The 72,089-nt window shown below is 46.3% G+C and overlaps 1 pseudogene across 1 annotated transcript; it reads left to right on the forward strand.

Moving 5' to 3' along the window:
• Positions 1–25,142: 25,142 nt before the first annotated feature.
• On the forward strand, positions 25,143–35,165 carry LOC147665097 (uncharacterized; annotated as a pseudogene). Its single transcript, XR_015305045.1, has 4 exons — positions 25,143–25,209; positions 26,231–26,284; positions 30,336–32,287; positions 32,456–35,165. The product of XR_015305045.1 is annotated as an uncharacterized LOC147665097 (transcript).
• The last annotated feature ends 36,924 nt before the right edge of the window (positions 35,166–72,089 follow it).

Consider the following 72,089-nt stretch of genomic DNA (forward strand, 5'->3'; position numbering starts at 1 on the left):
TCAAGCACAGTAGTCGCTTTGCACCGATGGCGTACCCGCCCCCCAACAACAACATTTCAACCCCAAACCATACCTCCCCCCCACCCTCCCCAGAACAGGTCCCAAAGATCACAATCAAGTTCCCATCCAAACTGTCCCCAGAAAAACATAGACTATCCTGAAGGTAGCCACCGCAGGCTTGCCTTAAGGGCAATATGGGGGTCGAGCACCGGCAGGAAGCCTCCCTACGCCCGAGCTACCTAATTGTGATCGAGCCGTTATAGTCTAGGGCAAGCATAGGTCTTATCCCCAACCCTTCCATCATCACTTTAGCTAACATTCCCCGCGAGGGCTCACCCCTCTCCCACCATCCACTCCATTGTTGGAATCAGCACACCCAGAATCACCCTTGACCATCAAGAAGTCCCTCTGCCGTCTCTGGGGTGATCGTAGGTAGGGGTACACTGTTAGTTTCGGAGTCCTCTGTGTCCGTGTGGTCTTCTCCACCGCCAGGCTTCGTGTCTTCGATTATGGGCCCAACTTGAGGCCCCCCACATACTGGATACCATCTCCAATACTCCTCTGCGCTCCGCAGTTGTCTCCAGAGTCGATGGTCGACCAAGTCTGCCCCGGCCATTTCGGATCCTTTTAGACCTCCGCCATGGATTGACCTCCGGGATTGAGGGGAAAAGAGACCCAGGGCCATCCTTGCCAGCTCTATACAGTTCCAGCCAGCTGCACGCCTCATCAGGGGTATCAAAAAATTTAGTTGTGCCATCTAGTATGATTCGGAGACTCGCTGGAAATAGCAATGAGTACTGTATACCCTCACTCCTCAGTTCTTGCTTAATTGCCAGGAAAGAGGCTCTCTTGCGCTGGGTCTCGTAGGTATTATCCGGGAAGATATTTACTTTACTGTTCTCCACCTGGAAGGGTCCACTTATCCTAGCATTATTAAGAAGCAGGTCCCTGTCTCCGAAGTGCAGCAGCCGCGCCACCACCGGACGCGGCAGTCGGCCTTGTTGGGGTGGTCTGGATGGGACCCTATGTGCTCGTTCCATTGTGTAAAAAGAGGAGAGCCCCTCGGTCGCCACCACCGCTCTGAGCCATTCCTCCAGATAGGCCACCATATCCCCACCTTCAATTTTTTCGGGTAGGCCCACTATGCGGATGTTGTTCCTTCTATTGCGTCCTTCCGCGTCCTCTGCTCTCCTCTCCAATGCGTCGATCCGAATCAGGGCGTCTTTCATGGTGGCAGCCAGTGTTTTTTGCGCCGGCTCCAGGGTGCTAACCGATCTCTCCACCTCCTTAACTCTGTCCGAGAGCTTGCCATGGTCAGCCCTGAGCAATCCCAGGCTCGTCGCGACCTGGGCAATGTCCTGCTGGAGTGCCGATCTCGTGTCGGTTATCGCCGCCAGGATTTTGTCCAGTTGGTGTTGGAGGTGCGGGTCCCGCGACATCTACGTGCCCAGTTGGTCTCCTTTGTCCGGTGCCTCCGCATCCAAGGTAGCCTGCGCACTGCCCTTGGGTCCTTTCGGCTTCCCCATGGTGGCCGTGGTCTCCGGCGGTGGACCGGGCGAATGCCCAGCCGAGGGACACCAACCAAGCCGCAGCCAGCCCCCGCCTCAGCTCGTGGATCGGCGCGGCCCAACGGGTCTCTATTCAGCCAGCTCCTGGTGTGGCAACGGGAAGGGTCCCGACCGCTAGGTTTCTCGGCTCGTGGTCTGGGAGCGCCGAGCCAGGAACTCACCCACTCGCCCACTCGAGTCGTTCCGCTCGTAATTGTGTCTATAGTCCACTAACACTTGTCGTCAGGCCTGTAGTGGAGCCGCCGGGGTTGCTCAGATCAAATAGCAATGGCACTCGCTGCAATCGCCTCGTGGCGTGGGCCCACTCGAATCACTCAAGTCGTCACTTTATTGGGTTGCGGTATCAGGGGGCCAAGCGTGGGATGGCAGCAGTCTCCCTCGGAGAAGAGGGCGGGGAGGGGGGAGAAGGGCCACCACCAATATGCAGTAGTCGGCCAGAGGCCGCACCTCTCTCGAACTACCTCCACCACCGACTCAAACTGCAGGCTTCCTCCATCACCTTCGTTGGGCCCAAGGCTAGGCCGGCCGCCCCCCTCCCCCGCATTTGTCTTCCAACCCTCTACACTGGGCTCGGTATTTTCACAGCGTGGTCAGGACGGGCTCGCGAGTCGGCATGCCCGAGGTCCGGAGCGGCGAAGGCCAATGGCGCACAGAGTCCGATGGGGTTCTAGTCCACTTCCCCCGCTCTCCCCAACTCCGCGCCACACAGCGTTCCAGAGGTCCAACCGAGCAGCGTCCTCGTCGGGCACCGCTCGAAGATTTTACGAGCGCCGTCGACCGCTCAGGCAGCTGGTACTTGCGTCGCTCCACCACAGTGGGGAAAGGGAAGGAAGGCCCCGCCGGTTTCCTCAGCCTCCCAGGACCGCAGGCCGTCTCAGGAGCATTAAGACGGGACAGGCGCTATTTTGAGCTCGGCGCTGTCCGGTCCGCAGGCACTCGATCGATCTTCGTTCTCCTCGGCCGTGCCTCACCGCGCCTCTCCGTTGTCGCCCCCCGGTTCAGCGTCTCTCCTCACCTAACAATCGGTGGGTTGGGGAGCCCTTAGTGCCCGGGAAGCAGGATTAATGGCGGCTCGATCGCGGAGCCGAGCGCTCAGGCGACCTTCACCATCGGCGCTCTAGCCACGCCCCCCTTCGACTCTGCTGAATTGATAAAAATTTCAATACCTGTTATATGCTCATTGTGTATGAAAAGTCAATAAAAAAATTACATATTTAAAAAAGACACAGGAAGTGGTGTCACTTAACATTTGACTTTGACAGTTCCAAAGGAAGAGACATTACTGAATTTATAGATATGATCAGAACAAATGTAAAGTGATAAAATTAACAACCAAGTCTCACTAAAATTGACATTCAATTTAACATTCCACTGAACTGTGTGCAATACTTATGGTGAAATATGAGAAAAGTTTTGCCACTAAAATGTGAGACGGAGGGTCTGCTCTGTGCCAAATAGTCACGTGTGAAGTTATAGTTAATCCCCATATTTTGGAAGAATGAGCCAGGTTTGAGTGACACTTCAGACCGACCTCCAAATATGTGAGTGTCACTAGTGATGAGTGAGGTTTGAGGGCTCTGATGTATGCATGTCTGAACGAATGTTGCTGTCGAGGCATTCAAGACTGCTTGCATGACAATGCTACAAAGAGTTGACACACTCACTAATCAATGGTGTATTGATGACGAGTGTACTATGATATGGGGGCCTATGTGAAGGAGTAGAATATTTTAGAGTAATGAAATGCCCCTCCCCTGTTCCTCAGACCAGTAACACCCACTCATTTTTATGATACATTGCAAACTGTGTGAGAAATTTCTGGTTCATACTTGATATCTCTGTCTTAGGAATTAGCTGTTTCAAAGATAAATTGCTTTATTTTTTGTCAGTGAATCTTTGTTGAGAGAGGATGGTGGTTACTATAAGCAAAACAACAAAGCCTGGAAGAGGCCGCTATCTTAATATTTTAGGAGACAGTTGTGCTCTTAAACCAGAAACTCAAAACTTAATTAGAACCTACAATTCAGTCTTGTTCGAGGATATAAAACCGTATCAAATATAAGGAATAAGCCACAGACACAGCAAAAGTAAAAATAAGCTGTTCCTTCAATTTTCGCTTTGACACATGACCTATGCCTCATTGTCACTGATATGGTTTATGAAACTCCATGGTATTTACCTCTGTTTACTTTGCTATCTAGCACGTTGTGGATTTGAAAAACCAAATAAATTATTTTAAAGAATAAATAAGCTGCCCATTTTAATTTCAAAACTGACCGAAATACTCATATATTGATTAAAATACCGATATATTCATTGAAATTCAGATATGTTCATTTAAATACAGACTGCTGAAGAGAAGTAGGGTCCACACACAACGTTGGTAGTAGGGGTTTATTACACGTCCAGCTACAGCAACTCCCCGGCAGCAACTGACGAGAAGAGAATGAGAACTGTATTCCACGCAGGGAACATTCCAAGAACCAACAAGGAATGCAAGGCAGAGAGGTAAGACCAAACACACCTCCCTTTCTTCACAAGAAAGGAAAGAAGAGGAAAAAGGAAGACAAAACAGGATTAACCCCAAAAGGACAGCAAAGCATGAAGTAAACACATAGAACAGAAAAGAGTGAAGTAAACACGTTGAACAGAAGAAGATAACAAGTGAAACAGGAAAAAATGAGAAGAGGAACAACCATGAAGAAAACAAGGAGAAGACAGAACAAGATCATAGTCACCCCAAAATAAAATCTTTGAACTTCACCTGAACAGACCTGACCCTGGTAGAAGTAGCTCTGTCGGGAACAGGGGTAGGAATAGGTGAAGCATGAGGAGGAATGGGTGAACCATGAGGAGGAATGGGTGAACCAACAACACCACCCACCCTGGGGGAAACGGGGAAAGCACCATCACCCAAACACTCACAAACACGTTCAACCATAGAATCAGGTACAATAGAAACAAAAGACTTGTTCCAGATCCTTCCATCCTCCAACACGACCACATAATCCTTCACCGCAGACACTCTCTTGGGAGAAGAAAAACGTGACTCACCTTTGCGAATAAACCCGGGCTTCTTTACCCTTACCCAGTCACCAACCATCACCTTGGAAGACGAAACACCAGATCGCGTAGCATAGTTTTCCTGGACAGAGGCCCTGACATCAGCAACACCAGCTAAACAACCAGCATCAACAGCCTTCCTAGACATCCATTCTTTGTTCAACTTAGTTCCTGCAACCCTACCGCGTAACAACGTAAAAGGAGCAACACCAGTAGACACATGCGGAGTAGTCCTCGCTGCCCATAACATGTCCCCAACAGCCTGACGCCAATGCAAACCATTCACCAAAGCCAGTTGAAGATGTTCCTTGACTACTCGGTTAAAACGCTCAACTAAGCCATTGCTACGGGGATGATAGAGCGAGGTGCAAATGTGTTTAATACCAGCCTCCTTGAGGAAGGTTGACATCTCAGCAGAAACCAATTGTGTGCCATTGTCAGAAACAATCTCCTCTGGAAACCCTTCCCTTGAAAAAACATCACGCAAAAAGGCAATCACCACAGAAGAACTGACGGAATCAACAAACCTAACTTCAGTCCATTTGGTCATGTAATCAATCAACACCAAAACGAACTTAGGAGATGAGCCCACAAGACCATAGGGACCAGCAATGTCCAAGGCCAGCTTGGACCAAGGAGGACTCTTCACAATGACAGGTTCAACAGGTAGAGGATGCGTGACTTGAGATTTATCGCTCACCACACATTCACAACACTCACGAACAAAATGCTCCACATCCTTGTCTACACACGGCCACCAAAAATCCTGTCTAACTCTACGCTTCATTGAACGAATGCCGGGATGGCCTTCGTGAGCGAGACGAAGAATTTTGCCTCGGATGGAAAAAGGAACAGTGAGCAAACCACCTCTTCTCAAAATGCCATCCACAAGAGATAGTTCATCCCTAACTCTTAAGTAAGGAACAATTTCAGAGGGACAGTTCTTTTCGCACGGCCAAGATTTGGAGAGAAGATCAATAACGACGTCCTTCTCCCACCTGGCCGCCAAGACCTGGAACTCCCTCCCGACCGACCTGCGCCTGACCCAAGACCACCTCGCCTTCAGGAAGAAGCTCAAGACCTGGCTGTTCGGGTAGTAGCAGCACCCCCCCCCCCCTAGCGCCTTGAGACCCTCCGGGTAAGTAGAGCGCTCTATAAATGTCTATGATTGATTGATTGATTGAACGACTTGCATATCTCCATCAGAAGCAATCCCCTCCATCCACTCACACTCAGAAAGAGCACAACCGACTGAGTCACTCAGAGAACCAATCGCACAAACCACCTCCAAATCGTCATTTGCAAAACAGTCGTCACAATCAGAAAGAGGTAGCCTGGATAAACAATCAGCAATCAAATTCTTCGCCCCAGCCACATACTCGAGCTGATACTGAAATTCCTGCAACCTGAACTGCCACTTAGAAATTCGTGGAGTTGCCCTTCCACCCCCTTTAGTAGTGAACAAATCAACCAGGGGTTTGTGATCAGTCCTTAAGATGAATCTATTGCCCCAAAGAAATATTTTGAAATGCATCACACCCCACCACATTGCCAAAGCCTCTTTTTCAATGGTTGAATACGTTCCCTCAGCACCCCTTAGAGTCCTGGAGGCAAAAGCAATGGTTTCCTCGCGACCATCGCTCCTCTTCTGCATAAGAACAGCTCCCAAACCCACATTGCTGGCATCGGTGGAAAGGATACATAAGTCATTGATGTTAAACAATTTCAAAGGACGGGCACTAATAATCTCTTGCTTGATATCATTAAAATTCAGGTTACAAGCATCATCCCAAACAAACTTAACATCCTTTTTCAAGAGATTACGCATGGCAGCGGTTTTGGACGAAAAGTTTTTCACGAATTTGGAGTAATACTCTACCAGACCAAGGTATGAGCGTGATCGATCCTTGTTTTTGGGAACAGGAGCATTTTGGATAGCATCAATAATTTTAACCTTTGGTTCAACCCCATTCTGGGAAATGTGGTGACCAAGGTAGTCTACACCATCTTGAAGAAATTTGCATTTATCTTCTCTCAAGGTAAGGCCACTGGAATTAAGGATGCTCAGGACAAGTTTAACACGCTCATCATGCTCAAGTTCAGACTTGCCATGGACCAATATATCGTCCTGGAAAAACACAACCCCAGGAATGTCTTTGAATAAATTGTTCATTAGTCTCTGAAACAAGGCCGAAGCCGAAGCCAAGCCAAAAGGCATGCGGATGTAGCGATAAGCCCCCTCTGGGGTTACAAATGAGGTAAGATGCCTAGAATTGAGACACAATTCAATCTGATGATAAGCGGATGAGATATCGAGGGATGAGAAAAATTTGGCACCCTCGAGGGTAGCTAACATCTCATTTATGTCGCGTAGATCGACACACATCCTCAAACATTTGTCGGATTTCCTGGCCAAAACTATGGGGGCGAGCCACTCGGAACCCTCAATTGGCTCGATCACACCAGCAACACACAACCGCTCCAATTCCTTTTTCAACTCCTCTCGCAAGCTTAAAGGCACTTTCCGCACTTTATGCGCTACAGGCATGGCACTCTCCTTTAAAATTATACGATGCTGAAAACCCTTGAGTTTCCCAAGCTTCCCACTGAAAACCTCTGGAAACATAAGTGCCCACTTGGAGTTGTTTACTAGAGACACAGTAATCGTTTTAGTAGGTGTAGAAGTTGAAGCATAAAACTCACATAGTTCTTTTCGAGATATCATCATATCAGGATGGTTAGGATCCAGAACCATGTTCAAGTCACCCTGTTCATCCCACCCCAAAAGGTTGGTGCCTTCCTTGACTATATATACTACTCCAATAGTGTGATTTGAGTGAAATTCTAGTTTGGCAGAACATTTACCTAAAACTTCGACTCTTTTGCTGTTATAAGCAAAAAAAATTATTCTAGAAGGTTCCATTGGTAAGTCAGATAGTTTGCAAAAATCTGCAGAATTCAATAGGGTGAAAGGGGAGCCAGAATCGGCAAGAAACTTGCAGACAACACCATTCACAGTTATAAGACATGAAGGAGACTTCCTCTTGCGAAGCCCAGATAAAGCAGACAGTTCAACCACTCCAGCTTCTTGAGAAGCAGAAGATAGCATTAATAGTTCATAACTTTCTTCATCAGATTCCCCAGAGATGTTTTTTACAGAGCGATTGGCTTTGTTAGTAACTACAACTTTGCACATACGTGAATAATGACCTTTGTTTCCACATTTGTAGCAGGTTTGATTGAGAGCAAAACAAAACTTGGCGGAACCTAAATGAGACCTGCTACCACATCGAAAACATAACAAATAATTTTGTGCAGACTTGCTTGGCAAAGAAACATTGGTAGGAGAAGGACGAATGACATTAGGCAAAGCACTAGCTCTGGGCTTAGGTACGGGTTTGGAATTTAAGAGTTTCACTTCTGTTGAAGACGTGGATGATGAAGAAAGGCTCATTTCTCTTACACAAAATTGGGAATGTTCAATTCTTTTTGCAAGAGTGAGGGCGGTTTCCAAGTCAGGATCACCTGAAGCTAATAGCTTTTCTTAAATTTTCTTGTTGCAAGTTCTTTCAATAAGTTGATCTCGTATGATCTCATCCCTAAATTCTCTATAGTTACAGTTAATGGCTAGAACAACTGCCACTTCCAGTTGTCACCTTTCTGTAAACACTCTCAAGTCCTTTACGTCAGTGTTTTGAAGATGCTCATCTGAAGTGATGCTATAAATACTTTTTTACAGCAGCAACCAAGTGTGAGGTCCTGTACTTGAACTGTATGACCCTTAAAACCATTCACGTCTGAAATCCCAGGTCTTTGCAGGTATAATTGCTTGTTTGTGTGAAATGTATTTACTGCTGGAGCCTGGAGGCGGTGGTTCCGTCCGCAGCCGCCAGAGGGCGCTCCTCGCTGGCTGATGACATCCAATGAGCACACATTGGATGAAAGGGAGAAGGGTTTCCTCTTCCGGGTCAGCGGCGGCTGAGACAGCACCAGCAGCTGTGACATCACTTCCAGCCTCACCTGATGTGTCCAGCCTGCTGCAGAGGAGGAAGGAGACCTGTCTGGTGGGCAGATACCTCCATCTACAGACCCTCACAGACCCCCCCTCACACCACAGATCTGCCTCTGCTCCCAGGCCCCCAGGAGGAGGAGAGTGCCCGGACAGGTTTCTGCTCAGGTAGGAGCTCTCTTCCTGCTGCTGAGACTGATTAAGGAGCGGAAGAGGAGAGGCCTGTCCAGGGTGCAGAGGAGGAGAGGCCTGTCCAGGGGTGTAGAGGAGGAGAGGCCTGTCTAGGGGTGCTGAGGAGGTGAGGCCCGTCCACGGGTGCAGAGGAGGTGAGGCCTGTCCAGGGGTGCAGAGGAGGAGAGGCCTGTCCAGGGGTGCAGAGGAGGAGAGGCCTGTCCAGGGGTGCAGAGGAGGTGAGTCCTGTCCGGGGGTGCAGAGGAGGAGAGGCCTGTCCAGGGGTACAGAGGAGGTGAGGCCTGTCCAGCGGTAGAGGGAAGGCGAGACCTGTCCAGGGAGGGCAGAGGAGAAGAGGCCTGTCCAGGGGTGCAGAGGAGGTGAGGCCTGTCCAGGGGTGCAGAGGGGGTGATACATGTCCAGAGGGGTGCAGAGGGGGTGAGTCCTGTCCAGGGGTACAGAGGAGGTGAGGCCTGTCCAGGGGGTAGAGGAGGTGAGGCCTGTCCAGGAAGAGCAGAGGAGCAGAGGCCTGTCCAATGGTGCAGAGGAGATGAGGCCTGTCCAGTGGTGCAGAGGAGGTGAGGCCTGTCCAGGGGTGCTGACGAGATGAGGCCTGTCCAGGAAGAGCAGAGGAGCACAGGCCTGTCCAAGGGTGCAGAGGAGATGAGGCCTGTCCAGTGGTGCAGAGGAGGTGAGGCCTGTCCAGGGGTGCAGAGGGGGTGAGGCCCGTCCAGGGGTGCAGCGGAGGTGTGGCCTGTCCTGTGCTGGGGGTGCAGAGGAGGTGAGGCCTGTGTAGGAGGGCTGAGGAGGTGAGGCTTGTCCAGATGGGGAGCTGAGGAGGTGAGGCCTGTCCAGAGCAGGTGAGGCCTATCCAGGGGAGCAGTGTCTCTCTTTGGGCCTGTGTATAGCGCCCGAGACTCAGGGCGAAGTCAGAGGCGCTGTAGGGGGTGGAATGAACTCTGGGCTCCTCTGTCCTTAATGAAAATCCTTCACCAGAGCTCCTGTTAGAAGCACCTGAGAGGCCTGTCCAGAGGAGGAGAGGCCTGTCCAGGGGTGCAGAGGAGGGGAGGGGTGTCCTGGGGGTGCAAAGGAGATGAGGCCTGTCCAGGGTGTGCAGAGGAGGTTAGGCCTGTCCATGGGTGCAGAGGAGGTGAGGCCTGTCCAGGGGTGCAGAGGCGGTGAGGCCTGTCCATGGGTGCAGAGTAGGTGAGGCCTGTCTAGGGTGTGCAAAGGAGGTGAGGCCTGTCCAGGGGTGCAGGGGTGAAGAGGAGGTGATGCCTGTTTCAGGGGGTGCAGAGGAGGTGAGGCCTGTCCAGCGGTAGAGGGAAGGCGAGACCTGTCCAGGGAGGGCAGAGGAGAAGAGGCCTGTCCAGGGGTGCAGAGGAGGTGAGGCCTGTCCAGGGGTGCAGAGGGGGTGATACATGTCCAGAGGGGTGCAGAGGGGGTGAGTCCTGTCCAGGGGTACAGAGGAGGTGAGGCCTGTCCAGGGGGTAGAGGAGGTGAGGCCTGTCCAGGAAGAGCAGAGGAGCAGAGGCCTGTCCAATGGTGCAGAGGAGATGAGGCCTGTCCAGTGGTGCAGAGGAGGTGAGGCCTGTCCAGGGGTGCTGACGAGATGAGGCCTGTCCAGGAAGAGCAGAGGAGCACAGGCCTGTCCAAGGGTGCAGAGGAGATGAGGCCTGTCCAGTGGTGCAGAGGAGGTGAGGCCTGTCCAGGGGTGCAGAGGGGGTGAGGCCCGTCCAGGGGTGCAGCGGAGGTGTGGCCTGTCCTGTGCTGGGGGTGCAGAGGAGGTGAGGCCTGTGTAGGAGGGCTGAGGAGGTGAGGCTTGTCCAGATGGGGAGCTGAGGAGGTGAGGCCTGTCCAGAGCAGGTGAGGCCTATCCAGGGGAGCAGTGTCTCTCTTTGGGCCTGTGTATAGCGCCCGAGACTCAGGGCGCAGTCAGAGGCGCTGTAGGGGGTGGAATGAACTCTGGGCTCCTCTGTCCTTAATGAAAATCCTTCACCAGAGCTCCTGTTAGAAGCACCTGAGAGGCCTTTCCAGAGGAGGAGAGGCCTGTCCAGGGGTGCAGAGGAGGGGAGGGGTGTCCTGGGGGTGCAAAGGAGATGAGGCCTGTCCAGGGTGTGCAGAGGAGGTTAGGCCTGTCCAGGGGTGCAGAGGAGGTGAGGCCTGTCCAGGGGTGCAGAGGCGGTGAGGCCTGTCCATGGGTGCAGAGTAGGTGAGGCCTGTCTAGGGTGTGCAAAGGAGGTGAGGCCTGTCCAGGGGTGCAGGGGTGAAGAGGAGGTGATGCCTGTTTCAGGGGGTGCAGAGGAGGGGATGCCTGTCCAGAGGGTGCAGGGGAGGCGAGGCCTGTCCTGTGCTTGGGGTTGCAGCCTGGGTTAAGCCTGTCCAGCTAGGAATGAAGAGAAGGTGAGGCATGTCTGGATAGATGTGCAGAGGATAGATAGATTACTTTATTATTTGATTAATAAAAATCATTACAATATTGAAGTACAGATACTAAAGCATATATCAATTGGCTGTTAAGATGTTTACTCACAATGAAAAGAATAAAAAGGAGGTTCACTCATTTCTGAATTCATGCTACATAGTTTCCTCACAATCTATAAAATCCAAATGCGGCCCTTGGGCCAATAAAGGTGTCATGTGTGAGAGCAGTTGGTAGAAACTTATGATATTTAACAATAATAATTGCATAAAACCTAGTCAGCATCTGTTCAAATCTTTTGGGCTCTTAGGGTCATTCTACTTCAAGTGGGACTGCGTCACCAGGTGAGTTCTGAACCAAAGACCACTTCAATTACGTTACAGTCAAAAGTCACTAATAATTTGTTACATTTTAACTTCGTATTAAAAGAAGGGAGCTAGGCTCTCGTCTTTACTAAAAACCTACTAACAAAGTGTGGGGAAGTATGGCTCAGGGGTTAGAGGCGGCAGACCCGGAAGCTGAGATCGGCCCTGGACCAGGGTTCAATTCCCCGCCTCGGCGGGTCTTGGGCTAAACATTCCACGAACTCGATAATTCTCGCTCTGGTGCCTTCTCGACTCACGGGTTCACACTCTGTGACTCTGGGCAATAGCTTGCTTAATCTCCACAACGGCCCCTCGCGGCGGGATGCCTGGCTTTCACCTTGTGGATACCCTGCCGGGGTTATCTCACAGGGGAATACCAGGACAGGTTCCCTAAGCAAGCGCCGGGAAACCCACTACGGGTAGCTGTGCGCTATATAAGCTCAAATACATTTACATAACAATCCCACTTATTTAGTACAGATCAACTTTAAAGGGATTCGGAAAATGTGCAAATTAGCATTTTTATGGTGTTGGAGCAGCCCAGTGCTAATTGATTATTGTTGACTCATCGGCTCTCACATTGAGTAAGCCTTTTTGCCGCTCTTGTTCATGGATGTAAGGCTGGCTTGACGGCAAGAGCGAACACCAAGCTCGTTCCATTCGCCCCTTAACAACATTCTTCGGTCATTAAGAAATACGGGGCAAAGACATAGCACGTGCTCAATGGGTTCCTTACTACTCCCGCTCCCCTACACATGGTGTTAGCATTTGTATGGTGCCAAACATATTTTTTTCCAGTACTCTGTATAGGTATATGACAGATATGGGGCCTCAACCCCTGCCTTAAACCCTGATAAAACCGTCCAAGTATGTTTACGATATGCCAGTTTCGCTCTGTCCGAGTGAAAAGACCTGGAACGAATGGTCATTTTAATCAACATTTTGAGGCTTGTTGAGAAGGATTAGTGTCCCAGATTTCTTTTTTCTCCAGAAGTTGTAAAGAATCATCTAAGTAGTATTGATATGATGGTCTCTGTTGACCAAGTGATATTTCCTGCCACATCATAGCCTCCGGGCTCGATTCTCTGGGCGAGCGTAGCTTGTTGCACAGCTTGATAAATGCTCCAGCTCCAACTGCTCGAGGATTTGGAGGGCAAACTCAAGTCGAATTAATGCCGGGGATCAGGATTTTGGTCGGCTCAACACTTGATTAAAGATCCTTGTTGTTATTTTATTCACTACAACTGTTGTCCTTCCCTAACATAATCTCCTGACTGTAAGTAAGATAATTGGAGATTCTGGCCTTCAAAACAGGTATTAGAGGGTTTTGAGAAGGTGCACCTCCTATCCATGTGGACCCCTAAATATTTGTCTGAGGCGGGCTTTTCGATGCTTTTTCCATACTGCTATCCACCTCCTTGCTATTTCCTTCACCCGTAGGTAATCACCCTTGTCTTTGATATAGATTTAATTCCAGGTCATTTGAGGTGGTGTTGGAGAACAACTGATCAGGCAGCCTCTGCAGCCCGATCCTGGTGTGACTAATCAGGATAAAGTCATCTGCGTACAAAAGGTTGCCGGCCCTGGTTCCCCCGAGTTTTGGAGGGAGGGAGTTCACATCTTCACGTGACTGTGTTAGATCCGAGATGAAAAGGTTGAAAAGGAGAGACGACAACACCCAACAATGCTGAGTTACGTAGGTGCTTTAATTTCCTAATTTCAGCAGATGTTGTGGTTGAGTTGTCTATTTTGTTTTTTTGTGAGCAGTTGGCTAGAAAAGATCTCCCATGATGTAGAGAGCGTGGTATCATCAAGGCTCCTTGTTGCTAACTGGGCTCGGCATGCTGTCATTATTGTTGCTATCAAAGGATTTGACCATTTTAACTTTTTAAGGTTCTCTGTAAAAATTCCTTTTGATGTCAGACATGTCGTGGCGTGCCGAGCTATACTAAGTGACAAGGTGATTACTTGGGGTCGATGGTCACTATCACCTCGTGCAGCGATGGTGTAATTTATTTTCGATCAGTGCCAGCATCTCCTTATTGCATATAGTGTAGTTTTAAAAAGAATAAGTGCGGCCATTTGTTTGTGTCCAGTTTGGCGGGTTGTCCATGGAGAAAAGACCATTCAAAGATATATAGCCCAGATGTTGAACTGTGGTACCACCTATTCACCAAGTTTACTGTATTTGTTGCTGGTAGGCTTTGTTTGTTTCATGATGGGAGGACTTATTAGTTGTGCTTGTCTGGAGAGTCTTGAAAGAGGTTTGTGTTGTAATCTCCAGTTGTCAGACATTCCTACTCACTTAATAGGTTACACATGATCCGGAGCAGGGGATCAAACTTGAGCCTCTTCTCCCTGGCGCTTGGTGAAATATCTACGTTGATCAAGAGCATTTGTTTGGTAGATTTGGAGCTTCTGATTCTGATACCGATAATCCAATCTTTTTTGAATTGTAGCTGCCCGATGTTCACGTTTAACTTGCCAGTGCCAGGTGCTGAGGAGGCGAGGCCTGTCCAAGGGATGCAGAGGAGGTGAGGCTTGTCCAGAGGAGGTGAGGCCTGTCCAAGGGATGCAGAGGAGGTGAGGCCTGTCCAGGGGTGCAAGGAGGTGAGGCCTGTCCAAGGGATGCAGAGGAGGTGAGGCCTGTCCAGAGGAGGTGAGGCCTGTCCAAGGGATGCAGAGGAGGTGAGGCTTGTCTAGGAAAGGTGATGGGGAGGTGAGACCTGTCCAGAGGGTCAGAGTAGCTACGGCCTGTCCTGTGCTGGGGATAAAGAGGAGGTGAAGTCTGTCCTGGGCTTGAGGGGTGCAGAGGAGATTAGGTCTGTCCAGGAGGGGTGCAGAAGAGATGAGGCTTGTCCGGAAGTGGTACAGAAAAGGTGAGGCATGTCCAAGGGGGTGCAGAGGAGGAGAGTCCTGTCTTGTGTTGGGGGAGGTGTTTAGAGGAGGTGAGGCCTCTCTAGGGGGTGCTGAAGAGGCAAGGCCTGTCCAGGGGGGTGAGGAGGCGGTGAAGCCTGTCCAGGGAATGCAGACGAGGTGAGGACTGTCCAGAGGGGATGCCCAGGAGACCAATACAGAGGGGGTGCAGAGGAAGGGAGTTCTGTCCACGGTGTACAGAGGAGGTGAGGCCTGTCCAGATGGTACAGAGCAGAGGTGAGGCCTGTTCTCTGGTGGGGTGAGGCCTGTCCTGACTCTGCATGATTTACGAATACATGAATACTTCTTAGAAATGTTGCTCATTTTGCCCTTCCTTCAGTCCATAGTAAACCAGTGTACGCTCCCCCACCCCACCCTCTTGATCCCTCCAGATAATGCAGGCTCACCTGTTGAAACAACTACAGACAGAATAGAACCTTTCCACCTGGTGGACACTGGACACTTCCTGTTAGTCTCCCCATCGAGTGCAGTCCCATCGGTGCTGCGGCTGCACAGAAGCAAAGCACTCAGGTACATTCCCTGACCTTCCTGTCAGAATGTCAGAAGCCCCCCAATATCTTATCCCACATGACTGCCCTCGAGTGCTCTAATCGGCCCCAAATCAGTGAGATCGCCCTCCAAACAAACATCTCTCCATCAAAAATATGTTCCATCTCAAAAGATTTCACCAGGTTCATCTAAAGGATGAGAGGTGAGCAGTGCACATTCAAGCAGCCTCCTCGTATCCATCAGGACGCACCAAAGCTGCTCCGATTTATGAAAGAGTTGAAGATGCATCTCGTTAAAGAACCCTACATCACTAGAGCATTAACCGTGAACAAACTGCCTCCTCTTCTATCACTTTATGTTATGTTATACGCACTTGTAGAGAACATGGCTGCCCCAACAACAGGGCGTCACAGCGCTAAATCTGACAGAGCAGACAGTGAGGAAGCCACTACTTGATCATTTTCCTGAAAGCCCAATGGTCTTGCGTGCTACGAGCAGCAAGGAGAATGGAATTCCAAAGGGCTGATGCCAGTGCTCTGAACGAGCGCCCCCTTGTTCTTGTCCGGTGCACTCGTGGGACACAGGCTAAATGCAGGTCTGCAGAGTGCAAGGCTCGACCCGGGACATACAGAGAGCACAGCTCACTCAAAATTTGTGGACCCAGGCCATACAGGATCTTGTGTGTCATACACAGATTCTTAAAGTAGACTCTCTGTTCTTTAGATAGCCAGTGGAGCTGGCAGAGAAAGTCTGAAACACGGCAGTACTTGTTATATTGTTATTGTTATATTAGATTTATATCGGGCCAAATCACCTACAGGTCTCTAGGCGCTCGGAAATCGATGGAATTTACACAATAACTTCATGCAACACAAAGAGGTAGTGCAGCAGCCAACTTACATTGCACCCAGAACCTTTCCAAACAGCAATGTTTTTAAGGACTTTCTAAACCGCAGGAGATTCACTTCTCTGCGTAGCCCCTCAGGCAGCTTATTCCATAGCTGAGGGACCAACACTGAGAAGGCTCTCCCTCCCTTGGTTACCACTTTGTACCGAGGGCAGACCAGAAGCTGAGAATCAGAAGATCTGAGTGTTCTTTTTGGGCTATACACTTCCAGACGGTCTCTGATGTAAGCAGGTGCATGGCCATAAATTGCCTTATGGGCCGTGCATAGACTCTTAAACTCTACCCTCTCTTTTATGGGGAGCCAATGCAGGCTCTGTAGTAGGGGAGAGGCCTTGGTCCTTCTGGGGAGTCTAAAAATCAGTCGCGCTGTGTCGTTCATCACGACCTGTAGTCTATTAGTCAGAGTTTTGGGGAGACCTAGATAGAGGGCATTCCCGTAATCTATTCTTGAAATAATTGTTGCCGCTACAATTGAGCGCAGCATGGACTGAGAAAGAACGGGAGCTAGGTAGTGCAAAGAGTGTGCGGGCAGCCACGTTCTGGGTCTTTTGGTCACAGCACAATTAACACCAAGTAGCAACCCATTACAGCAGTCTAGTCATGACAGCACGGTGGATAGGACAATCACCTATCGAGCAGGTGCGTCAAAAGTCCCAAAATGGGTTTCAGGCCATGTAAGACACCAAAGCAAGTGCCAGCCACTGTCTTAGCGTGCCCCTCAAATGAGAGAGCACATCCATAGAAACTCCCAGTTTCTTGACCATGGATTTCGGTTGAGGTGGGGTTCCAAGGGCCACAGGCCACCATTGATTGCCCCATCGATGAGCATCTCATCCCACCAGGAGCACTTCTGACTTGGTGGACTTCAGTTGAAAGTAGTTAACTACCATCCATTCAGCGATGGCCGCGAGGTCGTCTTGGATTTTCGCCTGACTTTATGCTTGTCTTTGGCCATCTACAGCACTCCATTGCCTTTTTCGCTGGGTTCATGCCATAGTAATACCACAAAGCAAACACAAGGAGATGATGGACGGAGCGCTGAGACTTTTCAGACTCACCCCCAGTCACAGATCTGGGTTGAATCCATCATCGTTCTTTAGCTCACTTCGCCACCCCAGTTCAGACATGTTCATATGCAAACCAGTCTGACCCTGTGCCTCATGGGAACAGTCCAGCCCGAACTGCCAAGCCATGTCTTCAATGGACCGGAAACAAGCATCCTGGGACTGGTTTTGGGCTAACAGCCCTCATCAGCCAGGCTAGCTTGAATCCAGTGATAAAGTGAGCAAGGGACCCACGTCAGGACATACCCTGCTAACTTAGGGTGAACAAAGCAAACACAAGGAGATGATGGACGGAGCGCTGAAACTTTTCAGACACTCACCCCCAGTCACAGATTGGGGTTGAATATATCATAGTTCTTTAGCTCACTACGCCACCCCAGTTCAGACACAGCTATATGCAAATCAATCTTGACCATGTGCCTCATGGGAACAGTCCAGCCCTAACTGCCAAGCCATGTCTTCACTGGACCGGAAACAAGCATCCTGGGACTGGTTTTGGGCTAACAGCCCTCATCAGCCAGGCTAGCTTGAATCCAGTGGATAAGTGAGCAAGGGACCCACTTCTGGGCATACCCTGGCAACTTAGGGCAAACAAAGCAAACACAAGGAATGATAGACGGAGCGCTGAAACTTTTCAGACACTCACCCCCAGTCACAGATCTGGGTTGAATCCATCATCGTTCTTTAGCTGACTTCGCTACCCCAGTTCAGACATAGTGTTAGACCTGGCATCCTTGGTGTGGATCTCCCTTCCATTTTTACTGCTGTTGCCTCATGTGTTTTGCTGGTGTTAGCTGCTCAGAGCACTGTGCCACTGCCAATCAGTGCCACAGTGCAAGTGCTCCCTATATAAAGTGTATATGTTGATTGATTTCCATGATTGGCTTATTTGGTTTACTATTAGACCCCAGTAAAGTGCACCAGGAGTGCCAGGGCTTGTAAATCCAAACGCTGCTAGTGTGCTTGCAGCACTGGTTGTGCCACACACAGAAGCAGCCTTGTAAAATGTGTGCCTAAGGTCTGCCATTGCAGAAACTGCGTGCAGTCTGGTACTGTCATGCTGACTGGGCAAGTGCCCCTACTTGCCAGTCCCTAAACCTTCCCTTTACTTCATGTGAGTCACCCCTATGGTAGGCCCAAGGGCAGGATGCATTGTAAGCATAAGGTAGGACAAGCCATGATGTGTGTGGCATGTCCTAATAGTGAATTACAGTCATTTTTGTTTTTCACTATTGCAAGGCTACCTGTTCTCATAGGTCAGAATGGGCTGTTAGAATTGTTACATCCTATGATCCTAACAGACTCAGGGAACATGGTAGAAATTCGAGTTTAGTATGCCTGAACTCAGAATAATAAAATACATCTTTTAGTGAGGTTTATTTTAATGTTCTGTGTTTGCAAATACCACTTTTAGAAAGCTGGGGCCTCATTTATGAGGCCTTGCGTCAGTTTTGCGCTGAGGATGCGTCACTTTTTGTGACGCATCGGCAGCGTAAAACATGCGCCTTGTTGCGCCATATTTAAAAAGTGACGCATCTAGGTAGATGCGTCACTTTTTAAACCCCTGCGCCACATTATACCTGCGTCAGGTATAATGTATGCAGAGGGGGCGTTCCCCCGCAAAAAGCCTCGTAATAGTGACGCAGTGAAATCTATAAGATTTCACTGCGTCACTTTTAGGATGCGGTTGCGTCAAAATCTTGCGCCTGCCTCACAGCAGACGTAAGACTGACGCAAGCCCTTTCACATGGGGCTTTCCCCATGTGAAAGGACGCATTGCTGGAGTTGCGTCACTTTTGTGACACACTCCAGCAATGCGTCACTTTTGCGCTTACAGATGCATCAGAAATACTGACGTATCTGTAACTCCTTGCGACATGATGCGTCATACATTAAATATGACGCATCATTGGTGTCGCAAGGAGTGCGCAGTGAAAAGTGACGCATCGCTGTTTTCACGCAGCGATGCGTCATTTTTCATAAATGAGGCCCCTGGTGTTTGCTTGCCTAACCATGTCAGCCCGCCTCTGCTCTGATGTGTATCTGCTGTCTGGTTTCTGTGTGTGACAGGGCTGGGGGATTCCAGGAGACAGTCTGGGTGGCCAGGTGGTGAATAGGAAGATTACGCCAGGATGGGTGGGAGGAGTACCCCTTGACTCTGAATAGGGCTGTGCTCTGCCACCACAATGCTGGCTCCACCTCCTGTGGAGCGTCTGATGTCTCTGCCCTGCACACTGAAAGAAGAAGCCAGAGTCCTGTAAACAAAGTGCTCCAGAACTGGGCTGAACTGGGCAAAGGCCCCCTGGCCTGCAAGAACAAAAGAAATGTGGTATGAATATAGGAGCCCTGCTCCTAAGAAATCAGATCCTGCTTGAACCACGAAGTACCTCTGCCCGACGAGAAGGACCTGGGAAAGCTGAAGGAGGAGTACTGTCCCTAACCTGGGGGATTGGCCTACAGTGGGTGCCTTGCTGTGAAAGGAGAGGAAAAGACTAAAGAGACTTTGCAAACTTGTGCTTCAACAATCTCCAAGGGCTTGTGGGAGAGCTTGCACCCTGAACAGAGTCCCAGGATTATTGGACTCTCCCCTGCCTTCCCTGACGAGCTGCTGGACTTTTGCCCGATCTTCTGTGCCGCTGGAGCCGCGATACCAAGTGTGCCTCGCCCCCCCCCGTCTGTTGTCCAGCCTGTGCCTGGCCGCCTTGCCCCGGGTGACTCCGCTCTGACCTGAGCCGTGTCCGCACCGTTCCGCTTGGGCCGCCCGCACTCTACCTCCTTCTCCCTTTTGAGCCGCACTGCTCGCTTTGCCGCCCCCCCCCCCCCACCACTGGAAGCCAGACCGGAGTGCAGTGCAAGGCGAAGTACGGCCCGTACGCACGAAGCGTACTGGCCGCCTCGCATCGCGCTCCTGATTTCTGTGACCGCGCCGCACTAAAGAGCCGGCCCGTACGCCTCGTACTGGCTGCCTCGTGCCGCGCTGCCCACATCCACACAGCAGCCCGAAAGGAAGGTACGGCTCGAACTCACTGCACTGTGACCTCCTAAGGACCCGGATCGTCCGCCTCATCGCCCCGTGGCCCCCGCTCTACGCCTCGTCCAGATGACGCCGCGACCAGCTGGGATCACCGCCCTGAGAGGCCGACACCGCTCCAAGTCCGCCGTCATGCCTCATTCGAGCCGGACTCCCCATCTCTAAAGGTACTGTACTTCGACGTGCACCCCAGGGTGTGTGCCCCGGACCGGTGAAGTCCGCAACATGTATGCAGTGCGCAACACGCACAGATCAAAAGAATCACGCATTTGTTCAAGGACGCTTTGCCTGAATAGTATTGTGGCGTAATTGGTTGTTGTGCTAAGCCTTATATAAAAGTAATTATTTTTGATAGAAAACATAGTGTGGTATCCCTTTTGTGGTGTTATCATTGAGTTACTGTGTGTATTTACAAATGCTTAACCCATAATGCTCTGAGATTAGCCGTGTCTGCTCGCGCCACGCATCCTAGAGGGTGAGCAGGGGTTATTTTGAAGAGTAAGTCCCTTGCCCTGACTAGAGGAGAGGGTCCCTGTATGTCCCAAGTACTTACCTGTGCCAATCAGAGACCCCCAAATCTAACACATAGCTATCTGCAAATCAGTCTTGACTCTGTGCCTCATGGGAAGAGTCCAGCCCGAACTGCCAACCCATGTCTTCCCTGGACTGGAAACAAGCATCCTGGGACCGGTTTCGGGTTAACAGCCCTCATCAGCCAGGCTTTTAGTTCGGGCTGGACTGTTCCCATGAGGCACAGCATCAAGACTGGTTCAAGACTGATTTGCATATGGCCAGGTCTAAACCGGGGCGGCATGGTGAGCAAAATAATGATGGATTTAACCCAGGTCTCTTGAATGGGGGTGAATGTTTTGATTTGTTCTGCATTTTGTCCATCAATTATGTGTCTTTGCTTCCTCGCCCTAAGCGTACCGGGTGTGCCCAGATGTGGGTCCCGGGCAACTGTGCATCTGAATTCAAGCCTTCCTGGCTGAAGATGTGAGAAACCCTGAAAACGGCCCTAGGATACTTCTTTCCAGTCCAGGGAGGACCTGGCTTAGCAGTTCAGGCTGGACTGTTCCCATGAGGCACAGAGTCAAGACTGAGTTGCATATGGCCAGGTCTAAACCTGGGGTGGCATGGTGAGCAAAAGAATGATGGATTTAACCCAGATCTCTTGACTGGGGGTGAATGTTTTGATTTGTTCTGCGTTCCGCCCTTTAATTGTGTGTCTTTGCTTCCTCGCCCCAAGTGCGCCAGGTATGCCCAGACATGGGTCCGGGCTCCCTGTGCCACTGGATTCAAGCTATCCTGGCTGAAGGGGGGTGAAACCCTGAAATAGGTCCAAGGATGCTTGTTTCCAGTTCAGGGAGGACCTGGCTTAACAGTTCGGGCTGGACTGTTCCCATGGGGCACAGGGTCAAGACTGATTTGCATATTGTCAGGTCTAAACTGGGTGGCATGGTGAGCAAAATAATGATGGATTTAACCCAGGTCTCTTGAATGGGGGGCGAATGTTTTAATTTGTTCTGCATTGCGTCCATCAATTGTGTGTCTTTTGATAGTAATACCACATACATACATATATTCATCCATATTAGCATGACCAGTGGGCCCTTGTATAGCTTCCCTGTTCGCTTATATACTTGCCCCACCCTGTGCTGGGAAGCCTTGCTGCCTTCCATTCACTATTGACAGCCAGGGAATGGGTGACCATCCATCGTTCAAGGCATTGCTTCACCCCTTGCCTTTCCAGGGCAGAGGACACTAATTGCACGTCATCATCCAATCTGCGTCTTTTTCACTTGATCATGGGCTGACTGGTTCCCCTCACAACGGAGGGCCTTCAGGTCTTGCCATCTCAAATGTTCCTCATTTGACTCCAACATCGCCCACCAGCCATTTGGCTCACATATTGTTCCTTCAGGTGGGTCTCCTCGCTTCCACTCCTAGTTCACCTTAAGGGCAGGGATTGGATGCATTGATGCCTTATTGCTGCCATTTCTCAGCATTCGGTCGGACGCTGCATGGTTTCTGTAAATCTGAGTGTGGTTGACTGATTTATGGAGGGTGGGCAGAAATATGTACAAAGACTTAAACTTGCTGTTTGTCAAGCAGGTTGGTTTAATTTGTATATTTCATGGGCTCTAAATAGAAAAATGGGTTATGAAGAAGTGAGCTTAGCTGTTTGGATATGCTCTCTGAGACTGTGAGTGCGCTGTATGTTGTCTCAGACCTTGTTCAGCCTGTGAGTGCACTGTATGTTGTCTCAGACCTTGTTCAGCCTGTGAGTGTGCTGTATGTTGTCTCAGACCTTGTTCAGCCTGTGGGTGTCCTGTAAGTTGACTCAGACCTTGTTCAGCCTATGGGTGTGCTGTATGTTGTCTCAGACCTTGTTCAGCCTGTGGTCGCGCTGTAAGTTGACTCAGACCATGTTCGGCCTCTAGGTGTGCTGTGTGTTGACTCAGACCTTGTTCAGCCTGTCGGTGTGCTGTAAGTTGACTCCGACCTTGTTCAGCCTGTGGGTGTGCTGTATGTTGACTCAGACCTTGTTCAGCCTGTGGGTGCACTGTATGTTGACTCAGACCTTGTTCAGCCTGTCGGTGTGCTGTAAGTTGACTCCGACCTTGTTCAGCCTGTCGGTGTGCTGTATGTTGACTCAGACCTTGTTCAGCCTGTGGGTGCACTGTATGTTGACTCAGACCTTGTTCAGCCTGTCGGTGTGCTGTATGTTGACTCAGACCTTGTTCAGCCTGTGGTCGCGCTGTAAGTTGACTCAGACCATGTTCGGCCTCTAGGTTTTCTTCTTCAAAGACTTAAACTTGCTGTTTGTCAACCAGGTTGGTTTAATTTGTATATTTCATGGGCTCTAAATAGAAAATTGGGTTATGAAGAAGTGAGCTTAGCTGTTTGGATATGCTCTCTGAGACTGTGAGTGCGCTGTATGTTGTCTCAGACCTTGTTCAGCCTGTGAGTGCACAGTATGTTGTCTCAGACCTTGTTCAGCCTGTGAGTGTGCTGTATGTTGTCTCAGACCTTGTTCAGCCTGTGGGTGGGCTGTATGTTCACACAGACCTTGTTCAGCCTGTGAGTGTGCTGTATGTTGTATCAGACCTTGTTCAGCCTGTGGGTGTCCTGTAAGTTGACTCGGACCTTGTTCAGCCTGTGGGTGTGCTGTATGTTGTCTCAGACCTTGTTCAGCCTGTGGTCGCGCTGTAAGTTGACTCAGACCATGTTCGGCCTCTAGGTGTGCTGTGTGTTGACTCAGACCTTGTTCAGCCTGTCGGTGTGCTGTAAGTTGACTCCGACCTTGTTCAGCCTGTGGGTGTGCTGTATGTTGACTCAGACCTTGTTCAGCCTGTGGGTGCACTGTATGTTGACTCAGACCTTGTTCAGCCTGTCGGTGTGCTGTATGTTGACTCAGACCTTGTTCAGCCTGTGGTCGCGCTGTAAGTTGACTCAGACCATGTTCGGCCTCTAGGTTTTCTTCTTCAAAGACTTAAACTTGCTGTTTGTCAACCAGGTTGGTTTAATTTGTATATTTCATGGGCTCTAAATAGAAAATTGGGTTATGAAGAAGTGAGCTTAGCTGTTTGGATATGCTCTCTGAGACTGTGAGTGCGCTGTATGTTGTCTCAGACCTTGTTCAGCCTGTGAGTGCACTGTATGTTGTCTCAGACCTTGTTCAGCCTGTGAGTGAGCGCCTTGAGACCCTCCGGGTGAGTAGCGCGCTATACAAATGCTTTCATTGATTGATTGATTGATTGATTATGTTGTCTCAGACCTTGTTCAGCCTGTGGGTGGGCTGCATGTTCACTCAGACCTTGTTCAGCCTGTGAGTGTGCTGTATGTTGTCTCAGACCTTGTTCAGCCTGTGGGTGTCCTGTAAGTTGACTCAGACCTTGTTCAGCCTGTGGGTGTGCTGTATGTTGTCTCAGACCTTGTTCAGCCTGTGGTCCCGCTGTAAGTTGACTCAGACCATGTTCGGCCTCTAGGTGTGCTGTGTGTTGACTCAGACCTTGTTCAGCCTGTCGGTGTGCTGTAAGTTGACTCCGACCTTGTTCAGCCTGTGGGTGTGCTGTATGTTGACTCAGACCTTGTTCAGCCTGTGGGTGCACTGTATGTTGACTCAGACCTTGTTCAGCCTGTCGGTGTGCTGTATGTTGACTCAGACCTTGTTCAGCCTGTGGTCGCGCTGTAAGTTGACTCAGACCATGTTCGGCCTCTAGGTGTGCTGTATGTTGACTCAGACCTTGTTCAGCCTGTGGGTGCACTGTATGTTGACTCAGACCTTGTTCAGCCTGTCGGTGTGCTGTATGTTGACTCAGACCTTGTTCAGCCTGTCGGTGTGCTGTAAGTTGACTCAGACCATGATCGGCCTCTAGGTGTGTTGTATGTTGACTCAGACCTTGTTCAGCCTGTCGGTGTGCTGTAAGTTGACTCAGACCTTGTTCAGCCTGTGGTTGCGCTGTATGTTGACTCAGACCTTGTTCCGCCTGTGGGTGGGCTGTATTTTGACTCAGTGCTTGTTCTGCCTGTGGGTGGGCTGCATTTTGACTCAGTGCTTGTTCAGCCTTTGGGTGGGCTGCATTTTGACTCAGTGCTTGTTCAGCCTTTGGGTGGGCTGCATTTTGACTCAGTGCTTGTTCAGCCTTTGGGTGGGCTGTCTGTTCACTCAGAGTCTCCTATACCTGTGGGTGCGCTGAATGTGCACTTAGACTTTGTTAAGCCTGTTGGTGCGTTGTCTCGTCACTCGAACATTGTCCAGCCTGTGGGTGCGCTGTATGAGCACTCAGACCTTGTTTAGCTTGTTGCTGGGCTGTGTCTTCACTCGGACCTTGTTCAGCAAGTGATCATGGTTCATTGCGTGTCTATTGCAGTGCAAGGTTTGGATTTGGAGGGTGTTGTGGGTTTGGTCGTATATACCAGAAGAATAAAAAGGTTAAAAAAAATATTCTATTTAATCATAGACCAACGGTGCTTTACAACGGTTGTGTAGAGAACAAGAGTTTGTTTTTCTTTGTAAGTTAAGGACAGTTGTTTTGGAAGATGAGAGGAAGTGAGATTCACGTTTGATGCAGATAAGCTCTTGGTTGAAGCAAATCTTTCCTTCCTTTCAAGGTATTCTGGGACGGGCCAGGTGGTGCGGCTGCCTCCCTTGGAGGAATAAACAAGATAACCATCAGGTAATGTTTCCTAGTGCCTTCTGTTTCCTGTTCTTCTATTTCTTCTCAAGTCTCTTTCTGTGTATCTCTGTGTCTCTGTTTTTTATCTCTCTTCAGCTTCATGAATGTGACTGCCTCTCCAGAGCATTCTCTAGCTATATAGCTTATGATCTTAACAAAATAAAATAAAATACAACAAACACATGGCTTTTACGTAGTCCTCTTCCTGATTTGTTTTTATGCTAGCTGTTTTAAGCGTGTTTCTGTACAAATGTTGGTATACTGCAGGGTCAGGCTATTTATCTCCGGGTTCCTAAATTGTGTGATGTTTTTGTTATAATTAACCTACTTGGTACAACCCCCTATTCCTCCTTTGTCCTGCCACATTTGGAATGCTCTATCATCCGTTGGCCTGAAGGTTTGGAAGCTAATAAGGAACTGTTGAACTCTGCCAGTGTATTCTCTTCATAACAGTTTTATTCTTTCTGCCTCTTACTTTAGGGCTCTTATAAATACTAAGGTTTATCTGGCAAAACGTGCCGCCACACATGGTCGTTGTAGCAGTGGGCAGCCACCCCATGTTCCTGCAAACCTCCCCCATCATTTTTTGAGTTCCCACTAACCCTGGCCCCCACCTGATGCAGCCACATTCCTCAAGGAATATGAATGTGGTGGGGCCCTAGTGCAGGTCTGGGCCCTTCTCGGGTCGGGAGGCACTGGGCCATCAGCACGCTTGCCTCCCATGTTCCCCAGCAGTCCCTTGACTATCAACACATTTGTCTCCTCCACACCTCATGATTCTATCCTCTCCTTGGTCTATATCTTCCGTGTTCTTTCTCTCTAGATCTGACTTCCAGCTCTTTGCGTCCTCCCAGCCTGCCCTTTCCTGCCCTGTTTGTCACCACCAGGGCCGCACTGGGTCTCTTTGAAGAAGAGTGGAAGATAGCCTCTTTTTTATTATTCTTCTGTTTCTGTAGTATTCGTTTTTTCTTATCCCATTTTACTTTCCTTTCCCGTTATGCTGTTTTTTTTCTTTTTCTAGGTGTTGGAGTGTCTGGGTCCTGTCAAAGGAGTGTGACAAGTTCCGGGCCACCAGGTAAGTCCTTATCCTCCATATAATTTGAAATGGTGAATTCCTCTGAGCCAACTGGACACAGCCTCAGTCTACGGTGGTGATCCAGGGGAAGAGGTGTAAAATTTGTGAGCTCAAACATAGGTTACCCACCACATCGTAAACTCAATCCTCAGCAACACAATTCACAATAACACAGAGTTTGACCCATAGAAACTCTACAATTTAATCATAATCTTAAGGTCCTCCGTATGAGCTAATAGGGACTCATATAACTAGAGATGGAAAGACACTCTTTCATGAGGACCTGTAATAAAGAAGTGCCTAGCTAATATTATTCACACAATATTAATAAAATCATCAATAAGTAAGGACAAACACATGGAATAGTTATTAAGTTATCTTTATCTAAACTTCAGATTGAATGGTCAAAGCACAAACATGCACTAGAATCGTTTAATAATGGTTATTCTTCTGTATACAGGTAAATCACAGCACATCACAGCTCAGAACAAATACATCGTCAAATAACACCTACTGTGGAAGGAAGAGAGAAAAAGAGAGAAAACATATTGCAAAATAGAACACATTACTTGGAATCATACAAACTAAGAATTGATTGTAGATTTATCAGGACACAAGGTGGACCCAGTAGAACGCTAGAGCACAGCGTGCAATAGCCAGAGTCATGAATTCTAAGGGTAGGCGAAGTTGGCGGAGTACCACTACGCAGAATTCTGCGGAGTTGAACAAAAACTCGGTGAAATTCCACTCCGTAACTCTGTCCCGTCTCATCCCAATTAATGAAACAGAAACCTCACATACCTTTGGTAAAACAACAAGTAACTCTATCATTACATGCTAAAATGCGTATAGTCGTCTCACAAAAGTGAAAATGAAAATTTAGCAAGCATGGGAGAGTTGATGATTTTGGGGTCCTCCTCAACCTAAGGGGAGAACTAAGCAGAAGCCTTAGACACAAAGAGCATATCAGGCTGAACGATTCAATGATGGTCCCATCCTCCTAGGACCACCCCAAGCACAGTCAGTTATGGGCAAAATTACAATCCCAACCAAAGGCCAATTGCCTCAAGCTCAATGGAGGCAAGACCGAGGTGCTGGTCGTGGGGGGAGACCAGGCGGCGTGGACGTCGGCATGGTGGCCGCCATGCCTAGGTCCAACACCTACCCCTTGCCAAAAAGCAAAGAACCTGGGTATCTGGTTTGATACCGACTTGACCTTTGGCCCTCAGATTAATCGGGTGGTTGGATCATGCTTCGGGACACTCAAAAGTCTCAGGAAGGTATTGAAGTTCTTACCGATTAAAGCCCGTCAAACCCTGGTGCATGCACTAGTCACATCTAAGATGGACTAAGGCAACCTTCTCTATTTAGGGACTTTGGAGAAGAATCTGAGCCGCTTACAGGTCTTACAGAACGCTGCTGCCCGACTAGTGCTCAGACTACCCAGAAGAGCTGCCTCCACAGCGGCTCTCCGGTCCCTGCACTGGCTTCCGGTTAGAAGCAGGGTAGATTTTAAAGCACTATGTACTTGCCATCGGATTATCAATGGGAGGTCTCCCCTCCCTCTGAAAGGACTGCTGACACCTTACGAGCCGTCCCGCTCCCTTAGATCTTCCGGCACGGGGCTCCTGTCCATTCCCAAGGTGTCTAAAGCACGGATGGGCGGCAGATCCTTTAGGTACCTGGCAGCATCTAGATGGAACAAACTACCCATGGCGTTGCGCCTAGAACCATCAGAATCACTTTTCAGAGCAAAGCTCAAAACTGTACTATTCACCCAGTAAGTTATTCCGCTCCGGTAGTTTCCAGTAAGCATCAGCTCCTCAGCGCGGGGACACGCCGCTGTGCGTCACCAAGTGCTTTACAAAACCCCCTAAATAGAAATAGAAACAAAGCATTATGGGATGAGATTCTAGAGTGCAGTGAATATTATAGTATGCAATATCAAAACATTCCTGAAGCTGCATCTCTCCGGCTCAACTGAGAGCTAATACTATAATATTCACTGCACTCTAGAATCTCATCCCATAATGCTTTGCTGAGCCTTTGGTTAGCATTGTATTTTTGCCCATAACTTTGCTTTGGGTGGTCCTACGAGGATGGGACCACCACTGAATCGTTCAGCATGATATGCTCTTTATGTTCAAGGCATCTGCTTGGACCTTCCCCTAGGTTAGGGGGGACCCCAAAATCATCACCTCTCTCATTGCCTGATATTTTTCGAAGCTCACTTTTGTGAATTGGTTATATGCTTTTTAGCATGCAAAGGTAAAGTTGTTTTATCAAAGGGTTGTGGGTGTAGTTGCTAACTCCCTACGTGGCAGAGTCAAAGTTTTTGCATAAACTCTGTGTTTTCAATTTAATGCGTTGTTAGCTAATCTCCGCAACCTCCACTAGCGGACCTGAGTTCATTGCCCACGGTTAAAAAATTCTTCAGCTGAAAGATTTTACCTGCTCAACTTCACCAGCCGGTAAAGTGCGGAGGTAATCAGGAGATTTCAGTTCAGGGAAAATTCAGAGTTCAGACCGACAGCAGGTCAGGCCAAGGATTTTCAAGGGAAAATAGCAGCGTGCCGTCCTTTTCCCAAGGGGCAATTATGCCTCCAAACGATTGTTCAGTGGTCATTGTTCTTTAACCCCTCCCACGCTTATGATGGAACCGCTCCGTCACGCCCCTCGGGTGGGCTGTGCTGGTGATGCAGCGGTTCCGTCATGGCCTGCTCACCGCGCCTGCGCGGCGCTGATCTTGTGCCTGAGCGGCGTGTTCTATTGAGCGGGCGGGGCCATGACGGAACCACTCCATCACAAGCACAGCCCACCCGAGGGGAGTGACGGAGCGGTTCCATCACAAGCGTCGGAGCGCCGCGCGCACCCCCCTCCCCTTAGCGCTGCGGCGGAATTGCCGCCACAGCGAAAGGGTTAAGAATGTGCAATATCACTTCCCTTCGGAAATAGTAAATACATTTGCAACTCAACATGTCCACTCCACTTGCTCTCTTCTGAGCTTGCAACATAGTCAATACAGTTTTATTCAAACAGAAAGGATGTACATTTTTCAAACTGTAGGACAGAAACTTCAGTGATAATACTCGTAGCTTCAGTGCAATCGGGGCATTTTTAGATTATTCAAAGGAAATAATGAAAGACAAAATACATTTTTGAGGCCTACATGGAAAACCACTAAATCACTATTTTTTAAGAAAAAAAATTCTAATGTTGAAAACATTAAAGAACTAGAGATGCATAAGAAATAATATAAAAACACCATTTCATTATACTTGTAAGCATAGCCTAATTACGTTTCATTAAGAAACATGCAATCACTTTCTCTCGGATTTACATCTCAAAGAAAACATAAGCAGGACTAATTTTATTTGAGCATTCTCATAATCATATTTTGTTTTAAAACTACAGACTGCATTACTACCTTTCATATTATTTTCATAGCACATTAGTAGGTTTCTCTCTCTGTCATGAAAGACTTACTCTCAAACCAGTTTGTGACCCTTCTGCATGCTTTTACGATGCAGTTTCAAATTCTCACGTGTTTCACGAGGCACACTGTTAGTCATGTTTCTTAAGTATGTATTATGTATCAGTATCACACCCAAGGGTATGGAATTGAGTGACCAAAACACTCTTAATAAAATAATCACGCTCCGCCAGTGGCATTTAAAGCAGTGATTACAACAAGGCAGATTCCTTTGTTCAATGAAATGTCCCTTCATGGATGCCTGAAATAAGGAATAGCAGAGTCCTTTAAATGGGCAGGGAGTACACAACATCTGATAATTCATTAAAGGAGGTACAAATACCTTACTGTGATGCCAGTCATCATCACAGGAAGAGTAAATTGTTGGTGTTGGATGCTTCTGAAAATATGTGTCATGATACATGTGTTACTTGTGTTTCTTTCTACAGTATTCACTACTTTTGCTCTCACGACATTGAGTCTCAGTGGTCCCAAGTTCCCTGTCTATGCAGTATCCATGAACTGTTTCACCCCCCTTGGAGTGCAACTCACTTATAATTTCTGACTCTATTTTTACAGGTCACTGAAGCAACAAAAAGAAAAATAAATGTTGTAATGTTGGAAACATTTCTATAAAGGGTTATTTTGAGGAAAGTAGAAACACTCTAAATCTCTGAAGAAAAAACTAGTTCTATGCACCAGGAATGGGGAGGAATTTGGTGCAGAAGAAACTGCTGAATGTGAAAGTGATTTATCGACTTTCTTACAATCATTATTTGTTGTCAAACCTTGAAGTACAATGACCAGGAACATTTACCAAGTGTCAGTTATTGGGATTGAATAGCCTCTGAAATAATAACTGTACCTGCATGTAAATTGAAAATCTACGGCAGCTACTAAATATAAGAATATTTTCACTTAAAGGAAACATTTCACGGTTGGTCAAGCAAAGAACATTGGCAACAACTGATCCTCACACAGAGCACTTGGGAATATTCGTTGTTGCAAATTCTGCCTGATGGTTTATGAGAAATGCCTTGGAGACCTAAGCCTCTCCCAGCAAATCAGTATCCGTAGACGTGATGTGATGTGACAGAAGTGTCAGGAAGGCTAATAACCTCAGTTTACACGAGCAAGCTTATGTCTCCGTCTCCTGTGATTCAGAGGAAAGAAAACATTGTATTTTAAAAAATAACTGAAAATTTACTTCTCAGATGTCATTACAGCAAAGACACTGGATTAACATCTACAATATAGAAAGATTTGTCCCACCAACTCTGTCTCTTGGGTTGATCTATGTTGTTTCCAAGTGTGCCAGACCTCCAAAGTTAATGGTGTACCTTTTTGGGCCTCACCGGAATAGGAAGCTTAAAAAGGGCCAGTGTTACACTATTGATAATTTGAGAACTACCCTAACATGTTTTAATCCATGTTCATTACTTGTATAAAAAATGTACCTCACTTGTAAGTACTAATCCTCAAAGACCCTATCAGTGCTTTTAAAACTCCTAAATTAAATGCGATAAACTGCAGTCAGAATGAGCTTAATTCTACTTGAGGGAATCCTTGTGGGCATAACTTGGAGAAAATGAATCCATGAGGGGTATCTTAATAAAAATAAGGGGCCCCTCAGTGAAAGTTTATAAGACAAGTTAGATAGGCTGGCTTCAAAGATAAGAACATTGATCTCCAAAAAAAAGCTATAATTAGGTGAATGCAAATGTGAAGAAGAGCTTCAGCAGCGTAGTTTAGAAGTTAATGTTGAGTTTTAACATAAACAAGTACAGACTCCGGAATTAGATTCAGGCTTAAGATGGCATGTAGCCAGGAACAAACCCAACTTAGAGATACAAATAACTTGAATAAGAGCAATGAATGTGAGAACAACTTTAGTTATCAATCCCATCTCACTAAACACAAGAGAACTCATACTGGACAAAAACCGTATCAGTGTCCTGAATGCCAGAAAGGCTTCAGTCGGAAAAGCGATCTCATTCAACATGTGAGAATCCACACTGGGCACAAACCTTATCAGTGCACTAAGTGCCTGAAGTGCTTTAGTCAGAAAGACCATCTCATTCAACACGAGAGAACTCATACTGGGCTCAAACCGTATCAGTGCTCTGAATGCTGTAAAAGCTTCAGTCGGAAATTCAGCCTTACTGTACATGAAAGTACCCACACGGGGCAAAAACCTTTTCAGTGCTCTGAATGCTTGAAAAGCTTCAGTGAGAAATCTGGTCTCACTTGTCATGAAAGAACTCACACTGGACTAAAACCGTATCAGTGCTCTGAATGCCAGAAAAGGTCCAGTCAGAAATCTAGTCTCACTCAACATGAGAAAACTCACACTGGACTAAAACCATATAAGTGCTCAGAGTGCCAACAAAGCTTCAGTTGTAAGGCCAATCTCATTCAACACGAGAGAACTCATACTGGGCTCAAACCGTATCAGTGTTCTGAATGCTGGAAAAGCTTCAGCCAGAAATCTACTCTCTCACGACATGCGGTAACTCACACTGGGCAAAAACATTATCAGTGCTCTGAATGCTGTAAAAGCTTCAGCCGGAAATTCAGCCTTACTATACATGAAAGGACCCACACGGGGCAAAAACCTTTTCAGTGCTCTGAATGCTTGAAACGCTTCAGTGAGAAATCTGGTCTCGCTTGTCATGAAAGAACGCATACTGGACTAAAACCGTATCAGTGCTCTGAATGCCAGAAAAGGTTCAGTCACATATCTGGTCTCATTCAACATGAGAAAACTCACACTGGACTAAAACCATATAAGTGCTCAGAGTGCCAACAAAGCTTCAGTTGTAAGGCCAATCTCATTCAACACGAGAGAACTCATACTGGGCTTAAACCGTATCAGTGCTCTGAATGTTGGAAAAGGTTCAGTCAGAAATCTACTCTCTCACGACATGCGGTAACTCACACTGGACTAAAACCATATAAGTGCTCAGAGTGCCAACAAAGCTTCAGTTGTAAGGCCAATCTCATTCAACACGAGAGAACTCATACTGGGCTTAAACCGTATCAGTGCTCTGAATGCTGGAAAAGGTTCAGTCAGAAATCTACTCTCTCAAGACATGCGGTAAGTCACACTGGACTAAAACCGTATAAGTGCTCAGAGTGCCAACAAAGCTTCAGTTGTAAGGCCAATCTCATTCAACACGAGAGAACTCATACTGGGCTTAAACCGTATCAGTGCTCTGAATGCTGGAAAAGGTTCAGTCAGAAATCTACTCTCTCACGACATGCGGTAACTCACACTGGACTAAAACCATATAAGTGCTCAGAGTGCCAACAAAGCTTCAGTTGTAAGGCCAATCTCATTCGACATGAGAGAACTCATACTGGGCTTAAACCGTATCAGTGCTCTGAATGCTGGAAAAGGTTCAGTCAGAAATCTACTCTCTCACGACATGCGGTAACTCACACTGGACTAAAACCATATAAGTGCTCAGAGTGCCAACAAAGCTTCAGTTGTAAGGCCAATCTCATTCAACACGAGAGAACTCATACTGGGCTTAAACCGTATCAGTGTTCTGAATGCTGGAAAAGCTTCAGCCAGAAATCTACTCTCTCACGACATGCGGTAACTCACACTGGGCAAAAACATTATCAGTGCTCTGAATGCTGTAAAAGCTTCAGCCGGAAATTCAGCCTTACTTTACATGAAAGGACCCACACGGGGCAAAAACCTTTTCAGTGCTCTGAATGCAGGGAAAGCTTCAGTCATAAATCTGGTCTCATTCAACATGAGAAAACTCACACTGGACTAAAACCATATCAATGCTCTGAATGCTTGAAAAGCTTCAGTGAGAAATCTGGTCTCGCTCGTCATGAGAAAACTCACACTGGAGTAAAACCGAATCAATGCTCTAAATGCCAGAAAAGGTTCACTTTGAAAAAAAATCTCACTAGACATGAAAGAACTCACTCTAGGCAAAGACCTTATCAGTGCTCTGAATGATGGAAAAGCTTCAGTCAGAAATCTGGTCTCACTGAACATGAGAAAACTCACACTGGGCAAAACCTTGTCATTGGTCTAAATGCCAGAGAAGCATCTGCTGGAGACTCAGTTTGATTCAACATGAGAAAATCCACAGGAGAAAAAAATGTATCAGTGCTCTCAGTGTGACAAAAACTTCAGTTATAAAAGCAACCTCTCTACATGACAGAGACAAGGTGGGAGAGTAAAAGGTGCTCTGAGGAGAAGCTTTCAGCATTGCAAAACCTTCACATGAAGCAGCCACAAGGACATCAATCAATTTATCGTCCAACAAACTGTTTACTGAGAAAAGCGCACCATGAGGGATAGAAATTTGTGAATTAACCTCATTCCTTAGTGACTATTTGTGGCCTCATTCCATTCTGTGTATTTTGCTTCCTGAGTGTTAATAAGCCATGGCTCTGACCCACAAGGTCCATTCGATCCTGAACTTTGAGGCCACGCCTCCAAGGATCTGGAATCCAAGTAACCTCAAACTATTTCCAGCCTTAATGAGCCTCAGCAGGTGCCTGCAGCAGAAGTCCCTTTGTCGTAGGACTCTATGGGACCAACGTCTGCTCAAGCCTGTGCAATTTGTGACTGATTATTGAAAAAAACTAAATGAGATGGAAGGACTGGTCATTTTTCTCAGCAACATCCCACCACATCATTCTCCAGTCTCTATGTCTCTGTGCCACTAAAGACAAGACCAACCATATGCTAACCATTCCTGTCACTACCCTAAAAAGTCCTAATGACTTCTGTTCCAATGGGACACAGCTTCGTATTACAAAGATCCACTTTAGTGACCTCTTTCCAGGTCCATTTATGTTACAAATGGAACCTACTTCCCATCTGCTGAGGACAGTTTCACAAGCTTTAAAATCACATCAGACATACCCAAGAGAGTCTCACAGATAATCTGAGTTGTACATTTTTAGTACTACTAAAGAACTACAAAATGCTTTTCACAAATTACGTGCGGTTGTTCTGCTTCTCCTATCTTTTTCTGTGTGTAGTTGTCTGCCCCGACTTCACAGTTTCCGCACACGTTAGTATAGTTTTAGTAGTAAATGTGGAAGGGACAAAAGGAGTGGCTGTAAAATGGGGAATGCTTATAAATAAAGGGGAGGGGTGAAGGCAGAACTAAGGACGAGTTAGGGAGGGGTTTAGGGAAAAGACAGGCACTCACCCACTAAAGAGTAAGCCCATTTCTGTTTATAAACCACAACTCTAAAGTCACTAAGTCATAATGTACCCAAAACAATCGTAAATGTACTTGTGCTCAGAGGGAGATTAAGTCCAACATCACACATGGCCATCCACTGGAACTGCAGCAAACTCCCATAAATAATAATGGTGGTAGGGACATAAAATAAAACCCTATAGGAAATAATGCTAAATTAAATATTTAAAACTAGTTAAAAAAAATCTAAATAAATGTCATTTAATGGCAAAAAATATTTAAAAGAAAACATTTCATTATTTTTTAATGTTGTAATACATTTTTTAAATTTAAACACTAGTATAACATTCATTATTAGTAAAGTCAAATGACATGTGTTCAGCACATTTAATAATTATTTATACATAAACAAGATGTTACTTCAGGTGGGAAACCTTTAATTCAATCTTAAGAAAAAATCTCTTTAATATGTTCAACTAGGGTGGAAATCTCCCTGTGTAAAAATATATGGAATATTTTGAATGTTTTTTAAACTTAAAAAATAAATCTGTTTAAGTTAAATAATATTGTAAATTAATTTGATATACTTTAAATGTAGAACAAAATGCTTCAATACCTTTAACTTGTATTTTAATTAAATATGTAATTGATTTTAAAGATGTTAAAAATGTTTTTTTAAAGATTTGTTGAAAAAATCCCACTGAAAGTAAAATCCCTGTATTTTCTTATTATGTACTCTAAATTACTAAATTGCCTCAGATGGGACAAAGCCTTTAAAAACGTTTTGTATAGAATTAATTGAATTTTTTTTTGAAAAGACAAAACACATTATTTTAATGTATCTTTATTTCTTATGAGGTTCTATTTCTAGGTCTCGGCTAGACACTACTTGCGCTGTCTCAAAGAGACATGTTTATCTCCTTTATAGGCTTCAGCCCACTCACAGACTTACCATTTGCTGGCTCCACCATCGATCTAATATTATTTATCCCCATTTGTCCATGGCATACATTCGTCATGTCTCTACCTACGAGAGCATAGACCAATTACTACTATCCATCTGCCCAGCTGCCATTTTAGCATTTGTTATCAGTGCTACTTTTTTCTTTAATTTAGAGCACTTGAGACGGGCGCTCATGGTTTATGGAGAACCGCTGAAAACAGGGATGAAATTCTTGTTCTCATCTCATAATATTTGCTGTCCATTCAAACACCAAAATCAAATGTCAGATGCTGTCTCATCTGCTGACTGCTATCATACACAATGGTTCCGCCCTGTGTTCCGCCCCATTCACGTTATCTGCACCCCCCCACCGCCACCGCCATATAGCGCGTTTGTGCCTCACAATGTGCATGAAAACTGAAGCCCGAAATCAAAAGTCAGACGCGGTCACATCTGCTGACCGTTCTCTATACAATGGCTCCGCCCTATGTTCTGCATCTGTCTCTCTCATCCCTTACACCGTTCTACGCCCCCCCACTGCCACGCCATACAGTGCATTTGCGCCTCACAACGCACATGAAAACTGAAGACTGAGATCAATTGTCAGATGCTGTCTCATCTGCTGACTGCTTTACCCTAAACGAAGTGCAACACGAGGCCGCTTAAAAAACGAAGGAACACAAAGTAACAAAACTTGCGCAGGTCTCCCTAGCACAGCGAGAGAGCCCCTGCTACCGTATTTACTGCTTTCTCAGAAAATAGCCACATAATGCCTTCGGGGCCTTGCTGTTTGAACACTTTTTGGCCCATATCTCTGCTTGTGGTGGTCCCAGGATGACGGGACCACCACCAAAAAGTCAACACAATACAGCCTTTCTTTTAAAGGTACTGTCAGAGTCCTCACTCTTAGTGGGGACTGCAAAACGATCACCTCCCCTGGATTTTCGTGTCTTTTTGAGCTCTCCCGTGGCTGTAGCTTTTACTCTACAGCCGGTAGTGTTTCAACCCCTAGGGGCCAGATGCATGGTAATTTAATGGCATTTAATCAGACCTGGAAGGCCTGGAAATCCACAAATGTGATGTTGATCCTATGCCCTCTAGGGCCTGACTGTATGGTTGCAATTCAATGCTTTTTCAGTGTGATGGCCTCTACGGGTTGTTTTTACCATTGCAGCTTTGATATCAAACCCATGAAAGAATACACAAACACAAGGTTAATTACTGAAAAAATCTTACTGGGGTTACCATAATGATTGCAAATGTTTTATTGGTTATCACAGTAATGTTAATGATTTTTGCAAAAGGTATGTGTTTATCACAAAACAAATGATTGAACGAATATGAGATGTTTGGGTGACCCTCCAAGGGGTCCCCAATGATTACACAATGTCATCTATGTATGTTCCATCTGACAATGTACATATTTGTAAAATATGTTGTAGTTTTTAGAAGTGTGTTTTAAATAAATGTACTTCTGCTTTTTCTAAAGAGAAGGTACTGACTGGACAATCAGTTATTGGGTGTTGTCATTGCGTGCCAGTGATTGGTGATTACTAGCCCACATCACCTCCCTTGAGTAGGCCTTGGACTGCTCCTCCCAGCTAACCTGTGAGAGTCAAGGGCTACAATGGGGTGTTTGGTTCCCAGTGAAGACAATTGTGGACACATCTTTAGATATGCCTGACTGCTCTGTGCAAAGCTATCAGAGGTTGAGCACAGGTTATCTTTTATTGTGTATCTAGGTTGCCCTGTAGAGAGCGGTGGTTCCTGCCTGGCCTGGGTGCATACCTCAGCCAACCAGAATCCCATTGCTACCATTCTATCAATAATCGTAAATCAGCTATTTAGGGTCAACGAGCCTCCTACAGAACATTTCATATAACATGAATATCAGCATTTCAGAGCAGCTTGAACGAAGGAAGCCACACCAGCAGATCTTTGAGCACAGCAACATCATAGGAAGTGAACATTACATGGTCTTTGAGTCAGTGACCTCACATAACCTTTGACCAAGTGACATCGCAGAAAGTGACATCACATGGTGTTTCTTATACATTTCAGTCCCTTACTGCATGTGGTTTGTAATTGGTGATATATTTATTGCACCAAATAAAATACAACTTTACTGAGTCAGAATGTTTCAAGTGTGATAAATACCACCCAGAGTAAAGATGTTTTCATACCATGTTTGCAACACACATCTTCAAAACAGGACTCAGTGAAAAATCCTTAGCTAAAAGACATTCACAGTGACAACGTTTATAGCTCTCAAATTGCTTAAACTTATTTGATTTGTCAATGCTTGTTAAGTCTCTGTCTCCCTTATTTTCTAAGTCAGGGTGTTGCATTACCAGTGGTTGGCCATTCGTGGTGCTGCACTCTCTATTGCTCCACTTTTGCTCTAGTAAGTTACATTTGTACATTTTACTCCACCTCTGTTTAAGCGTGTGCAGATGTGCAAGTCCACATTTTTGAATAACTTTATGCTCGTAATGGTGAAATGCTAAAACTAGCAATGTTACTCTACGAGCATCCTTGCATGTATAGATTACTCACAGGTGTAAGGTACCTTTGTGAATAGCCTTCGAGGTGTCCAACTCAACCTGGGTGTTTAATTTTTGTGGTAACTCAAAAGTGAACGCAGCACTTGGGCTATTATTAGAGCGAATGAGATGATCCTGCGCGAACACCAAAGCACTCGTCCGATGTGTTTGTTTGGCTGGTTCTTTGAGTTGGTTTGGATCATCAACCTTGGACCATATCCATAACCTGGAAACTCTGAAGACTTCACACCTGTTATAACTGCCTGAAGTTTCAGACGTTTTGATGGCCGTAGATTTTGGTTTGACTTGATAACCCAACTCTACTCTGAGAATTTTGTACTCCAAGCCACTTCTGTGCACCTCGTCACCTTCTGTGATTGGTTCATTCCAAACCCTTGCATCAAATTCCAGTGTTAATCATTACCGGAGACTAGACTTACCTTTCTCCCTTGAGCATGGCTAGCGAGGACAAATACTATTTCATATGTGGCTTCAACACTGCATCAGTGGATCAGCATTTTAATTTACATTTTTATTTGCATTTGTTTTTGGTTTAGAATACATGACTAACTGTATCCTTTATTTCCTTTGGGGCAGTTGTTTTTGCTAATTAATAATCCCTAAATCACAATTATTCTTTTGATTTTGCTTCAGAATAATTATTAAATATTCTTCTTTATCTAAACTTGGTTAGAATCTTGAAGTTCTTGTCCCTTTTTTCTTTGAAATTTGTGACTTCGAACTGTTTTGCTTTACCATCAAACGAGGCCATACTGCACAAGTCATATTACCAAAAGCGAGCTAAGGACACTTTAGTAGAAGACACATTTACCTTTGCTGAAAGAAGTATGGGAAGAACAAGGCAGGGTGACTCCGGGAAGCCGACCACTGAGCTGAAAAGCTTACTGTCTTAGGTGGAATCAGCACTTGCTGTGGATGCAAAAAGTAAAGACTATGAGGGGAGCTTTTGGTAGCTGGGTCCCCAGAATTTGAGACTGCCACCCTCTCTCAAACAGTTGAAGTATTTAAAGTTGCATCCGTCAGACATTCAGGTCTCAACAACTAAGACTGCCCGCTCCTGTCATACAACACTTGCACTGGTACCTGAGTCACTTTACCCTGTGCTGTGTAGGCATTTAACATAAACAATTTGTGCTTTGTAAACAGACAGCACCCCTCTTTGTATGTAAATGAGCTTCTATGAGCAGACACCCCAAGCTCCCATCTGTTCTAGTGCGGATGATAATGTGAGCACTGTAAGGTAATCACAAACAAGGGATGTATTGAGAAATAATTGAGAAATATTGGGAAGTAATCGGCTTCCAAGTCACGCAGCTGCCCTTGACCCTCTGGTAGGTCGCTCCCCTCCCGCTGCAGCTCCGCCGCCATCTGCCTCTGTGAACGCCTCCTGACCTGCCTGTGCGCTGCTCCTGTGCCTGCCTGTACTCCTGAGCACTTTGTGTGCTCCTGGCCTCACGGTTCCTGGCCCCTGGTGATTTCGCCGCCCTGATTGCTTCGCCGCCTTCCTGCTGATTGCCCCAACCCCTTCCTTCTGTACCCCGCCCCCCTCCCATGCTCCCTGCGCTTGCTGCCAGGTTTTTCCCAACGCTGCCTTCCCTGCGTCCCCGCCCCCCTGCAGCCGATTCGTCACTCCCACTAGCCCCACCCTCCTCCCAGCTGAGCCTTCCTCCCACTCCTCCATTTATGGCGGCCGCTGCAAGGCCGCGCAGTGGATGCGCGCAATGGGTGCACCGCTGGCCAGCCCATCTGCGCCTGTCCGTGCCTGGACCGCGCCCAGCGCCACAACCCCTGGACCAAGCACCACCCACGAAGCCACATCTGGTACGATGCCAACACCCTCATTGCACTCAACCTCGGACAACCATCCAAATGCAACAAGGCCGCACCCAAGCGCACCCACGGCCCCTTCCCCTGCCGGAATTGCAGCTTCTCCTGCACCAAAGACACCGAGCCACCAACCACGACGGAACCAAATCAGCTCAGATGCATCCTGCTCAACACCCGCTCCGCAAGCAAACACGCCGTCGAGCTCTGGGACCTGTTCGACTCCACATCACCAGACATCGCCTTCATGACAGAGACCTGGCTGAACGAAACCGCCACCCCAGACATCACCATAGACATCCCCGACGGATACAAGATCACCCGCAGGGACCGCACTAAAGGAGTCGGCGGAGGAATTGCCATCATCTACAGTAGCACCATCAGAGTCTCCACAAGCACCACCGACACCCTCAACACCGCTGAACACATGCACTTCCAGATTCACACGGACTCCACGACCACCCTAAGAGGCACCCTCGTCTACAGACCACCCGGACCCCGCCCCCAATTCTGCAACTCCATCGCAGACTTCACCAGCACGCAAGCACTGACCTCCACCAACTACATCCTCCTTGGCGACCTGAACTACCAATTGGAAAACAACAATGACAGCAACTTATCCACCCTGATCGACAACCTCTCCACTCTCAGACTGACACAGATCGTCACGACACCCACCCACATCGCCGGCCACATGCTCGAAGCCATCTTCACCTCCAGTCCCCATGTCGCTTTCAGCCACGCCTCCGAGCTCACCTGGACCGACCGCCACTGCGTCCACTTCAGCTTCCAGAAACCCATCTCACACCACCGCACCCCACAGATCCCTAGACGCCGTTGGGGCAAAGTCACGAAGGAACTACTACAAGCTCACCTCGCACTCAACCCCCCAACCAACCCCACCAACCCCGAGGAGGGGGCCCGCGTCCTCAGACACTGGATGGAAGACTGTGCCAACACCTTAGCCCCTATGAAACAGCACACCAACAGGAACCCCAGCCAAAAAGCAAGCTGGTTCACCCCGGAACTCCTAGCCTCCAAGCGCCCCTGTCAGCAACGGGAAAACAACTGCGCGACGAGAAAACGCCTGATAGCCACACAGCCCTCAAGGATGCCATCGGCAACCAATACCACCTCATCAGGACCACCAAGAAGACCTCCTTCAAAGACCGCCTCAACAACAACAAACACAACAGCAAGGAGCTCTTCAACATCGTGAAGAAACTCTCAAACCCTGGCTCCTGCACCAACGACATCCCGCCATCTCAAGCCCTCTGCGATACCCTCGCTGCCTTCTTCCACCGCAAGATCACCGACATCCACGACAGCCTCAATCTCCGGACGCGCCCCACCAACTCCACCGCACCGTTACCACCAGCACCCACCGACCACCTCACCGCATGGACCAGCGTGACCACCGAAAACACCATCACAACCCTGAGCACAACCCTGAGCACCATCCACTCCGGCGCCTCATACGACCCTCATCCCCACCACATCATCAGCAAGGCAACAGCTCCATTGCACCCCACCTGTGTAACATCATCAACGTCTCATTCAAGACCGCGACCTTCCCTGAGTGCTGGAAGCACGCCGAAATTAACGCCCTGCTGAAGAAACCCAAGGCGGACCCGAGCGACCTCAAGAACTTCCAGCCCATCTCCCTGCTCCCGTTCCCGGAAAAGGTCATCGAAAAAATCGTCAACACCCAGCTCACCCACTACTTGGAAGATAACAACATCCTCGACCCCTCCCAGTCAGGTTTCCGCAAGAACCACAGCACCAAGACCGCCCTCATCGCCGCCACAGACGACATCAGGATCCTACTCGACAACGGCGAGACAGCAGCCCTCATCCTCCTGGACCTCTCCGCCGCATTCGACACCGTCTGCCATCACACACTACTCACACGCATCTACCGCACAAGGTTCAGCGACAAGGCCCTGGAATGGATCACCTCCTTCCTCTCCGACAGAACCCAAAGAGTTCGCCTTCCCCCATTCCACTCAGAAGTCACCAAGACCATCTGCGGCGTCCCGCAAGGCTCATCCCTCAGCCCGACGCTCTTCAACATCTACAAGGCTCCACTCGCACGCATCGCCAGACTCCACGACCTCAACATAATCTCATATGCCGACGACACACAGCTGATCCTCTCCCTCACCAAGGACCCCCTCACCGCCAAAGCCAACCTGCACAGTGGTATGAAGGCTGCCGCCAACTGGATGGAAGACAGTCGGCTCAAACTGAACACGGACAAGACAGAGATCCTCCTCCTCGGACCCAACCCCTCTGCCTGGGACGACTCCTGGTGGCCCACCTCCCTGGGCACTGACCCGACTCCTACCAACCACGCACGCAACCTGGGAGTCATCCTCGACTCGAAACTCACCATGGCCAACCAAATCAACGCAGTCTCTTCAACCTGCTTCTCCACAAGATCTACAGATGGATCCCTACAGACACACGGTAAACTGTCACCCACGCCCTCATCAGCAGCAGATTCGACTACGGCAACGCCCTCTACGCCGGAGCCCCGTCCAAGCTCATCAGCAGACTGCAAAGAATCCAGAATGACTCGGCAAGCCTGGTCCTCAACGTCCCATGCCGAGACCACATCACTCCCCACCTGAGAGACCTGCACTGGCTCCCCGACAACAGAAGAATCACCTTCAAACTCCTGACCCACGCACACAAAGCACTCCACAACACCGGCCCAGAATACCTCAACAGCCGACTGTCATTCTACATACCCAACAGAGAACTCCGCTCCGCCAACCTCTCACTGGCCACCGTCCCACACATCCACAGAAACACCACCGGGTGCAGTTCCTTCTCACACCACGCCGCAATGACATGGAACGCCCTCCCTCTACCCCTACGTCAGACAGAAGACCCACAGACCTTCAGTAGACTACTCAAGACCTGGCTCTTCGACCGCTAGCTGCAGCCACCCTCCCCCCCAGCGCCTTGAGACCATCGCGGGTGTGTAGTGCTCTTTATAAATTCTCTGATTGATTGATATGTGGTTCTTTATGAGTTTTGATTTATGCTAATTTGCAGCAATTCTCCAGGTTACTTTTTTCTCAGTTCATCACTTCATATCCCTCTTTGCTCCATCAGTTAATCATGAGGTTGGATGTAGGATATGTTGTTAGTGTACCTCAACCTTGTCACAATCCCTTTGCCCTCGATTTGACGGCATGTGTTTTGTCGTCATGTTGGTCCAGGATGAACCTTCTCAAGGCAGAAGGCGCTGTAATAGGGATAATATTTCAGAAATATATGAAATCATCAGAGCTGCAAATTGCGACAGAAAAGAGCTGAAAATGTACCTCTTTAAAGATTATCACATTATGATGCATCAGCACTCCTCTCTCTCTTAGAAACCATTTACCCTCCAATCACATGTTGACTGTCAGTGTCTTGGACCATGTGCAGAGCTTGGATGCCTTCCAGTGATAGTCAGGTTATATTAATAGGATATATATATATAAGGTAAAATGTGTCCAAACTTCATTAGCACTCATCGATCTTACAATGTGATGTGGGGAGCTATGTTCTGAATACTGGTTTCCATTTGTGATTGAATGTTTTGACCTGATATGTCAGACACATGATCTCTTAAAAGGTCTTCCTGTTACTCGGTGTGGAGCTTGTAACCAGCTGGAGCTGTGGCTGGAAGGGTCTATGTTATTTACGGATCAGTATATAGAGCGTTGAAAGAGGACAGATATCACACCAGACTCCACATGACCTGGTTCGGATGTCAGCAGGATTATGGTTGGCAACAGGGAGCCGAGAACATTCTCTAAAACATAATGTATCATGGCGGTTGGACTGAATATCCATCACGCTGCAGATTGCCAGACCATGGCTTTCTTTCATCACCTAGCTCCTCTCCCTGTTTAAAGCTCCTGTGCGTTGTCTGTGACCAGGCGCCACCAAGCTCACATCTCCCACATATGTAAAGGAGCACTAGGCTCCCATCCTCCTCCCTGTGTAAACACACTAGTGTTAAAACACAAAAACGTCCCTAGTTGTCTGGGAGTACCCTCTGTCACGGCCCCTTGTTCCCCAAAGGACCTAGCGTAACTTCAACACTATTGTTGTGTCACACCTGGTCCTGTCATTCGACCTGGACCCTACTGACAGTATGAGAGAAAAGACTTCACTCCTCGAGGACCATTAAACATGCTACACTTTTTAAACAAAACAGATATAATTCATGTGGCTTTCCAAAAAAAGGTTCTAACTGTGTTTGTGTATATTAAAAACAATAATTTATTAAAATTTCATCACTTTACAGTACATCACAGTTTACATCATTATACAACAAAATTACAATAAAAACCAAAGAGTCGACGCAGCGTTTCGGTGTCTTGACCGGTGTGTCACACCTTCTTCAGGACAGGTTTTTAAAAAATCACTAGAAAGAGAATGCCACAATTATACACTGTTTATAACAAGTCCTCGAGTTATGCCTATAAACATTGCACCCTTATTCGCAAAACCTTATTCAAAAAAGCGTTTTATTTAAAAAGACATCACACATTTTTTTAAAAAACTAATTGCAACATCAGAAAGATTACCTATACTCATACATTACAATTTGCATACATATTCAATACTATTCTCATCGGTTATGTTATTCCCTTTCATATTTAAATCATGTGGCCACAAGACATCTGTCCAGATATGCATACGGAATGCTTAATTCCTGGCATATTTATTATCTTTGCTCATCTCGTTATATTCGAGCAGATCTTTACTTTATCAATATGCATACATCTCAGGCTGCCGTTATACGTACCTTGAACAAGTGATACAGGTATTTGATAAAATCTCTGGGTTTACCCTCTATTTCTCAATATTGGGGTATGTTTTCCATATGATAAAGGAATTTTACACCTAGAAAAATACAGATGGGGTCATCTATCATAATTCTCGCCTTTTATTTACCACCAAAAGTCTTATTCCTGTGCAAAACATTTTTAGCTGTTGTACCTTATTCCAGAGGTGAGTATACTGGAAAGGTTTGCTGCACCAGGGATGACCACCGTTCTGATAGGTTCTAAACACTTATACTGAAAATAGACAGAAATACACACATGTGCCAAATTGTCAGTTAGCTATGGTCTTCTGGTAATGGTTAAAAAATGACAATTGTAAGGTTATTCATACATCATACCTTGTTTTTGAAGTTATAAGGTCACCTCATGGGGTCTAGAAGAATGTTTGGTCACTTCCTCTTATTTCCGATTTTGATACTCGGTCTGAACTTCTTTCTTTTAAGTTCAAGATATCTAATTGGATGAGAACAACCCGGGATATGGTTGTGAGCTAATCCGCTATTACAATTACAATCTTCTTTTTACCTGTGCATTTTATAGTGGTACTCTTTTCCCCAGGTACTTTAATAAATTAAAACAATATGAGCTGTATTATGGCTTTAATACCCATCCTTAGCCCTCTATTATCTGCTCTTGCATATAATTATATTCGTTATGCATGCTTGGTACTAGTTTGCTCCCTCGCTGTTTTAGTATCGAATTTTTACTAAGAGCCCTCGGTACTAGCGCTCCAAGCAGCCGGTTCGTATTCTATTCTTTGTTTATTTAATTGCACCCATGGACTTAATGCATTTTTCATTTAAATACCCTGACGATAGAGCCCCGTTCACAATGTTAATATGCAGCTAGCTAAACAGCGATATCATTACGTTTCTAACTAGCGTTTTAAGCACCTCGCACTTTACAAAGACTCGCTCGGAGCCTCACGGCTTACCTTATTAGCGTCCAGCGGCCTCCCTGTCATCTTACTCCTGGTGCAGCAGCAGCATCAGCGGTGTCGAATGGGGATGTCTGCGCTTTGTTTTTATTCCCTATTTCCGGGTTAAAGGTGATGGGAATCCCGGTCATGTGGTCCGCACTTCCCGTGTCGGCCATTTTGCATTGGGCAATAATACCTTACCGAGACCGGTTTGTATATGTTAAATTTTCGATCACTAATCGGAAAACGAAGCATGTGTTTTCTTTATTTATTTTTATTTTTAATCTTGCTGAATTCGTTTATATGACCGAATGAGAAGCAGATAACAACATTTCCCGGTCACGTGGTCCGCATATTACCAATCGGAAAACGAAGCTTGTGTTTTGTTTATTTATTTTTAATCATGCTAAATTCGTTTATATGACCGGATGAGAGGCAAATTACAGCATTCCCCGGTCACGTGGTCTGCACATTACGTGTCGGCCATTTTGCGTTGGGTGCATTTTGATTCACTTTATTGGTTATTATAGAGGATACATTAAATGGGACCAATTTTGTCTATCGTTAGCAAAAAGATCAATGAGGCTATATTTTCTATATTTATATTTATATTTATATTGTAGCGCCGCTTGTTTAATATCAATACCGAATGGTAACTAGTTAGAGTGGTTTCAGAATTTATCAAGGGCAACAATGATTTATTTGTCCCGTTTGTTGACTATGGGTATCCTGTTATCATTTGGGGAGGATAGGAGTTATTTGGCTTGGCTTGGCTGTTAGTTCATTCTCTGTCGAAGCCTAAATAATTCTCTCCCAGTCCTCCTTACTGTTTAATCCATTTCGTACTGAGTTGAACTTAGACATGTAAAATTGTTCTCTTTTTTTGCGTTTTGTGTCAATGTCCCCTCCTCTCATATTCATTTTTACAGTTTCTAAAACACACCAATTCAGATCTTGTTGGTTGTGTTTTGCCGTGGTCCAATGATCCACTAGTGGTGCTGTGATTTTCTGCGTTCTAATCGCTGATCTATGCTCATTTAACCTTACCCTTATCTCTCTAGATGTTTCCCCTATATATATGAAGTTACAAGGGCATTTTATTAAGTAAATCAAATTCTTTGATCTGCAATTAAAAAATTCATGGGCTTTGTGTGTCTTATCTCCTATTTTGATTTCCGCACCCCTAAGGATGCCATTGCAGTTCCCGCAGCCACTGCATGGGAAGGTGCCCTTAGGCAATGGGTTCCTATCTATTGTGGATTGAGTTTGCAGGTTTGTTTCTCTGTAGGTTTTTACAAGACTATTTCTTATAGTTCTATTGCGTCTATAAGAAAACATAGGTTTGGGTAAAGTGGTGTCTGTTTGTTTTTCCACCAGGTGCCAGTTGCGGTTTATTATGTTTTTGATCTTGTTGTTAAGACCGCTATGGTTTGTAACAAAAGTGAGTGGGATTGCCTTCTCTTCTCTGTCCTTAATTTTAAAAAATTCTTCTCGATTATGATATTTTGCTCTTTTGTAGGAATGTCTAATTAGCTTTTTAGGGTACCCCCTCTCTAAGAATTTTTGGGTGAGGATGTCGGCATGTTTATCGTAGTCCGAATTTTTTGTGCAGTTTCTCCTGAGCCTGAGGAACTGGCCATACGGTATATTATTTTTCTGGCATGGGGGATGGTAGCTGTTGAAGTGCAGCATAGTATTTCTGTCCGTGGGTTTGGTAAATAATTCTACCATCAGTCTACCAGTCTCGCACTTTATTACTATATCAAGGAATTCACATCTAGTGTTGCTTATACAGTGAGTGAACCTTAGGTTACTGTCCCCTAAATTGAGCCAAAGGATGAATTCCATAAGGGTTTCTCTCGGGCCCGTCCAGATGAAGAAAACGTCATCTATGTAACGTGTCCAATTGGAGATATTCTCAAAAAATGGTGCAGAGGGATTAAAGATATGTTTCTCCTCAAAGTTGGATACGTAAAGACATGCCAGACTGGGGGCACAGGTCGCCCCCATACTGGTGCCCTTGATTTGTTTAAATAAGGATCTCTCGAATAAAAATATATTATTTTTTAGGATTATTGTGATGCACTCAATAATGAAAGACGAGTGTGGGCTGAGATCCGTGTCCTCTGTCTGTAGGAACTTTGCCACTGTTCTGATTGTGTCGTCCTGCGGGATATTGGAGTATAAGGCCTCAATGTCTAATGAGACTAAAAATTGGTTATCAGAGTTGAACTCTAGATTTTCTATCTTCTCAATCATTGAGGTCGTGTCTTTTACATAGGCTAGTTGGCTCTTAACTATTGGTTGTAGAAAGATATCCGTGTATTTACTAAGAGGTTCTGTTAAAGAATTGATGCTGGAGACAATGGGTCTCATAGGTGGGTCTTTTATGTTTTTATGCACTTTCGGTAATCCGTATAGTGCTGGTATAGTGGGACTGATGTTGTTTAAGTATCCATACTCATCCTGGCAGATGATACCATCTTCTTTTGCCCACTCTAATAAACTCGTGACTTTTTTAGTTACTGCGATCAGTTCCTCTCTATTTGAAGGGCAGTAATTCTCTCTGTTGTTTAGGAGTGAGTACATGCGTGCATTGTAATCTGTTGTGTCCATTATTACAATGCCACCCCCTTTATCGGCTGGCTTTATTGTAATGGAGGTGTCTTCTTCTAAGGTTTTTAAGGATTGTTTTTCCAATTTGGTGAAGTTATTCTCTACCCAGATCTTTTTATCTAGGAGGTCTTCAATGCTTTTTTCTACGCACCTTTCGAAAGTCTCTATATCTTTTTTAACCATATTGGAATGTGGAGTCCATTTGGATCTAGCTTTGAGACCTGATTTATTTTCATATGTTATTTTATCTTTACCTTCAAAATAAGCATTAAGCCGTACTTTTCTAAAAAAACTTTGAAGGTCCCTTTCCAGGCTATATCTATCAATGGGGCTAGCGATGGCATATCCTAAACCCTTCTCCAGGACCTTTTTATCAATGTCTGAGATGTTTTTGGAAGATAGGTTTATAATGGGAGCCTTCTTGTTGTTTTCATTTAATCCCAGTTTTTCTGACTCCGCGTATTGTAGTGACGTGGTTGGTATTGGGGTTTGGGGTTGTATCCACCCCTGCCTCTGCTCTTCCCTCTCTGTGGGCCAAAAGTTTTCGGGCGTTGGTCTAAAAAAGGTAGGCTATCCCTGATATTGCTAGTAGTTTCTTTTTCTTTATTATTTGTCTCCTGGAGTGTTTCATTCTCTGAGTCGGAGCTTGTATAAGAGGTATCAAAGAAGCGTACTTTCTTCCTCTGAAAATTACGGCCTGGTTGTGACCACTGTCTTCTATTTTGGTAATCCTCTTGTACTTTTTCAAAATAGTCTTTCTGAAGGTATAGCATCCAATCTCGGCTGCATCTATTCGCAATTTTTTTCTTTAAATTCCACAGTTCAGAAAGAAAAGAAAGAGAAGAAAAAAAAAAGAAAAGAAAAAAAATTGTAAGGACAGAACTACATGCCGAATTTTTAATTGACTATTGTAAAAAGGGTATCATCCCTAAAGGTTTACAAATCACAAACGAACCAGGGGTCTTCATCAAGGTTAAAAAATTCATAGACAATTGGACCCTTATTGCGAATAGATGCAGCCGAGATTGGATGCTTCTCATAATAGAAACAGCACAGGAGGTCTTAATAATCGAAAGAGCAGAAATAGAGGAGTTAGAAAGAAAACTAAGAGAATGTGATGCCCTTGAGGATGCAAAACGTAAATTAGAAGCGATACAAGCTGACATATCAGGGTATCGAGACTTCATGATTAATAAAAAGTCTAACAAACTTGGGAAGGATGTGGCCCAATATAATCTAGAAAGGGTCTACCCATACCTTCAGAAAGACTATTTTGAAAAAGTACAAGAGGATTACCAAAATAGAAGACAGTGGTCACAACCAGGCCGTAATTTTCAGAGGAAGAAAGTACGCTTCTTTGATACCTCTTATACAAGCTCCGACTCAGAGAATGAAACACTCCAGGAGACAAATAATAAAGAAAAAGAAACTACTAGCAATATCAGGGATAGCCTACCTTTTTTAGACCAACGCCCGAAAACTTTTGGCCCACAGAGAGGGAAGAGCAGAGGCAGGGGTGGATACAACCCCAAACCCCAATACCAACCACGTCACTACAATACGCGGAGTCAGAAAAACTGGGATTAAATGAAAACAACAAGAAGGCTCCCATTATAAACCTATCTTCCAAAAACATCTCAGACATTGATAAAAAGGTCCTGGAGAAGGGTTTAGGATATGCCATCGCTAGCCCCATTGATAGATATAGCCTGGAAAGGGACCTTCAAAGTTTTTTTAGAAAAGTACGGCTTAATGCTTATTTTGAAGGTAAAGATAAAATAACATATGAAAATAAATCAGGTCTCAAAGCTAGATCCAAATGGACTCCACATTCCAATATGGTTAAAAAAGATATAGAGACTTTCGAAAGGTGCGTAGAAAAAAGCATTGAAGACCTCCTAGATAAAAAGATCTGGGTAGAGAATAACTTCACCAAATTGGAAAAACAATCCTTAAAAACCTTAGAAGAAGACACCTCCATTACAATAAAGCCAGCCGATAAAGGGGGTGGCATTGTAATAATGGACACAACAGATTACAATGCACGCATGTACTCACTCCTAAACAACAGAGAGAATTACTGCCCTTCAAATAGAGAGGAACTGATCGCAGTAACTAAAAAAGTCACGAGTTTATTAGAGTGGGCAAAAGAAGATGGTATCATCTGCCAGGATGAGTATGGATACTTAAACAACATCAGTCCCACTATACCAGCACTATACGGATTACCGAAAGTGCATAAAAACATAAAAGACCCACCTATGAGACCCATTGTCTCCAGCATCAATTCTTTAACAGAACCTCTTAGTAAATACACGGATATCTTTCTACAACCAATAGTTAAGAGCCAACTAGCCTATGTAAAAGACACGACCTCAATGATTGAGAAGATAGAAAATCTAGAGTTCAACTCTGATAACCAATTTTTAGTCTCATTAGACATTGAGGCCTTATACTCCAATATCCCGCAGGACGACACAATCAGAACAGTGGCAAAGTTCCTACAGACAGAGGACACGGATCTCAGCCCACACTCGTCTTTCATTATTGAGTGCATCACAATAATCCTAAAAAATAATATATTTTTATTCGAGAGATCCTTATTTAAACAAATCAAGGGCACCAGTATGGGGGCGACCTGTGCCCCCAGTCTGGCATGTCTTTACGTATCCAACTTTGAGGAGAAACATATCTTTAATCCCTCTGCACCATTTTTTGAGAATATCTCCAATTGGACACGTTACATAGATGACGTTTTCTTCATCTGGACGGGCCCGAGAGAAACCCTTATGGAATTCATCCTTTGGCTCAATTTAGGGGACAGTAACCTAAGGTTCACTCACTGTATAAGCAACACTAGATGTGAATTCCTTGATATAGTAATAAAGTGCGAGACTGGTAGACTGATGGTAGAATTATTTACCAAACCCACGGACAGAAATACTATGCTGCACTTCAACAGCTACCATCCCCCATGCCAGAAAAATAATATACCGTATGGCCAGTTCCTCAGGCTCAGGAGAAACTGCACAAAAAATTCGGACTACGATAAACATGCCGACATCCTCACCCAAAAATTCTTAGAGAGGGGGTACCCTAAAAAGCTAATTAGACATTCCTACAAAAGAGCAAAATATCATAATCGAGAAGAATTTTTTAAAATTAAGGACAGAGAAGAGAAGGCAATCCCACTCACTTTTGTTACAAACCATAGCGGTCTTAACAACAAGATCAAAAACATAATAAACCGCAACTGGCACCTGGTGGAAAAACAAACAGACACCACTTTACCCAAACCTATGTTTTCTTATAGACGCAATAGAACTATAAGAAATAGTCTTGTAAAAACCTACAGAGAAACAAACCTGCAAACTCAATCCACAATAGATAGGAACCCATTGCCTAAGGGCACCTTCCCATGCAGTGGCTGCGGGAACTGCAATGGCATCCTTAGGGGTGCGGAAATCAAAATAGGAGATAAGACACACAAAGCCCATGAATTTTTTAATTGCAGATCAAAGAATTTGATTTACTTAATAAAATGCCCTTGTAACTTCATATATATAGGGGAAACATCTAGAGAGATAAGGGTAAGGTTAAATGAGCATAGATCAGCGATTAGAACGCAGAAAATCACAGCACCACTAGTGGATCATTGGACCACGGCAAAACACAACCAACAAGATCTGAATTGGTGTGTTTTAGAAACTGTAAAAATGAATATGAGAGGAGGGGACATTGACACAAAACGCAAAAAAAGAGAACAATTTTACATGTCTAAGTTCAACTCAGTACGAAATGGATTAAACAGTAAGGAGGACTGGGAGAGAATTATTTAGGCTTCGACAGAGAATGAACTAACAGCCAAGCCAAGCCAAATAACTCCTATCCTCCCCAAATGATAACAGGATACCCATAGTCAACAAACGGGACAAATAAATCATTGTTGCCCTTGATAAATTCTGAAACCACTCTAACTAGTTACCATTCGGTATTGATATTAAACAAGCGGCGCTACAATATAAATATAAATATAAATATAGAAAATATAGCCTCATTGATCTTTTTGCTAACGATAGACAAAATTGGTCCCATTTAATGTATCCTCTATAATAACCAATAAAGTGAATCAAAATGCACCCAACGCAAAATGGCCGACACGTAATGTGCAGACCACGTGACCGGGGAATGCTGTAATTTGCCTCTCATCCGGTCATATAAACGAATTTAGCATGATTAAAAATAAATAAACAAAACACAAGCTTCGTTTTCCGATTGGTAATATGCGGACCACGTGACCGGGAAATGTTGTTATCTGCTTCTCATTCGGTCATATAAACGAATTCAGCAAGATTAAAAATAAAAATAAATAAAGAAAACACATGCTTCGTTTTCCGATTAGTGATCGAAAATTTAACATATACAAACCGGTCTCGGTAAGGTATTATTGCCCAATGCAAAATGGCCGACACGGGAAGTGCGGACCACATGACCGGGATTCCCATCACCTTTAACCCGGAAATAGGGAATAAAAACAAAGCGCAGACATCCCCATTCGACACCGCTGATGCTGCTGCTGCACCAGGAGTAAGATGACAGGGAGGCCGCTGGACGCTAATAAGGTAAGCCGTGAGGCTCCGAGCGAGTCTTTGTAAAGTGCGAGGTGCTTAAAACGCTAGTTAGAAACTTAATGATATCGCTGTTTAGCTAGCTGCATATTAACATTGTGAACGGGGCTCTATCGTCAGGGTATTTAAATGAAAAATGCATTAAGTCCATGGGTGCAATTAAATAAACAAAGAATAGAATACGAACCGGCTGCTTGGAGCGCTAGTACCGAGGGCTCTTAGTAAAAATTCGATACTAAAACAGCGAGGGAGCAAACTAGTACCAAGCATGCATAACGAATATAATTATATGCAAGAGCAGATAATAGAGGGCTAAGGATGGGTATTAAAGCCATAATACAGCTCATATTGTTTTAATTTATTAAAGTACCTGGGGAAAAGAGTACCACTATAAAATGCACAGGTAAAAAGAAGATTGTAATTGTAATAGCGGATTAGCTCACAACCATATCCCGGGTTGTTCTCATCCAATTAGATATCTTGAACTTAAAAGAAAGAAGTTCAGACCGAGTATCAAAATCGGAAATAAGAGGAAGTGACCAAACATTCTTCTAGACCCCATGAGGTGACCTTATAACTTCAAAAACAAGGTATGATGTATGAATAACCTTACAATTGTCATTTTTTAACCATTACCAGAAGACCATAGCTAACTGACAATTTGGCACATGTGTGTATTTCTGTCTATTTTCAGTATAAGTGTTTAGAACCTATCAGAACGGTGGTCATCCCTGGTGCAGCAAACCTTTCCAGTATACTCACCTCTGGAATAAGGTACAACAGCTAAAAATGTTTTGCACAGGAATAAGACTTTTGGTGGTAAATAAAAGGCGAGAATTATGATAGATGACCCCATCTGTATTTTTCTAGGTGTAAAATTCCTTTATCATATGGAAAACATACCCCAATATTGAGAAATAGAGGGTAAACCCAGAGATTTTATCAAATACCTGTATCACTTGTTCAAGGTACGTATAACGGCAGCCTGAGATGTATGCATATTGATAAAGTAAAGATCTGCTCGAATATAACGAGATGAGCAAAGATAATAAATATGCCAGGAATTAAGCATTCCGTATGCATATCTGGACAGATGTCTTGTGGCCACATGATTTAAATATGAAAGGGAATAACATAACCGATGAGAATAGTATTGAATATGTATGCAAATTGTAATGTATGAGTATAGGTAATCTTTCTGATGTTGCAATTAGTTTTTTAAAAAAATGTGTGATGTCTTTTTAAATAAAACGCTTTTTTGAATAAGGTTTTGCGAATAAGGGTGCAATGTTTATAGGCATAACTCGAGGACTTGTTATAAACAGTGTATAATTGTGGCATTCTCTTTCTAGTGATTTTTTAAAAACCTGTCCTGAAGAAGGTGTGACACACCGGTCAAGACACCGAAACGCTGCGTCGACTCTTTGGTTTTTATTGTAATTTTGTTGTATAATGATGTAAACTGTGATGTACTGTAAAGTGATGAAATTTTAATAAATTATTGTTTTTAATATACACAAACACAGTTAGAACCTTTTTTTGGAAAGCCACATGAATTATATCTGTTTTGTTTAAAAAGTGTAGCATGTTTAATGGTCCTCGAGGAGTGAAGTCTTTTCTCTCATACTGTCAGTAGGGTCCAGGTCGAATGACAGGACCAGGTGTGACACAACAATAGTGTTGAAGTTACGCTAGGTCCTTTGGGGAACAAGGGGCCGTGACAGAGGGTACTCCCAGACAACTAGGGACGTTTTTGTGTTTTACCATTATCCTACCCTGTCCCACATTGGCATATAGGGGGTCTCCCTCCTTTTTCTTGTAAACACACTAGTGTGCCATCTCCAACCAGGAGCCACCATTCGTGTATGTAAATGAGTCTGTGTGCCATCTGTAGCCCGGCTCGCTTGTGCATATGTACACATGCACGAGGCTAATGTTACTCCTCGCCATGTAAACAAGATTGTGTGCCGTCTGCAACCAGAATCATTGTACTTTTAGTAACCAAGCTGAGGTGTGGTGCCCTTTAGAATCGAGAACAACCTCTCCTATTTCTCATCTCTGTGTAAAGAACATGGTGGCACTCTGTGACCAGGAATAACCAGGCTTCTATCCTCATTATGTAAATCGCCCTGTTACCACAGAGGCTAATTCTGTGATACATAAATGCTATGGGGTTAGTGCACCGCAAGTGTTGATGGGCTCGGCTAGTACCCAGTGATGAACATCTAAAGCAGACAGGCTACACAAGTGGTAAATTACCCTCTGTCATACATTATACAGATATTGCAAGTCACTAAGTGGTTCTGTGACCATGTAGAATAACGAGGCTGATGACAAAGCTCCTTGTTAGGTCATGGAACTCAGAGATGGTTTAAAATATCCTTTTAAATAAGCCTGGGCAGTGACCTCCGCTCAGTTTGCGGAGTTTTCTGCACTCCACGGAGCACGCAGAATTTCAAGGAGCGGAGTTTTTTCCTCGCTTGTGCTCATCAACGTCAAGTTGGTGAGTTGAGTGAGGAAAATCCACCTCCCAGCGAGATTTTTTCCTTGCTCGCCAAGGTCTAGTTGGTGAGCGCGAGTGAGGAAAATCAACCTCTAATCAATCTCTAAAATGTCTACTGCTCAACTGTCGATCTGCAGTGAAACATGCTTCTGACATAGCCGACATCATCATCAATCGAAATAGACATAACAATCCTGACTGAAACCTGGTTATCTGAATCCTCATCCCCAGTCCTGGACCTTCTTGTACCACCGTACTATAACATATTAAGACTGGACAGACAGATAAAGACAGGGGGAGGTATTGCCCGTATCCATAGATCGATTTTAGAAGTTGGCCAATTTCAATCCGACCCCCTCGAATCATGCGAATACCTAGGGCTCAACATAAGATCGGCAAACAAGCAGATCTGCAACTTACATGCCCTATATCACCCACCAGGAAACAATATGAACTTCATTGACCAACTGATGGAGATCATCACTGCTAACGCCAACTCCGACATTAATAATATATTTTTAGGTGATTTCAATCTACGTTGGAACGACAACAACGACAAACAGGTCAACGCCTTTAAAGAATTTTTAAATGATCTAAAACTATCCCAAGCATGTCTTCAACCAACACACTCAAAAGGAGCTACACTGGACTGGATTATCTCGAAGAACAAGGACATCTCAATCCTCTCCATTGAACAGTGTGACTGGTCAGATCACCACGCCATAACCTTCCTAATAGCATCACAGTAGAAAGTAAAAATTATTCAAACTAACAAAATGAAAAGATGGATCCGAGATACCAAGGACTCAAATATGGATTTGCTATCTGAAAATTGCAAGAGACTTAAACCCACCTGACAACTTGAAAAATGTGAACGATCTAACGAACCATTACAATACCACAGTAACGGAAATAGTCAATGCCACCATACCACTCAAATTAAAAAGAGTTACGGAAAAGACAACAAATCCATGGTTTATTGGAATATTGAATGAAGAGAGACGTAATTTGAGACGAGCAGAAAGAAAATGAACACCCATCCTCCCCTACATTGAAATCACTCAGAAAAATCAGAAATGAATATAACAAGAAGATCATCAACACAAAAAAGGAATTTATCAGAACAGAATTATATAACGTCAAAAACAGACCACGTAAATTATTCAAAATAATAAAACAACAATCTAACAAGTTGGCAAAATCTGTCCAAGAGGTCACTAAAACACAAGTAAGTTGCAATGAATTTTCTACCTTCTTCATTAACAAAGCCAATAAGTTGGAAGAAGAAATTAGGACCACCGCAGATAACATCAAAGACAACACGCCTCCATCACTATATGATCCGAATTATGCGAACAAGACGACTATAAACAAAGCACACTGGAACACTTTCAAATTATTAGACCAGAATGAAATTGATAAAACGCTTGCGACCACGAAACCCAACAACCATTATAATGACCCACTACCATCGAAATGCCTGAAAGAAATCAGCCATACTATGATTCCAATATGGACAGATATCATAAATGCCTCACTCACACAGGGGTGCCTCCTAGAAAGCCTGAAGACTGGACAAGTAGTCCCGATCATCAAAAAACCCACAGTGGACCCAACAGATCCAAATAATTATCGCCCAGTGACCAACATCCCTATTCTTGCCAAACTGATAGAGAAATGTGTACAGAATCAATTGAGTAAACATATGGACAATTTCTCATTGCTAGATGACTGCCAATCGGGATTCAGAGCAAATCATAGCACTGAAACAGCAATCCTACGACTCCGGCTGTTGATTTGGGGCAAGATGGCCGCCGAGACGCTGTAGAGGAAAGTCACGCCTGACTCTCCTCCTGATGGTGGTGTATTAGGTACATCTGGTGCTCAATCCTTGGCTTCTTTTCAATCGGTTCCAGAGAAAATAGATAAGAGAACAGTCAGCTGCCGGATGCTAGATGCGATGCTCGGAGTGTCTATTTTTTGGCCTGTACGAGCAGAATATATAACTCAGCTAAAGGAAAGGACTCTATCCAAGGTTATTTCCTTCTTTGCAGCGCGGGCTGTGTGGTCTAGACAGACTCATTGGAAGAGACTAACGAGAGTAATGGCTCCTAAACTCCTGCGGTCACCCAAGAAAACTTGTGATCGAGATAGATGGGGCAATGATGAGGAGGAAGCGCTCACAGATGACTCAGGCGCCCCAGCTTCTAACCTGAGAGGTAAAGCGAGATCAAAGGCGCAACAGAGACGAGAGGCTGCGAAGGAGAGCAAAATGCGGAAGATCCAAGAAAAAGAAATGGAGAAGAAAAGGATGACGGCGTCACTTAACAAAAGAAACGTGGCGCAGATTTTTCCTGGCGAGATGGTAGGGAGAGAGACGTCGCTTCGACAAACTACGATAGTGGAAACATTCTCACCTTTACCTTTACCGAGTGTCCAGCCGGCTCTGCATCGGGTGTTCGTGGTTCCGTCATTGGCATCCTTGTGCAGCTCAATTGGAGAGAAACAGCCTAACAGCCTCGCGGGAGCGACTGAGGGAACGACCGGCTTGGTGGAGCCCGCAACCCGCATTGAAGTTACAGAGCCCTCGAGATCGTCAGGGCTTTCTACGGACATGGTAGGGGGCGGGGCTGACCAATCAAAAGCGAAAGAAACTACAACTACAAAAGAAACTGCATTTAAAGAGACAGAGACAGCCCATGAATCGCCTAAAGCCCATGCTGATGCAGACGCGACTGATAAGAATGGGCATATTATTGTAACATCAACATCAGAGCTGACCCAAGAGAATGTGGATAAAGAGGCAGCCCTCGACCCAGTGAAATCAGGGGTCAAGAAGTCTGCAAACGCAAATATAGCCCACAAAACTGGAAAAAAACTACCAATTATATCAGGATCTAATTTGGCTTCCCCTAGTGAGGATGTTTTCTTCACAGGTAATGATGAGGCAGATGACGAGGATGAGAGTGAGAACAGTAGTTCGGAATTGGAGCCAGACTCAGATCTGGAAACGTCAGTAGGCTCTGAAGTGGGTACTGATTTAGATATTGATAATGAGACAGAATCGGACAGTGCTTCAGTCTCTCTGGATAGTGACAGGGAGTCTATCGATTTGGAGCAAGAGACAGTTCAAAAAGTCCCAAAGGTGTGTCAAAAGACCACTGCCATAGAGATGAATAAGCCAGTACTGAACAGCAAATCCAAATGTAAGAGTAAAGCTAAAAATAACTCTAGACGAAAGAACTTGGCCAGAGCATCTCGGGGAGCTCCGGTGAAATCAGTTGCAAAGAAACTTGACTGGGACAATACACTGGAAAGTCATGCACTGTCTATGGGAGGGCCCGAGAATACGAATATGGGTATCCACGACGCTAACTCTCAGGGGCCTGAGGGGAGTGCCTCTAACTTTGAAGTCCTGCTCTCTACTCTAAAGCAAATACAGGGTGAGGCTCGAGCTGAGAGTCAAAGGGCAAGCAGAAGAGCCAGGCATGCAAATTAAAAAATTCAAACTTCTTTGCATAAAATCAATAAAATGTACGAAGAAGTGGTCGGGAGAGTATCTGAGGTGGAGGACAGAACGGGAAAATTGGAGGACGATTTCGTGAAACTGCAGGAAACCAAGAGAGATCAGGATAAGACAACAGCGGATATGCTCTGGAAACTGGAGGATTTCGAAAATAGACAAAGGCGTAATAACATCAGATTACTTGGAGTACAGGAAGGAAAGGAGGGGGGGGATGTACGGGCGTTTGTTGTTGAGTTATTAAAGGGTGCTTTTCCGGAGATGGATTCATGGGATTGGGAGCACGAGGTACAACGCCCACACCGGTTCCCGATGACGCGGAAGGAGACACAGGGTAAGCAATATTACTTTATGTAGGGAACTTTTTACTACGTGAAGAGATAATCAGTAAGGCAAAACCGCAGGCAAAGCGTACTTATAAGAATGTTGTTTTCTTTGCCCGTCCTGACTTCTGCCACGCCACCGTGGAAAGGCGATGGCGGATGAGGCAGATGATCACCCCCTTTCAGAACATTGGTTGTGAGGCTTATCTTATGTTGCCAGCACGATTGAAGATTGGAATAAATGGAAACTTTAAGATTTTCTATTCTGAAATTATGGCACAAGAGTACCTTAGTTTCTTGCGTGAGACCAGAGGTCAACATAAGGCACAACATAAGGAGCTTGTGGAGCATGACGCCCAAGTGGTTGCTATTAGAGACTTTTCCCGGAAGAAGTAGTAAAAAGAAGAGATTAATAACACTATGCAGTAGGAGAAGCCTATTGCTTGTTTAAATATTTGACTTATGAGTTAATATTGCATATTTCTTATTTAGGTCGGGGAGAGGGGCAGGTGTGTATCGGTGTGTATTGCTGTATTGGTGGGTGTTAATAGTTCTAGGTAATATCGGGGGTAGATGGGGTTCAACATTATCCTTGGGGGAGCACCATGAGTGAAATTTATGGTTTTTGAGAATCAGGGGAGAGAGGGCGTGACATCCTGTAGGCATCGTCGGTCAGACATAGGTCCTTTGGACCTATTTGCCTGTAGGGGGGGGTGGGTATCTGTGGGAGGGTTGTCCGGGGTGGGGGAGGTGGGGAGCAGGGGCAGGGCACATGGGCATTGGAATTTGTCATGATCATGAAGAAGTTGATCTAGAATGGAAATATGAGTATGGGTATTGAGTCGAATGGATTGAGAGTACCAAAATGGGAGTCTTTGAAATAGAAGTACTGAAGAACAAGCCTGGAAGATTGGTAATTAGTAGTGAGCAGTCAGTCGGTAGCCCCTTAAAAACTAGATATGCCTCTTAGATTCATAACGTGGAATGTCTGTGGGTTAAACGATGTCCAAAAAAGACAAAAGATAGCAGTTCGATTGCGGCAGATGAATGTAGACTACGTATTTCTGCAAGAAACACATATAATGAGCACCCAGGAGTTCTGTCTTAAGCAGTTGGGGTTCCATTTAATAGCAAGGTCTAAGCAAGGGACGAAAAACAGAGGGGTAGCTATTCTTTCAAGAAGTAAAAATGTGGTAATTGGAAAAAAATTAGAAGACCAATGGGGTAGATGGGCTATGGTTGAGATCCTAATAGAGGGAGTATGGACAACTTTGGTGGCAGTCTATGGCTCAACCCAGGATGATCCAGAAATGTTGCAGTTTTTAGATGCCAAGTTAGCGGGTTGGCCTCCTCAGGTTATTATAGGAGGTGATTTAAATATCAATGGGGCGGATGGGCTCTCACGACATCACAGTCAGACTACCTATCGCATCGGATGCACTTCCCGCTTGTTCTCCTGCCGTATCTGGTCACCACAGAAAGGCATTTCTTATCTTACACCACGTACTCCACTTTTTGGTCACCCTGTTTTCGTTTCATTTCTTGGCATGTCACTTTCCAGCATCACTTTTCTGAGATGCTAGACACCTCTGTCCGGCGACCTCATTTCCTTTGGCACCAATTGGGAGTATCTCAGATTCACATACACCCTTGCTTGAAACACCGGGCTCCTGACTGACCCCACCTCCTTTCTATTTGTTACAGTATGACTCCAACCCCCTGACGAAGAGCTTGATGCTCGAAATGCATCGGGGATTTTGATCACCTATGGCATTTGGATTACAAATATTGTTCCATGATTGGAATTGAGATTCACGTTCGGATACATTGTTGAACACTGTAGTTTGAAACATGTCATACAATTACAATGAGAGCTTTTGAAATTGATTTTGAAATTGACTTGAACTACAATATGATATATAGTGAATAAAACTATTTATCACATCTACAAAGTACCTGACTATTGCTTTGTTCAGCACATAGGAGTGCTCAGGTTATCCACCTTGTGCCCACAAGGTTCTTTATGCTTATTCTACCCTGTCCCTCTCGGACAGCAGGGACAACATCCTGAGCACCCTAAACGGATTATCGTTCTTTGAAATACTCAGTAAAACTCAGTACACCTGGAGTGCAGCGGTCCCTTGTACTTTTCGCATTTCAACCCAGGATGATCCAGAAATTTTTTCAGTTTTTAGATGCCGAGTTAGCGGGTTGGCCTCCTCAGGTTATTATAGGAGGTGATTTAAATATCAATGGGGCGGATGGGCTCGGGGTACGACTGACTAGAAGTTATAAAGACAGGAAGAAAAGAGTACATAAAGCATTGGTTGATCTTTTAGAGAATAATATTCTGCAAGACGTCTGGGGTAGAATTAGATCTGATCAAACAAGCTTTACATATTACTCCGCACCACATCGTATATGTGTCAGATTAGATTATTTCTTGATATCTAACGACTTGATGACTAGAGTAGAAATTGACAGGCTCCCACGAATTTTCAGTGATCACAACCCTCTAATATTAACAATGAAGCTAGAAGGGAGAACTACATTAAGTAGGGTTTGGACCTTTGAAAGAGGGCTCCTTCTGGACAATAATTATATACAGCATATGTCTAAATGGATTAGTGAGTTTTTTGAGAATAATAGAGGGAGTGCTCCGGTGGGAGTTATATGGGACGCCTTTAAGGCCGGTGCTCGTGGAGAGACATGCAGCTTTAGCGCATATAAACGGAAATTAGAACGACTTAGGGATAGTGGCATAGAGAGGGCCGTCTCAGAGGCGGAGGAACAGCTTCATAAGTGCGTAATAATGGGTGATCCGATAGAACAATCAATTATAGAATTGATGAAAGCAAAAAGTGAAGCTGAGGATGACTTGGCAAACAAGGCAGCTCAGTACTACACTATTAGAAGGGAGAGATGCTATGAGTTTAGCGAAAAAGTTGGACATGTTCTTGCCATGCGTACTAGGCAGATAGCGGCAGCTGGGACTATCAGGGAGATTAGGGATGAAAATGGAAGGCTACACTCAGACTCTGAGGAAATTAGGGAAGTCTTTAGGAAATTTTATCAGACACTATATGATGATCAATACCCCAGTAACGCTGAAGAGATAAGTGAATATCTTCAGAATATTCCAGTTGTGAGGGTTTCTATTGAAGACGCAGAAGGACTGGAGAAGCTGCTGGATTATACTGAAATCAAAGAAGCCATGGGCAACCTCCTTTCGGGAAAGGCAGCTGGCCCGGACCAGCTGCCCTTAGAGTTTTATAAAACTTTCTGGGAGAGTCTAGGGCAGGATTTAAGCAGAATGATTCAAGCCGCTCAGATGGGGGAGTCTATCCCAAAATCTTGGGGGGGTGCAGATATTGTTCTAATATTAAAAAAAGGGAAGCCGGCGACCGAGCCAGGGTCCTACAGACCAATCACGCTGATGAATAATGACACAAAAATATATTCAAAAGCCCTCGCAACGAGATTCGCAGGAATAATAGGTGCCCTAGTCAGTAGCAACCAGCATGGTTTTATTCCCAGAAGAGGGACGACACACCACACCCGGAAAGTTATAACCATGTTTGATGCCACAGAGGTCACAGGAGATCCGATGGCCGTAATGATGTTAGATGCTGAGAAGGCGTTTGATCGGGTCTCCTGGGACTATCTGTGGCACACCCTAATAAGAGCTGGGATTAAGGGGGGTTTCGTGAAAGCTCTACAGACTCTGTATAGGGAACCGGTTGCGGCTTTAAGAGTAAACAGGGGCACTACAAGGCAATTTCAGATTAAGAGAGGCACACGGCAGGGGTGCCCGTGCTCCCCGCTGCTATTTGCCATGTACATGGATCCACTAATCCGCAGGATAGAGTTATGTGCAGATATCACCCCGTTAAATGGGGGGCGCTAGAGGGCGCACTGCAGAATGGCCGCACCGCCGTGAGGCTCCTGATGCCCGGAGCTATTATCCGTTTATTGATCCTGCTGACCATCACTGCGCCCTGATCTGAACCCAGATTTCTGCTGGTATACCGACTGACCACCCACGGTCCAACTCCTGTGCAGATCGGAGCTTGCTAGCCGAAGTTACGAGGGCTCCAAGTTTCCCCGACTCGCGCTCTGGATGTCGGGTGCTCCATAGCCCGGCGTCACCTTCTACTCTAGCCCGAGGCTTCGCACGTGGGGTAGAGGCCCGGGTCCCCCTCCCTCCTCCGGACCTGATTGCCGACTGGGCGCGCTGCGGAGCGCTCCCCTGGGACGGGACTGGGTGACGGTCTCCACTTCTAACTGTCCTGGAGCTGTTGAATTGCGAAGACGCCGCGGCTTGTCGTTTAGGCGCTCAGTAGACGAGCCCTTGGCCTGAGGGGAGCGGCGGCCATTGTTTCGTCAGGAGTGGCGGGGTATCCACGCCTGCTCGTGCCCCCGACTGTGGTAAGTGGTCGCGTGTTGGGAACAGCCTACAACTTGGCCTTTATTGACTTGTTGCCCCCCCGAGCTGGTAGCGGTTTATCATGGGGAAACCGGACACTAAGCAGTCCAAATTATCCTTTGACTCGGGGGTGGCCAGGAGGGGTACGCGCCAGGTGCAGGACGTTGGGACTTCGCGGTCTCCCCCCCCCCCCGCCTGTCGCTGATGCGGAGCCGCAGCCACAAGCCCCGGACTTTCAGCAGATGATGCAGGAGATGAGGCAAGGGTTTGCCACTATAGTGGACAAAGTGGACAAACTGTCGTCGCGCATGGATGCGGTGGTGCAGAAGCTAGATGTGCACGAGGAACGCCTAACATCGGCGGAACAGCGCATCTCTGACCACGACGATACTGCTGCCACCCATACCACCCAGTTGGCGAGGATTGACAATATATTGCGGGTGATTGCCGCTAAGAATGAGGAGTTGGAGGCGAGGAGTAGGCGCAACAACATACGCATAGTAGGTGTGCCGGAGTCGACGAATGTTGGGAAAATGGAGACATATGTGGAGAGACTCCTTGTTGGTGCCATTGGTACGGAGGCCTTCTCGTCGCAGTTCATCGTTGAGAGGGCGCACCGTTCACTGGGGCCTCGGCCGGCCTCTGGGGCTGCGCCGCGCCCTATAATTGCACGGCTCCTAAATTACCACGACCGGGACGCTGCCCTCAAGGCTGCCCGCACTAATCGTACCCTCTCTTTTGATGGGGTTTCCTTTACTGTGTACCCGGATTTCACGCCGATGGTGCAGGACCAGCGTCGTAAGTTCCTAGGGGTAAAAAAGAAACTTCGAGACCTTCAAGTGGACTATGCTTTGCTTTATCCTGCTAAGCTGAGGGTGACTCATCAGGCAAAGCAGCACTTTTTCACCAACCCGCAGCATGCTGAGGACTTTGTAAAGCGTCTCAAGCGTGAACGATCTGCTGCGGACCGGAGAGGTGACCGGGACCCCGACGGCGACCATTCGGCGGCTGAGGAGGAGGTCGCTTTAATGGGGTGATTTTACATTCATGAGACGTTGATGGTGCCTGCCTTGCGCGCCCATGCGCTTGACTGTTTCTGTGGCCTCGGTGCTACCTTGCCTTGTACTGTGGGGGATAATCGTGGTGGATTGCTGATTTATGTTTGAGTGACGGTCCTTGGGGACAGTATGGGAACGATGGTTGGCGCCTTTGTTGCGCTCCGGGCACCCACCCCCCGCACTGCGCCTGGGCCGTGTGTGACTCGTTGGCTCGGAGACTGGCGTGGTGTGTGGGAGTGGTGCTGTGCACCTCTAGTGGGTACCCCATAGGGTGTTCCCCACTATTACCTTTGGTTTGGTTTCTAGTCCTTTGTTGGTTGACTGGATGGGTGTTTGGGAATGGAGGGGGGTTGGTGTTCGAGTGTCCTGATAGTTGGGGATTCGTCAGGTGGGAGGTGGGGGAGGGGACTATGTGGGTGACACATGTTCGGCCCGGTCCTTTGGATTATTGTGCTGTTTGCTCTTGCTGTGTGTCTGCGCAGATACGGATACATTTCCGCTGCACTGGCTGGTCCTTTGACGTGCTGGACATTAATGGTCCTGGGACCCGTGCCTTCGTGCTCCTTGGGCCTGAACGTCATGGCCGCTATCTCCGTTTGCTGGATGGAAGTGGGCGTGCTACATGGGGAATGCGCGTGCGTGTTGAGGACCGGGAGAGATGTGTATGCTGCGCATTGTGTGTTGTATTTCTTGCGTGCCTGTTGCACGGTTGGTGCTGTTTGGGGATGGGAGGTGGGGTTCTGGTTGGTTGGTTTGGAGATGGCTGGGATGTCTGTGGAGTGTATGTAGTGGGGCGATTGTGGTTTGGGCTGGTGACGTGTTGCTGTCTGGCGCTGGGAGTCTGGCACACTGCCCCGTATCACTGGGTCCTATGGTGGCCCGATCATGGCTGATGTCGACTGAAACTATAGACAAGATATCAATATTGTCCTGGAATGTACGGGGTCTTAATGATGCCAGGAAATGTCGAAATGTGCTACAGTATTTGGATAGGCATGCTATTCATGTGGCCCTCCTGCAGGAGACGTATCTGCGGCCTGGGCCTGCTCCTAGGTTTGGTGGGCGGTGGGCTGCGGTTAGGGTATTTACATCGTACTCCTCGTATGCTCGTGGGGCTGTTATTCTTGTTAAAAGATCGCTCGCCTTTCAAGAACTAGGATCTGTGGAGGATCCTGAGGGGCGCTATGTGCTGTTATGGGGGCGGCTTGGGCAGATCACTGTGCTGTTTGTCAATTGCTATGCTTCTAATATTGATACACCAGCTTTCTTCCTTACCCTGTGGGGCCATGTGCTTGCTGTCGATGCCTCCCATATTGTGTGGGGGAGGGATTTCAATTTTGCATTTCAAGCTCAGATGGATAGGTCGGACGGATGCCCTCAGTACAATGTGCAAGCTAGGGATGTTTTGCGGGGTATTGTGGAGGAAGCTGGATTGATTGACAGCTGGAGGTATTCTCACCCTGCCACTAGGGAGGGCACACATTACACAGCGCATGCACGCTCATGGGTGAGGCTGGACTATGTCTTTCTCTCCAGGGGGCTGGTAGCTGGTCTGCGGGAGGCGGTACATCTAGCTCGGACGTACTCAGATCACTGCCCGGTGAGGGTTGTGCTTTCTGTGCCCGGGCTGCACAGGCCGCGCCCACCTTGGCGCCTTTTCCCGACTGCCTTGCTTGACCCTGTGTTTAAAGCGGAACTTGGCGAGGAGGTGGAAGCGTTCTTCCCGAGGAACAAAGGCTCTGTTGATAGTGTCAAGGTTATATGGGAGGCTTTTAAGGTTACGATCCGAGGTGTCACCATATCCAAGAGTTGTGGGATGCTTAAATTGATTGTTCGAACTCTCGAGGGCTTGGAGGGGGATTTACGAAACTTGGAGCGCAGATTGCAGGCTGGTTCTGATCCGGATCTACTGGGCCAGTTCCGCACCAAGCTTTCTGAATATGAGGAAGAGGCTGCCAGGGAGGCTAAACATAGGGGGAAGTACTGGACGGCGAGGAGGTACTGTGAAGGGGAGAGGCCGGGGAAGGTCCTTGCTGCGCTTACTAGGCATCAAAGGTATGGTTCGGACGTGCTGGAATTGGTTTTGCCGGATGCACTCGCTGTCGGGACACTGCGGAGATTCAGCGTACATTTATTCACCATTACACCCAACTGTACACAACACAGCAGTCAGGGGAGACACGATATGGCGGATTCCTGGATGATTTGGCGCTCTGTTGGTTGTCGGACGATCATCGGGCGTTCTTGGGTAGACCTCTGGAGGTGGAAGAGATCAGGAGTGCCATCATGTCTCTGAATAACGGGAAGGCCACTGGCTTGGACGGCCTTCCTGCTGAATTCTATAAATGTTATGTGGATATTATGGCCCCGTTCTCCGCGAGGTTTTTGAGGAGTCCCTGGAGGAGGGACGACTGCCGTGCTCCATGAGAGAAGTCGCTATTACTTCGTTGCTCAAGCCGGGTAAGGATCCCCTGGACGTGGGTTCCTATAGGCCCCTCTCATTACTTAATTGTGATGTCAAAATACTCGCAAAGGTTTTGGCGGTAAGATTGTCTGAGCTCATGCCTGTTATTGTCTTGCCTGACCAGTCGGGGTTTGTGCCTGGTCGCGCTTCTTCCCACAGTCTTCGGACTTTGTTTTCCCTTATCCCGACCATTGCTCCTGAGATCCCGGTCGCCGCCATCTTCCTAGACGCCACTAAGGCGTTTGATTCGATGGAGTGGGGTTACCTTATTGATGTCCTATGCCGGATGGGGTTTCCCCGGATCTTTATATCTTGGGTCAAGCTCTTATATACCGACCCGGTAGCGAGAGTGGTGGTGAATGGTGTGCTTTCCCCCCAATTTCCTCTTACTAGGGGAACCCGACAGGGGTGTCCCCTTTCGCCCCTCCTATTTGCCATTGCCATAGAGCCCTTAGCCTGCAGGATTCGCCAGCGACACCAGCAGAGCGCTTTCAATTGTTTTCAACGCCAGGTCGGGATCTCTTTATATGCGGATGATGTCACGCTCTATGTGAAGGATCCACAGAACAACCTTAATGCGCTATTGCGTGAGCTGGTCGCTTTCGGGGGTGTCTCCGGGATACACATAAACTGGCAGAAATCCCAACTCTTCCCGCTCACTGCGGCGGTTCGTAGATTTCCTCTTGACTTCCCATTGGAGTGGTGCGATTCAGAGCTGCGGTACCTCGGTATTGTTGTGTCATTGGACAGGGAGGAGACTGTCAGGCTTAATTATGGCGTAGCGATTACCAAGCTGGCGGATGACGTCACTAGATGGATGTCATTGCCTCTTTCCATGGCTGGTCGGGCGTCCCTTATCAAAATGGTGGTCCTGCCCCGGTTTCTATACCTTTTTCAAAATATTCCGTATCACCCTGGGGCTTACTTTTTTCGTAGGCTCCGTTCGGAGCTCCTTCGATTGTTTTGGGGGGGCAAACAGCCACGTGTGGCCTGGACTACCCTTACGTTACCCTATTCCGATGGGGGCTTTGATGTCCCTGATTTTGAGCTTTACTACCTTAGCGCTCAAACGCACTATGCTTACCATTGGATGCGCCCCACGCCGTTTATGCTACAAGTTGCGGCTGAACATTGGGTTGCCCATCCGCTCCCACTGGAGGGACTGGTGCTGGGCAATGTGTCTGATGTGAACACGAATCAAACGACGGTGACATGCACAGTAGACGCTTGGAAACGGGTGGCGCGATTGTTGGGTGTTTCCTTTCTCTACTCGCCGGCACTGCCTCTAGCCTATCACCCTGATTTATCTCTGTTGCAGGAAACGGGGTTTCAGCGACTTTGTAAGCGGCTTGGAATCCTTACGTGGGGTGGCGTTTTTCATGAGGGTGCTTTCCGTACCCAGGCTCAGTTTTTTGGAACTGCTGACTGTTCCCCTTTGGAGCTGTTTTATTATGTGCGTCTGAGACAGGGCTTACGTGCCTTGTTGCCAGATTTCCCTTCGGAACCGGAGGTGACCCTCCCTCTCCATGTGCTCCTGGTCTCAGATGGTCGTCATTTAGTTTAGAAGTTGTATGGTGCCATTCGGCGGCAACGTTCTGTCCCGACCAGTCGGGTACGGGAGCAGTGGGTTGCTGAGTTGGGCGTCCCTATTACTGACGAGCAATGGACGTACTGCTGTGGTCTTACTGCCAATGTCTCCTCCAGTTGCCGTCTGAAAATCATACATTACAAATTCGTCCAAAGGTTTTATTACACCCCGGCGAGGAAACTTCGGTTTCATTTAGCGGACGATGACAGATGTTCTAGATGCCGAGCAGAGGGTGCCGACTTTCTGCATTTGGCGTGGGAATGTGCAGGGGTTCTGGAGTATTGGGTTCAGGTCCATGCGGCCCTTCAGATTATGACTGAGGATGGAGTGTTGTTCGACCCCTTAGTGATGCCGCTGGGTTATTCCAGGGACGTGCCTGCCCTCCACCGTAGATTTGCTGACGTGGCCTTGTTGTTAGCCAAATGTAGAGTGGCCTGTTGATGGGGTCGTGGCAGGGTGCCACAGTTCAAGGATTGGCTACGTGATCTCATTTATTGTCAGGACCAATATAATGTCTACGCGGAGTTGATGCTCGTGAGGTGTAGGCCCAAGGATTTTTGGAGCCCGTTACAGGTGTACCTCCTCACTAGAGCGGTGCAGGACTCTGAATCTGACAGTGAGGACAGGGTTGGGGTTGGTTAACACCGGCGTAGAGTTTGAGATATTTTATTGCATTTGCTGGTTCTCTGGCGTTGGGTGGGGGGTGGATTATCTCCTTCTCCTGCTGAGTTGAGGGGTTTAAACTCCCTTCTGTGACACTCCTGTGACCGCGTTGGTGGTCCAATCCCTGTCTGCTTTCTGTTGGCGAACGAGGGGGGGCCTGTATGGACTATATCGTGCTTGGAGGGTGCTTTTCTCTGCTGGTACGGTGGGACTCTCCCTTTCATTTGGATTTTTGTTCTGACAGCTTCTGCCCATGCCATTGTATGCCATTCTGTTAGTATGTACTACGTGATGCCCATTTGTGAGCGATACTTGCCTTTATCCGTTACTGACTGCACTGATTTATATGTCACCCTGTATTCCGGACTCGTTGATTGAATCGCTTTTTTGTATTGTCCATGTACGACTGTATGTATCATGATTGCACTGCCTTTTCTCTGGCTTATCTCCAAATAAAGGTTTAAAAAACAAAAACAAAAAAGATATCACCCCGTTAAATACATTATTGGGCCCCTGTAAGATACTTGCTTATGCCGATGATGTGGCAGTGATAACACCAAACCCCACGGAGGCGATTGAGTTGGTAGAGGCAGAGGCTCGCAGATTTGGGCAAGTGTCGGGTTATGCCCTCAATACTTTAAAGACTCAGATCATCAAAAACTCTATGACTCTCTGTGATGATAACCGAGTGGTCCCGGCAGGGATGTATTTAGGGATTAATATCTCAGCTGATCTTGATACCTTGGTGGAAAAAAACATCGACCCAATAATAGACAAAGTAAAGAAAGATCTGGATCGATATGAGAATCTACACTTGTCACTAGTAGGACGAGTCAACATTATCAAAATGCTGGTTTTGCCAAAATTTTTGTATGTTTTAGAGCAATTCCACTCTTAGTTGACAATAAGTGGTTTAAAACTTGTGAACAAATGGTTAACCGTTTTATTTGGGCAAAAGGCAAGACGCGGAGGGCACTGATATTCATATCGCTCCCGCGGGAAAGAGGAGGCTGGTCACTACCGGATTTAAAGCTTTATTATTGGGCAGCAGCATTGCAATGTATGGTGGGTTTGATTGGATGTGCAGAAGTGGAAGGTTGGGACAAGTTTGGCTCGCTCCTATTTATGGTTTGGTTCTGGGTACAAATGCTGAAAATGTATTTCTGAGATTCACGGAGGGAAGCTACTTCAAAAGAACACGATTCAAGACAGTAATGGCTGCATATAATATATGGAAAGGGTTTTTTAAAAAGGTGGGAATTGAGAAGTATAATGCATATACTAGATTAAAAGATAACCCTTCCCTACCTAGTGAGGTTTTTTCAGGAGCTGTCTTTCAAGAATGGAAGAGGCGGGGGATAAGAAAGTTTGGAGATATGTTGGGCCGCCATGGTATATTACAATTTACGGAATTGCAAAACAGCTATGCTTTGGACACAAAACATTTCTTTAAATACCTTCAGATAAGAAGCTGCATATCAAATAAACAAGGGGGCACATTGGGATTCGAAAGAAATATGGTGATGGACCTTATAGAAGGTGGCTTTGATTGCACTATTAAGAGGTTTTATTCAGAAATGACGGAATTAAAGAAAGATGATTTAGAGAAATGGATATATAAATGGTCCATAGATTTAGATACAGGCAGGGATATCTTTACTGAGTCATTAGAAATGGGGAGAAAAATGCTGTGCTCATCGTCTCTTCAGGCCCAACACTATAAGATATTATACCATTTATATTATACACCCGCGAAGATTGCCCAGTGGGGGGGTACATCTGGTATTACTTGTTTTAGATGTGGCAGTACAGATGCTGATTTGATACACATTTTTTCAGTTTGTCCCCATTTGGAGAAGACGAAACAGGATATTGTGAAATTTTTCCGGAATGCACTGTCAACAACAATAGAGTTAACACCAGCTATTATGTTATTGGGGATAAGTGCTGATGGGCAGTCGAGTTGTAGACATTTTATATTTGTAGCAATGGCAATCCTGAGATTGTTAGTGGCTTCTGCTTGGCTTGATCCTAACCCTCCATCATACCATCAATGGTTAGGTAAAGTACTGTCAATACAAAAACTGGAATCAGCCATATATGCTAGGAAGGGAAAAAAGGGTAAGAAATCGGGTATGCAAATTTGGGGTCCGTTTATTCGATGGAAGTTAGGTACTGACTGTTAAAAGACCAAGAATCTGTCTAGATGAATATTTGAATATGTATATATGACTCTGTGTTATATTGTATTGTAA

The sequence above is a fragment of the Lissotriton vulgaris genome, unplaced genomic scaffold (genome assembly GCF_964263255.1).
Source record: "Lissotriton vulgaris unplaced genomic scaffold, aLisVul1.2 SCAFFOLD_1404, whole genome shotgun sequence".
NCBI classification, from domain to species: domain Eukaryota; kingdom Metazoa; phylum Chordata; class Amphibia; order Caudata; family Salamandridae; genus Lissotriton; species Lissotriton vulgaris.